The sequence below is a fragment of the Chrysoperla carnea genome, chromosome 1 (assembly GCF_905475395.1).
Source record: "Chrysoperla carnea chromosome 1, inChrCarn1.1, whole genome shotgun sequence".
NCBI classification, from domain to species: Eukaryota; Metazoa; Arthropoda; class Insecta; order Neuroptera; family Chrysopidae; genus Chrysoperla; species Chrysoperla carnea.
Genome location: NC_058337.1, coordinates 67,395,616 through 67,457,977, shown reverse-complemented (window position 1 = coordinate 67,457,977; position 62,362 = coordinate 67,395,616). Strand labels below are relative to the sequence as shown.

At 29.2% G+C, this 62,362-nt stretch overlaps 3 protein-coding genes and 1 non-coding gene across 5 annotated transcripts; all 4 read left to right on the top strand.

The window, feature by feature from the left end:
• The first annotated feature begins 4,224 nt into the window (after positions 1-4,224).
• Trnag-gcc lies at positions 4,225-4,295 on the top strand. Its single transcript has one exon. It is a non-coding gene; the product is annotated as a tRNA-Gly (tRNA).
• An 8,446-nt stretch (positions 4,296-12,741) lies between these two features.
• LOC123305011 (luciferin sulfotransferase-like) lies at positions 12,742-17,216 on the top strand. Of its 2 annotated transcripts, none has more exons than XM_044886603.1 (2): positions 12,742-12,914; positions 16,149-17,216. In XM_044886603.1, exon 2 carries the CDS (start codon positions 16,155-16,157, stop codon positions 17,130-17,132), a length of 978 nt encoding a protein of 325 aa, XP_044742538.1. In that variant the 5' UTR covers positions 12,742-12,914; positions 16,149-16,154; the 3' UTR covers positions 17,133-17,216. The 2 variants fall into 2 exon arrangements, with proteins under 2 accessions (XP_044742538.1, XP_044742537.1); XM_044886602.1 differs by lacking the exon at positions 12,742-12,914 and adding an exon at positions 15,831-16,044.
• Positions 17,217-20,205: 2,989 nt separating this feature from the next.
• Positions 20,206-21,419, top strand: LOC123305325 (luciferin sulfotransferase-like). The gene is made up of 2 exons (XM_044887011.1): positions 20,206-20,327; positions 20,409-21,419. The coding sequence occupies exon 2, from the start codon at positions 20,417-20,419 to the stop codon at positions 21,371-21,373; it is 957 nt and encodes a 318-aa protein (XP_044742946.1). The 5' UTR covers positions 20,206-20,327; positions 20,409-20,416; the 3' UTR covers positions 21,374-21,419.
• A 6,431-nt stretch (positions 21,420-27,850) lies between these two features.
• Positions 27,851-29,706, top strand: LOC123304943 (luciferin sulfotransferase-like). Its single transcript, XM_044886500.1, has one exon. It carries the CDS (start codon positions 27,993-27,995, stop codon positions 28,962-28,964), a length of 972 nt encoding a protein of 323 aa, XP_044742435.1. The 5' UTR covers positions 27,851-27,992; the 3' UTR covers positions 28,965-29,706.
• Positions 29,707-62,362: the final 32,656 nt, after the last annotated feature.

The window sequence follows — 62,362 nt, the reverse complement described above, 5'->3', positions numbered from 1 at the left end:
TATAAGAGAATGTTAAGATTAGATTCAGTGGCGTAGCTAGGTGGACAAGCATTTCGGTACATAGAGAAAAAAGCTGCCCACACTCCGCCTATCCACGTAACAAATAACGATGCATATGACAATATAAAATATTTATGTTACAGAGGAGGTCAATAGAGGGTAAAAACATATTCAACAAAATTCCCACCCAAATTCAATGTGTGTTTCGCACTCTTATTTTTCCAAATTCGTTTGCATCCAAGTTTGGTGCCACCAGTTGCGGATTTAATTAAAAAGGCCCAGTGGTCAAAATCTTTTTAGCAGTGGGCCTCTGAAACTATTGTTTCAAGCATTACTGAGCACTGACTGCAGTACACTTCGTTCGTTTTTATACCAAAGGATATATTAACATTTTTTTGAATCCTCTGGGGGAGAGGGGCACTAGGCAAATGCTCCTTTGCTCACCTGTTTAATCCGACAGTGAATGCCGCCTAGTTTTCTGTCACAATTAAAATCAATATCAGTTAATAATAAGATATAATATAGTGTCTATAATAGGTGGATATTATCCACCATTAAATTAACCAAGATATTTAATATGACCGTAAACTTTTTTTTGAGGCAAATGACCTATTATATACACTATATTATATCTTATTATTAACTGATATTGATTTTAACTGTGACAGAAAACTAGGCGGCACATATTGGGTTGACTACTAAACCAGAAGTATATCTTTTTTAAACAAATATTACAATTAATTCATAAAGTATTGAGTTAAAGTAGGTAGTTATAATATTTAATTCTTTAAACAATAAAATAAGTATTTGACTTCTTTAATTAATACTTTAAATTTTCAGAATTACTAATGCACAGATATGCAAACAGACTCTTTGCGTGTTTCTTTGCGCTGAAAATGTACAACTATTAAAATTGTATAATAAAATTATGTGGATAGGCGATATAAACTTACTTTATGGGATAGACATAAAAAACAGTATCTATTAATAACTGGTTAAAGAAAACTATACGTAAAGCTGATGTAGAGATAATATCATTTATTAATATTTTTTATCTATAAAAACAGCGCAGCAGGGTTTCTATTTGATTTGATAACTTCAAGGCCAAAAATATTAATTTTGATGATTGATAACGTCACACCAATTTTATTGCAAAAGGTCATTATAATATTATTCATTTTTAAAGGAAATAGTGACAGGTGAATACCAATAATAAATTTATTATTGATATATTTATTTATAGCTAAAATAATAATTTATAATGTCTGATAGACGAATTTGGTTTAAATTTTAGTGATAGTAGTAGTATGGTCTTCTAAAACTTCACACAAGTTCACAATCAAAACTGCAACTAAAACAACTAAAATTTTGAATTTTAAAGTATAGGTAGATGATGTATTATTTATAGGTAATATTACATAACACTATGATATAAATATGTTATCGTAAAATATTAATATTTACAAGCATGTCACATTAATTCAAAATTGTTGTTTGATTTGTGTTTTTGAAAATGTTTTCAATATATAAATACAATATTTATTTGCAAATAATCAAATATTATTATTAATGTTATTGTTATGTATAAATTATTTATTTGTATGTACTTTATTACTAAACTTATATGCATATAAATAAATTATTAATATTATTGTGATTTTAGTTTTTCATTTACATAAACATTAATAATGTAATAATATATCAAATATTTTGATTGTTTTATATATTTGGTTTTCTCTTGAAAAATTTTGTTAAATTCAAAATTTTAGCGAAAAATTTTAGACTTAGCTGAGTAGAGTTTCACTGAGGCTACGGGGAAGCCTCGCCTCGTGCTTTATAACCGAGGCAGCCTCGCCTCACCTCGCCTCGTGCCTCGTAACCGAGGTGAGCCGAGGCAAATAGTCCCAAAAAGATATAATTTTTAAATAAATGATATAAAAGTTAATAAATACTCCAGAAAATTTTTAAACAATTTTTTGTTTATAATTTTTTAAAACTAGCTTTTGCACACGGCTTCGCTCGTGACAATGATTCGTTTCAATATATTCCATAAATGATTCATCAAGACCCACTCGCTTAGGCCTCCCTTTAAACATCAACTTTACATACATCCTCTTGGAAAATAGGGCGGCATTCGACCATGGAGTTCGTTGTGCTCCTTCAAAGAATGAAATAAAACAGTGATACAATATACTTTTTATACTCTCATTCGCTTGTGACAATGATTCATTTAGTGATCCAATACTCCAATCTTTACATTCATTATCCCCTCTATCTACTGCAATATACACAGTGTCAACTTTGAAGACCCGAATGCTACCCTTCAACCGTCTTGTTTTTGCTTAGTCCGCCCCCTTCGATTAACTTTACTTAAATCCGGTTGCAAAATAAGGCGGCAACCGGTGACGAAGTTCGCTCTGCTGCTTTAAAGAATGAAATAAAAGAGTGATACAGTATCTTCTGTGTCTCAAACCAGGAGCTCATCAATTTGTATATTGCTACCTGAAAAAATGACAAAGTTTCATATAAACTTTCACCCCCTATTTTAACCCCTTGGAGAATGAATTTTATGAAAAGTAATACAGTAAAATTTTATTTCGAGCCATCTGCTCATATATCATTTTTTTGCAATTCTAACTTCAAAATTGATAAAGTTTCATGCACACTTTCAACCCTATATGGGTTTAGTTTTTCCGGCGCCTAAGGCTAGAAAATACCCCTTTTTTTATAGGTTACCTGAATATCAGAAGTATAAATTAACCTACCATTTCCTATGAAAAAATATGCATTAGTTTAAAAGTATGAATAGTAATTCAATAAAACAACTTTAGTAAAAGATGCAATATAGCATTTGTTTTGATAAATTTACAAACAATTATTGTAAAACAGTGTCTGTAAACATACATCTCAAAATGGTCACATTTCTATGCGAAAAATATTCAATGTAGGTATTTTTCATAACGGAAAATTTATATATTAAGTGGGTATTAAAAATAATAAAAATGTGATCATATCGGCACGTTCTATTTTATTATAGAATTTTTATTTATTTCTTATATAACAATTTACTGAAAATAATGTTCGGTACAGTTCAATTCAGAAAAACTCGAAATGTATGATATTCACAACCAGAAAAAATTAAATCTAGAGAAATGTGCGTTTGAATATACAATTCTGTTTTAAAACTAAACCTTCATTCGCTGAAGAGTTATTAAAGAACATCTGAATTACTTATCGTAAAGCAAATTACGATGTTGATTGTAGAGAGCTTTTTCTATGAATTTATTTTTCTGTGTATTTGTTCTTCCCACTTGTGTCATTTGTAATATTTTGTGACGCAGTTTTGGACTATGAATCCATTTTCAAACTGTGGATTAAGGAGAATTGAGGATTTCTTTTTTGATTTTATGTAGGTATTGCCGTTTTAGAACCCACCAAATCATGCCAGCCGATGATATTTCGTATGATTGAATATTATACTTTAAAATGGTGTAGGTTTCAAAGTGCCTCAAGAACATTTTTTGCATAGGAAAAATTGCAAATTAAAAATTTCATAGGTCACTAACGCCTCCCAACCTCCCAGCCAGGTTATCAACTTTAATATTTTCAATGTGCCTCTAATATTTTAAAATATCAAAAAAGCCACTCAGCTCTCCAGCTACAATGAATATATAAACTTTCTCTTGCAAACTCTCAATTAGTCTAATGTTGCTAATATATCGAGACACAGAAAATCAATAAATAAATAAAAATTAATAAAAGTATACTAAATTATCTAACATAAATACCTACCAAACATTTTGTTTAAATTCCAGCTGGCTCAATATTTGTGAACTGCTTATATTAACTTTGAATATGTTTTGAATAAATACCATAAGAGGTATTGTGGGGTCAAGATGAAAATGGACACTGAATCATCAACAATATTATACTCTATATAGTATGGAAAATTGAATGTGTCTATTGGGAAAACTAACTGGACTATGGATATGAATATATTGAATATAAATAGTCTAATAACGTTCAACAAAATAACTTAAATATTTATTTACTCAAATATTTTATATATTGGTTTATATGTTTTGAAAAAATACTTTAAAGGATTAGTATTTTATTAAAATTGTAGTGAGTTAGTTTTATAGGTAATATTTATTTGTTATTATTTAAAATAATGAAAGTAATAAAGCATCTTCTTTACTTCGTATGCAATTGCAGCATTATAGCGCATCGTTGGTTCAGTGGTAGAATGCTCGCCTGCCACGCGGGCGGCCCGGGTTCGATTCCCGGACGATGCATAAGTTTTTTAAATTCTTTTTTTTTTATTAAAACAGTTATTTCAGAAATAATAGTAATTATTACATACAAAAATTTGAATATCTTCTACTAAAGAAGTGAGATATATTAAATTAAAAACTCCGCAGCAGAATGCTGCAAAGTTATAAAGTATATTGTGTATATTTGTAAATAGTGCAGCCATTTTGGGAGCAAAATCTCACATATCGTATTTCAGAAAATCATAAAAATCCGTCAAATTGCGGGGTGCCAAACTGCCACTCCAAGCTAAATGGTTTTTTACGAAATATAAAGGTGGAATCATTAAAAAAATCCCGTATATTTAATTAAATTTTAACAAAATATATTATATTCAAAACTTTTTTAATTATACAATAATTTTTGTATTTTAATAAAATATCTGTTAATAATTTAAAAATAGCTGAGCAAAAGATGTCATACGGAACATATATTGCATGCAACCAACATACAGTAAAATTTTATTTTTAATTAAAACTGTATACACGGTACCTTAATTAACTTTTTGATATAATATTTTTTTTGAAAAGTTTATCAAAAAATTTGTTTATAAAAAAGTTTTAATCTTAAAAGTGTACTTACAAAGTGTATACAAAAGATTTTGAAAAAATTAGCTACGTTTATTTTTCGCGCATTTATGATAATTTGAAATTAGGTGGCTTTTGCAGTATTTTGTTCCATGAAATGCAAAAGAATCTTTCACAAAACCACTATTTGAAGCTACCTGAATATTTTCAGTTCCCTACCTTTTATTGTTTTGGAGAAAATAGATACCAATGTTTTGTCGTAATTTGTGCCCTCACGGGTAACCAGTGATGTTTACGAAAAAATGTTGCAAACAAAAGTTGTTTATTTTTCTATAAGGAACATTTTTTATATTTAAACTTGTATTCCATGCCTAGTGGCTCATTTACGAACTCAACCTCACTTTTAACCTCACTTTGATCACGCTGTAAAAAGCTTAGTGTCCACAGACGGACTACCAGAAATGGACTACTTAGGTGATTTTATCAACACCTATTCTAAAATTTTGTTCGCAGCATCAATATTTTGCAATGTCATGATAGGTATATATTACGTATATACAGGATATAACAACTAAAATCGACTACTCTTAAATCATCGTAGGTCGGCGAAAAAAGAAGTCTTGAATTTTTTTTAAATCCATTGTATTTGTTTTGAAGAAATCTTTCAAAGGAGCAATCACTTGATCCCCGTTTCATTTAGTAAAATTTCCCCCCTTTTCCTGCAACACCTGGGAGAGGGGTGCGGTATTGACGTTAAGCGATCCATAATATAGTACTCTAGAACTCAATATTAAAAATTTCAACCAGTTTTCTGGAACCGTTTGAAAGTATTTTGAGGGTTGCCGAAGTTTTTCCAGCCACTGTATACACGCATTTTAATTGATAGTTGAAAAATACAACGGACAAATATTAAATTATTTGCAAATAGTTTTACTATAAATTATATGGAATCAGGTGTCCTCATTTAGATTAGAAAATATAAAAAAACCTAAATAGATTAAATAACGCAAGTGAAAATAAACAATTGACTAAGTTAATTATTGAATTAGCCTGTACATACAGACAGTTTGAAATATTCGTGCTTGTATTATTTTTAATTAAAAAAATTTTTTTTAAACATTTTATTTATGGTCGCTTTTGTTGCCTTTTTTTGTTATTTAAGGTCGCTTCAACAAGTAAATCAATCTTTGTTTTTGTTTTCGAAAATTTTCCATGTTATACTATTCCTAGTATTCGTATTGCCTATTACTATTTTTAGTATTTTCAAGTAATTTTTGTTTTTGAAATCTACATGCTTTAAACTGAATTTAAAAAAAATAAAATGTTTCCCCTGAAAATTGACCCCTTAATGTTTTCAAATGGTTTTGATGTGGAGTTTACGTAAAGAATAAAATTAGAACACAAGACTCACTAGATGGAAAAATTACAAATTTCCCACTCTCTATCTTTTATAGTTTTGGAGAAAATTGACTCTAAAGTTTTTCCCTAATTTGGTGTCCTCACGGGAAAACAATGATTTTTGGGAAAAAATGTTGCAAACAAAAATTGCTTATTTGTTTATAGGAAATTATTTTTATATTTGAATTTTTTTTCTATCCTAAGAATCCATGAACCAATCAATGTTCATGGATTCGTAACGTTACGCATTTACAAACTTAAAGTATAGCTCGTAAAGATCTTTTGGGGACACCCCGTGTAGATATAAAATATAAAATTTTAAACTAAAAATTACCTGGCTTACTTGGAAATGGTAGCCAAATATAACACGTAGCCTTTAGTAATTGATGAGAACTTGTAGAAAACCTTTCGTAAATTGTTACCTTGAGGTTAATTAATTCTCTAATAAATTTTCAATTCTGATATAAACGTGTCTTGTCTCTTGTATTCAGTAATGAATTTTTAATGTAGGTAATACATCATACCTTAAGCAAAGTCATCCTACTACTAAATATTTATAGCCATATTTGTGGTTGATTTCAAATTAACATTAAAACAAGTAAAAACAAACAACTGACTAAGTTAATTGTTTAAATACCATGTAAAAACAGTGTTGATTACGTTTGTTTTTTTTACTTCATATAAGTAAAGAAAGATAGTCAAACATATATACATACATGTCACACATACTTAACTGATATTATCATATAGTACCTATTATATAATATGCCCCTAATTTGCGCTCTCAAGGATAAACAGTGATGCTTACGAGAAAATGTTTCAACCAAAAGATGTTTATTGTTTTATAAGGAACATTTTTTATATTTGAACTTTTGTTCTATTTCTAACGGTTTACAAGATGGGTCCTACGGACCCAAGACCCAATTGACCTATGTGGCTCATTTACGACCTCGACCTCACTTATTATGCCCTGAGCACGCTATAAAAATTTAGGGCCCCCGCAGACTGCAGACTTTTTATCGGCCGATAGTTTGGTCGGCTTCTTAATCAGTATGGAGAGGAATGCATATGCGCACACTACAGCGATTCAGTATCGGCCGATAAAAAAGTTTGATGGGCTACCCGATTACATTCAAACAAATCTGTCGGCCAACTATCGGCCGACTGTTTAATCAGTATTGGCGCATACACGCCTGCGCATACATGACGATTGTTTAGTCGGCCGATAGCTCAGTTCGCTCTGTGATTTGGCTCTTCCACAGGTATAGAAAGTCTTAAATTTGTATCCTCCTTCGCTATTGCTGGTCCAATTAGCTTGAAAAGTTCATTGAAGCTGGTAATGCTCATTCAATAATAGGAAATTTTTTTCGGGTAATCAAGTAATTTTGAATGCATAGTGTAAAATTTTCCACTAACTAATCTATCACTGAGAATGGGATGCACCCGATACACTCGGAATCTCTTGTTGATTTTCCTCCTCCGGAGTATGATGAGACCAATAATTTTCCTGGCCAAAATTTGCATTGTGCGACCGCTTCAACAGTCAGTTACAAACTAGTTCGAGAATAGTCGGCCGGCTGTTGGATAGTCTGCGCCCTGTTCACCAACCAAACTGTTTAGTTGGCTCGGTGTGCGCACTTTCAGCCCAACCCGACTAAACTATCGGCCGATAAAAAGTCTGCAGTCTGCGGGGGCCCTAATTAGTCTGATATTTTTTTTCGATTTTGAGCTATCGTGTTAACACACAGACAGACGGACAGACAACCGAAAAGGGACTAATTAGTTGATTTTATGATCACCTATAACATAATTTTGTCAATATTTTTAAGCGTTACAAACTTGGGACTAAACTTAATATACCTTGATATATTTCATATACATGGTATAAAAACTATAAATTAAAAAAAATTTAAAACAAGGGAAAACAAACAATTGACTGAGTTAATTGTTGATATACCATGTACAGACATTGTTGATTACGGAATCGTTTTTTGTTTCACGTCATGTCACACACACATGACTGATATTCCCATATAAAACATATTATATAATTTGCACCTAATTTGCGCTCTCATGGGTAAACAGTGATGTTTACGAAGTTGTTTATTTTTTTAATGGGAACACTTTTATATTTAAGCCTTTGCTCTATCTCTACCGGCTTACAAGATGGGTTCTACGGTTCTACAAAATCCAATTGACCTCTGTTTTTGAGTTATTGCTTTAACAGACAGGCGGACAGACGATCAGACAACCGAGAATGGACTAATTAGGCGATTTCTTTAACACCTTTACCAAAATTTTGTTCGTAACATCAATATTTTAAGCGTTACAAACTTGGGACTAAACTTATTATACCTTGATATATTTCATATATACATGGAATAAAAATACACACACACACACATGCGCCGTTACCAACTGAGCTATACATGCTCTAAGCATAATGTAGACGAATTATTTTAAACGTGCATAGTAAAAAAAGTGCAAAATGAAAAAATTTTTTGTACCTCAACCTATTGGACCAGTTTTTTTTAAATGTTCTGGAAGGCGCATAGATCAAAATCTACATCTAACAACTTTAGAACGCCAGAAAGTTTGGCCAAATGAACCAATTATTGAAATTCATATCTGCAGGAGTGATTTTTGAAAATATTAAATAAAATATGCCATAAAAGTAAACACGGGGGTTTTCAGGTTCGTTTATCACGATTTCAAAGTCAGTTTTCCGATATACTCCCCCTTCCTGGGGTAATTCGGAATAGTGATCAGCGATCCCAAAACCCCCGAGTTTTCGTCTCTGGCTCATTTTGTTGTATATTGTTAAAGTTTTAAAATTTTCGAAAATCACCTCGAAAATGGATTATAGAGATTTGCCTATCTGTGCCATAGGAATGGCCCAACTTTCTAGCGGCACAAAGTTAGATGTTGATTTTGATGTATGCACCTTCCTGAATATTTGAAATGCTAAAATGATGCGACTTACGTGTAATTTTTGCAATTGAACCTTTTTATTTGTTTTGTTTGTCAACATTAACTAATTTATTTATTATTTATAGTTTGTTTACAAAAAGTATTATCATATTGCAAGGACAACGTTTAATCAGTTTTATTATCATGACTTGGATGCATGTCTAATTTTAGTCAAACAGTGTTTCTGGTCTTACATATTTGTCATTTGTCTAGTTATGTAAATAAAGAGTAAAGTCCAAAAATTAAAATCTGACTAAAACAAAATCACGTTCGAATAAGTGTAAAACAAGAAAATATTCTCATCTGAAATTGTTATGATAAATAAAATTTTCATTACAGTCGGTGAAGGGGGCTGTTCTGTGGAACATACTTAATCTTAGAAGTCCTCCAGCTGTAATGAGTAAACTTCGCTGGAATTTTTTTATAATTATTCATTTATTAAATTTAATAACATTTAATATAAATGAATATAATTAGTACATTTAATTATACAATTATTCATTTGTATTTAAGGCAACTACATTATCAATTATTTTCGTTTGACAAAAAAATTTACTGTTTTCTATGGTATTTTTTTGTAGAAAAATATTCATAAAATATTCGCTTTGTTCGCAATGGGGCTCCGACCTTGTTGAAAATTATAGACATAATTTTTTACTCCGAATGGTTAAGCTACTGTGGTGATAGGATGCTTATTTTTTGCAAGTGTACACATTTAGACGTTATAATTAAGTTCTAAATTTACAGACATTCTACGTTGAATGCAAAAAACACATCTTTCTAGCATGTGTATCAGTAAATGGGTGGTTCTTGGGGTCGTTTTTTTCCATTTTCAACTAGAGACGCTCGGCAAACGAGCCTAACATGCTAACCATTACTCCAAAAAGCATATTAATGATGATTAAGGTAGTACCAGCATGAAATCACTTTTCGACAGATTTGGTCGAATTTTTTTTTTCGGGTTTATAATAGCTTTATTTATGAATTCCTAAAATTTCATAATTTTTGACCGTTTAGATCGCGAGATATTTAAAGACAAAGTTCGCGATTTTGAGGGTCATGTCCCATTTAAAGCATGTAAAATGTCCGGTCTCTCCAACTATTTTTTATGATATTATTATATATTGAAGAAAAAGTAGAAAAAAATGTTCATAGAATACAATTCTAAAAAAAAAATTTTGAAATTAATTTTCACTTTCGAGATATTAATTTCGACGTAAATTGATCGAAATTGGGACGTTGGCATAATTATTTCCCATTTTAAACGGTCAAAATTTCTGAAACTTTGGGAATTAATAGTAAGCATTATTAAATTCTTAAATTTAATTTTTCGTTAAATTCTGTCGAAAAAAAAATTGTACCATTGCTTTAACATAGAAACTGCAAATACCATGCTGGAACATCGTTAAGGCATCAAATTCTTTTAGTCCATGGCTTTATGTTGTTTAGATGGCGCCAAATTCTATCAAAACTATATGGCATCAATATTTCTAAGCGTTATAAACCTGGGACTAACCTTAATGTAGGTACTATATATACAGAATATAAGAAAGATATTTAATCTTATCTTTAACAGTGTGTCAGATGGAGAAACACCAAAGATCATTTTAAAATTTCGTATGGATCTCGTTGTTTCAGTTTGGTCCGGTGATTTCGAGACACTTTATATGATTATATTCAGATTTTGCCAAAAAAATTGAATAACTAATTAACGAAATAGGTACTTTGCATAAAAACAAGAAAAAATTCATATAAACCTATTATTAAAGATCGTTCATTTTCGAAATAACCAATTAATATCATACAAAATCATTTCAAAGGAAAAGCAAAAAAAAGTTCAAGATAAAATGATTGGTCAGAAACTTTGCATTTTCGAGTTATAAGATGACAAAATTAATTCAATCCTTTGTCATCATTTTTCTTAATAAACCTTATTTTACCTTTCTTTTTTGAATCTTTACCCCGAAAACGAAAAGTTATTAAGTTTCATTATTTTTGTGCAAATTATCGCTTAAAAATTTTTTTCTTGCAATCTAACGGATGCACCTTATATTAGTCAAAGGAATATGTGTCATTCTCCGTCATGCAGCAGACACTGCAGCAGACACTGCTATGAAAATAAATACAGAAACTGAAAAGTAAAACAAAGTAATTAATTAAATTAAATATTAACAAACAGATTTCAAATTATATGACCTATTTAGAGATACCTACTTATCGTTATTATTATATAGTTACATACAATTAATAATTAATATAGTTAAATTACATACAAAAACAATAGTTAATAGTTAGATGAAAATTAAAATAATTAGACACACGTGAACACAATAAACAATAAATAATTCAAAATAAAAGGAAAAAAGTAGTGGAAATTTTCTTAATAATTGATGGTACTGTGATGTTTTTTGCGTGTCAATAAATTACTTTATTAGTATAATGTCTTTATCATAGAATTTTTTTACTTTTTATTAATCGTAAAATTTTCCTCTTAAGGTCGTGACTGATAATAGTCCGCAAAATAAGTGCACATAAATGGTACCGTAGGTATAAATAGCTATTTCTTATATTTATAAATAGACAAAAAAAAAAACATTTTAGTAATCGGGCATAAATAATACCAAATTTTTTTAGACCTCGGGCAAGGTTTTATTATTTTTGATAAATGAGCACTGGGAAATAAAAAGATTAAAGAAATTATACTCCTTTTGGTTACCCAGTACTTTCATTTTGTCATTTACTAGATAGCTACATAACTAGGAAAATCAGAGAATAGGCTTTAGGATAATACTAAATCAGTTTTTATATTAGAGAGACTATAATGTAACAGACATATCAGATTTATAACAGCTCCCTTTTTGATGAACTGTGTTAAAGCCTGACTACAAATTTTCAAACCAACAATTTTTGCTTGTGTAGGTACTTACGTCAAAATTCAATCGGTCAATATTTCATTAACATAGTCCAAATTCCCATAGGCATACCAAGAGGGATACGTCAATGATAATCTATTAGGAAAATAGTAGAAAGAATGTTTAAGGTTTAGAATTCTAGGAATGTATAATTTTTATATTTATTATTTTTGATAAGCAGTGCCTACAACCTACCTCGAATATACTAATTATACCTATACTAGTATACCTCGAATATACTACTTATAATCCTACGTGTAAATGTCGCTTATAAACAGAAAGAGCTACAAGTTTTCGTTTATTTGTAAAGTAAGTTTAAGTGAATAACATCCGTAAATTTGTTTATAAAAGAATGGTATAACTAATAAAATATGCATACTTGTGATAAACTGATTTTGGAAGACCCTGTACCTAAACATAATATTATTAAATATTATGAATATTTATTATAAAATATTAAATATTATAAATATAAAAAAAAACATTTTCCTTGGAAAGAACTTACCTAATTGCTTTTAAGTATTTGCGATTAGTTGCAAATCATATTTAAAGACGATTTGAAAACATTAAGTAACATTTTAAGTGTTTAAATATTTGCACAAAAAATAATAAACAATAGCAGTTTATGATTTGTGAATGCAAGTGAATGAAATAAGTTTCGACTGTATAAAGAATTGGAAAGAAAGTAAAACAAAATTTTTCTCAAAAATTTGCAATTAATAGAATGTGAATCCGCGACCTTTGGCCTCTCTCCGATCAGATTTATGTTATTTAAAAAATACTAAAGGTATAAGAAGTGAGTAATAAAATAATTTAAAATTAATATTGTATTAAGAAAATTCATGCTCATCAATGCGGTTTATGTGCGAACCGCTAAAAAATAAGAAAGTTTTATCATATGGAACATTTTTCCGGTGTCTTCGGCGGTGTGAAAGCTTTACACAGCTTATGCCGAATCCGTAACGTTTTCGAAAAAAGTTTATGGTATAAACACCATAAAATTTTTTCTCATACAAATATGAGAAACATTTTTATAGTATAAATTTTTGCTCTATAGCTATAAAAGTTTGTTAAAGAGAAATCATGTTTGGTCTATCTCTATGAAACAGTTAGTTCTATCAGAAAAAAATGCAGGCATTACAATAAAATTTCGACTTAAAAATCAAGAGCTTTCTATTTTCCAAAACCAAGTTTCAAAAATCCAATTGATTCCATAATAATCGGAAATGGCCCTACTTGAATGATTTGGATACAATGAAAGCGTGTTTGTTTAGATTTTTAAACTATTATTTATTTTGTGTTTTTAAGTTTTTTTGATTATTTTTTGTTTATAAAAAATTCAGTATAAATATGGTGGTAGCGCAAGTAAATGTATATATTTTCAGATATGGAAATCATTAATCCTAAAAATCTTGATCAGGATAATCAAATAAACTTATTAAATTATTGTATTGTCATCAGTCCTGGATAAGTATGACAAATTTGAGTTAATCCGACGTTTTAAAGGGGATAAAAATTATGTCCAAAGCTTCCGTTACATGCTAACACACTAACATACAAACATACTAACATACATGTGAAGCTAATAAAAGCGTGTTAAAAAGTCCCGCTATTTTACTAATAGTATCTTATAGAAAAAGCTGTACGTTGATTTTCTATTCCCACATTTCTCTAACTTTAACATTAGATGTACCGAATGTAAAATTTAATAACAATTATATCTAACTTTTGCCTTGTATAACTGCACAAAATTTTGGCAGTTATGCTGTCCTAAAATTGTTTAGTTAAAAACTGAGGTTTTTGGGTATCATTATCATCATTTGAGTCACTGGGGAAAATTTTGGTCGCACCTTGAAATTCTTCTAGTGAACAGCATTTCAAAATGGTACACAATCCCAAAGGAATATTATGGTAATGAACGCGGTTAATATATTTGACCCTGTAAATCTCTTTGGAATATTATTTAGTTTCAGCCTTGCACAAATAAACAGTCACACACAAATAAGCAAATCTTAAATAATTGTTAATTAAAACCAATTTATATACATATAGTTCAATAAAGGTTTATTAATTAATAAATAATTCATAAATTGCAAGTATGCTGATAAATTTGAAGGTGTTAATTTATGTTAGCTATTATCATAAAAGAAATCTCATTAATTATATATTTTATAATAATAATTATAATAAACTTTATTGATATGCCGATTTAACTAATTGAAATAATACATTGTAATAAAACATAATTGAACACATCCACAAAAAATGAAAATGGTAGGAACATTAATTAAATCGCAAATCAGACATAAAATGAGTAAAATGTAATCTGGCCACAAGAACAACGAGGAAGAATACTGAATTTTATACTATTACAATGGACTTAAGAAAAATAGACCGAAAAAAATTTCTGTAACAGTGTCCCATTTTTCAACGCAAGGGCTAACAACTTCGGACCACAGCCTCCATAGAAAAACGAAAAACTCAACCCAACCAAAATTTTTTTCACCACTTTTCTATAGAATTTATGCAAGTTGAGTTCGGATTAAAAATTAAGTAAAGGCTCAAAATTCTCGAGAGTATTGTTGTTAAAAAATGTTTGTAAAATTTATTTCGTGTTAGATTAAATTTCAAGGTTGGAGTCTATATTTTTATAGTAGTAGAGGACAGGAGTGTCCAATGACATGTATTAAAGCATTTCAGCAGGTTGGCAATATGCTATGACAAATATTTTACTATGCCTATGTTGGAATCACTTTTAACTTCACAAATCTACTGTTTGACTTTTCTACTTTCTGTAGAAAAAATTGAAAAGAAAATTTATATGAATTCTAGGTATTAAGTAAAATTTCAAATTCATCCCAACCCTTAGATAAATTTTGGTATTAATAATACGTTTTTCGATTACAATGTAATCATTAAGAAAGAGTATGAATTAGAAAAATCGTAATTATTCTCCTGCGAGATGTAACTAAAAATTACAAGTTAATCAAATAAAATATAGTTGGGCACTACTGCCGATTAATTTTCAAGAAAAAGATTACCAAAATATAATTGATCACAAAGAATATATTGATGGAACGGATTTTTTCCTTTTTAAAGTTTTTTTCCATTATTATAAAATATTTTTGATTTCATGGATATATTAAATTAAATATCAAATTAAGGGGGGAAATGGGCATTTCAATGAGCATAATAATATTTGTCAAAGAACTGTGACACAAGTGGTGCATTAGAGCAAACATTGAAGTTTTTGCCTTTTACAAATGGAGTATATTAAAATAGCGCATTTTCAAGCTCACTTCTTTAACCTTAAAATGAGTCCTAATAGAATCTAAAAGAACCATGGATAACAAAGTTACATATATGCAAAGATTGTGATGTATTTTTAACGAAACAAATAGTTTACTGCTTTTATTTTGCTAAGTGTAGTGCATTATTTTTGAATGTGGTTAATTGAGAGCAAAAATTTTGGATACCCTGGATTTAGAATGTTGTTGAATCTACTAATAAAATAATGAATTACTAGATAAAATTTAGTAATGTATTCAATTTCATAATATTAATTTTAAAATAACAGTGGGTACATACATTAGAACTCATATAATAATCATTATAAATGTCATCGCATTATTAGCTCTCTAAAAAGAGGAAAGGGAAAGTTTTGTTAGTTAAAAATTTATTTAAATTAATTTCAATAGATATTAATACTCACGGTTTTTTTCCTCCTAAACAAATCTAACTAAATTTGTATTTCCCCAGAAGATAATTGTAACTTATTTTTATTTTTTTAAATAAATTAATACTTAAATAATCTGATTAGTCATTTCAAAAAACAAACTAATTATGAACTAGAAACTGATGCTATTTGTGTTTGAATGAGATAAAATTGTTTTTATTTAAATCAACACTTATTTAATGAGAGTTGGGTAATTAGATAATTTTTTTTTTTCACGTGATGATTTAATTGTTATTTAATTCTAATATTAAAATTATTATTTAATTCTAATATTAATATCTTTTTTTTTTCTAGGTCAAAATGCCCAAAATAACAAAAATCAATCCACAACAAACAAAATTAGAGGCTGATGAACAATTATGGAAATATTTTGTTAATGATTTTCGTAAAGGATATGTGGAGGTCACCGATAAAAAATTTATATTACCCGAATATTATGTAGAATTTATGGATAAAATCGAAAATTTTGAAGTTTTTGATACTGATGTATTTGTGATAACACATCCAAAAACCGGCACAACATGGATTCAAGAAATGGTGTGGTGTTTAGGACATAATTTAGAAGTGAGTGATGTATTTTTACCTAAACGTTTCCCATTCTTGGAAGTAACTACAATGTTTGATATACGAGAATGCCCTGAACAATTTGAGGAATTTGCACAATGTGAATTTTTTACAAATTCATTGGAGTATACAAAAAATTTACCACAACCCAGGTATATTAAAACTCATTTACCTTGGGATTTGTTACCGAAACAAATACGAACGGGTGAACGTAATCCGAAAATTATTTACGTGTATCGTAATCCAAAAGATACAAGTGTTTCATATTATCATCATTGTCGAAATGGGGAAGGGTATGCTGGAGACTTTAATGTATTTATGGAACTATTTTTAAATGGTCGATTAGCATTTGGACCGTATCCCGCACATGTTTTAAGTATTGTCGAGCAAAAGCAACGTGATAATGTCTTAATAGTTAAATATGAAGATATGAAAAGTGATTTAAAATCAGTGATAAAACAAGTGATGGCATTTTTAAACCAAAATTATTCAGATGAAGAAATTTCAATACTTGAAAAACATTTGTCGTTCGAATCAATGAAAAATAATAGCGCTGTGAATTATGATACACATTTTAAAGGTGGAACTTTCATGCGCGCAGGAGTAATTGGTAGTTATAACTCTGATATGACACCTGAATTAATTAAACGTTTTGATAAATGGACCGTAGATAATTTTGGACATTCTAGTGTTTTAAATGACTTTTTAAAATGAAGTCAATTTTAAGATTTAATATCTGAGGTGAATTAACTTTCACTTCAGATCAAAACGAAATCCCAAAGGTATTCTTTATTATGTGTGTCAGTTTTATTTTTATTTTTTCTGTAAATAAATATAAATATTTTGTAATATAAATAAATTTTTTTCTAAAAATAAAAATAAAGTCGTTGAAACATGTGTTCTTGTCTAAAAACGATAGTTCTTAATTCCATAATAGTTTTTTTAATTTATTTTTAGTATAACAATATAATTATAATAAAGTCAGAAAAATAAAGTTTAAATTCTCAATGAGTGAATCCCCGGATGGCATATAGGAGAACGCTAATTGGTTTGGACTATTTTACCTATGGGCAAGGAGATTGTTTCTCCTAGACCAAAACTTTCTGTACACGGGAACCAAAAACCATCAAACCATATGTTTCTATTTATGGAAGGTGCAGAAGTGGAAGAAAATATTACGTTGCAGCTTCCTTTGAAAGTCAGCAAATAATTAGTTGCCGAGAATGGATTCCATTTTACGAACCCCGTTACGGGGGTCTCAGTCAGATCGGCACCGTCAAATATAGCTAACCGCCTAGAACAAAAAACGAATGTGTAAAGCTCATTTATTTGGCTGCCACTGAGGGTATCACGAGAAACCCCGGAAAGATCGTACTGAAGGTGCAGGAGGAGTCTTTGAAAGGTGGAGAAAATTCGTGGCGACCTTAAAATCGAGGTAATTTCTGCCAAGCAGGCAAAACAACTTATGTCTGTGTCAAGATCGTGAGATCAAAAGGTAAAGATCCTTTCTCACCACATCTTGAGTTACAATGGGTGCAATTTTCTCCCCAACTGTTTGCGAGATCACAAACGAGATGGACAGTTGGGAGTTTTCACGGGATTTGGGCCGTTCGTAGACTATGTATGTAATGTATACTTAATTTCCGTAGGATTGTAAACTAAAATTGTAAATTTGACTTCCAGAAAAAGGGTCAAAAAACCCAACCCGTGCTAACTCGACCTAGACCTACTAAACATAACGCTTTTCTATTCAATTACTTACTAAGTACTTACATTAATATATGGTGGAAGCGATGGGAAGCCATAGCCATATATAACATTTCCTTGGACATACTTGTTTTCTGGTCGCAATTAATTTGAAATCTTAACTGATTTCTGGTACAAATTGAGTGAGCTGTGTTCTTGAGAAAATTTTTTTGCATATACGAATCTCATGGCGTACATTGAAAGTAATGAACCATGAATTGATTATTTGTTTCTTTTAAAATATCCGATATTTTGTTGATATTTGAGGCATTAGAAGTGAAATCTATGTTATGGAAGATTTTTAAAAGATCTAAAACCTTGACATTAAACAAAATAATTGATATAAAAAAAATTTAGTCAAGAAATAAACAATGCTGCTGCGCAGGGGATTTTGTATGGTATCAATATTGTCTTCAACATATTTACAGAAATGTTAAGAATCACGTCTATTAAAACTATCAAAGTTTCAATCAAAATATTTCTTTCCTATTTTTTTTAAGCTCAAAAGGTGTTTTGTGGAATCTCCGAATAATTTTAAACTTTGTATTTGGTGAACAATTTATGTTAACAGTCTAATCAATGCCAACCCCGATACTCAGTTTTAACTAAAGAACGGCTTAATATTTTCTCTTGGTATTATCATCGCAGTATTGTGGCATTGGCGTTTCATGACTGAATTCTTTGTTTCCTTTTTTATTAATAATAATTTTTACCAGCAATTATCATGGAAATAAAAAGGTCATCGATGATTAGAGTAGGAAAATATTTTTTTTTAACTTCAATAGCAAGTAATTTTGTATTAGTAATTAATCGATAATAATACATAATATAATAATTGCATTTTATTCTAATGAAGTGCAAGTGGCTTAAATTATAAATTTTTCTTGAAGGAAAAATTAATGAATATATTCATTGTCAATAATATTATTATTGAAAGCGAGAAAATAAAAGGTTCGATAGGACTCGGACTTAATCGAATCAGATTATGGGTATGAAGAAAACAAGAAATGATAATCTTGGGCAAAACCAAATATCAAGTGTTGTTATTGTATTCCTTTTATAAAGATTAGGTTAGTGCCCAATGTGAATATTAACTGATAATGTTAAATGCATAATAGTAAAATCATCCATCGTGATCGGAAGCAGACTGGCATTACACTAAACCCACGATAAAGATTTGGAAAAGCTCCGGTTTGAAGACTGTATAACTACTACTTGTCTAATACAAAAAAGTTAGTGTTTGAAATCTGTATCTCTTCTATGTTTTGTACGTTAACTTAAAAGGAAAAACTTCCTCTATCTTAAAAATAACCACCGCCTAAACGAATTACCTGTGAAACAACATAAAAGTAATTCAACATCGATGCATAGCATCTGTCATCGATACATATGGTATCAACGATATATATATATTATTTTTCAAAAGTGCATTTCTGTCTGTAAAAAATGAATGTTGTGTCATTTTGGCAATAATTTTCACCTCGATATGACGAAAAATAGAGTCCGGAAATTATTGTTTTCGTTCCAAAGACAATATTTAAAAAATTAGAGACACTTAATTTTTTACTTGTTACTTTAACATATTTTTGGATGTAAAAAATTAATTCCGGATGCTTACTTAAAGGGGGGTGAGGGATTGTGCGATAACTTCACACAGATCAACTAGTTAAGTAAAATAAAATTTCCATTGATTTCATATTGTCGCTGATGAGATAAAATGCAGTACATGTCACAGTCAATTGTGTAATCCTTTCGATTCGTTATAAAATAATCTTGTCTAAACTTATTTACAAAGTTTTAAAGTAAGTAAATCATTTTTTATAGTGTGATCAACTACAAAACTGTTTTGTATTAATAGCAGTCATCGTAGAAAGAATTAACTTCCAAGAAATGTTTTAGTACTTTTCCGCTTTGACCTTGATCTAAGAAAGGTTTTTTTGATACGGAATTATAATTTTATATAACAAAACAAGTTTTGATTATTATATACATAATTAGGTACACGGTTCTAATAAATTCAAGCATATTATTTTAATTTTGATATTTTTTGAGTTAATATACAATTTTTATCGAATACAAAAGCAATGTTTAAAGTTGGATACTCATAGTTGATACTCAATGTTAATATTTATATTGTTTTGATGTGTTGCAGTTAACAGTGAGGTACGTGCATTTATCATTTTCCAACAATAAGCTAGTGTGTTCATATTTGTATTGTTATCAGAGTTTTTGTCTTGTTTTTAGATACCGAAATGCCTTCAATTACAAAAATCGATCCACAATTAACAAAATTAAAATCAGATGAAAATTTATTAAAATATTTCATAAATGATTTTCGTAAAGGCTACGTTGAGGTAACTAATAAAAAATTTGTTTTACCACAATATTACATGGAATTTATGGACGAGATAGAAAATTTCGAAGTGTATGATACTGACGTATTTGTAGTAACACACCCCAAAACAGGTATTACATGGGCTCAAGAAATGGTCTGGTGTATTGGACATAATCTAGAATGTAGTAATGTTGAAATTTATCGACGATTTCCATTCTTAGAAGTGACTTCGCTATTTGATACACGTGATTGTCCCGAACTATTTGGAGAGAATGCTGAGAGTGACTTTTTTAATAATTCATTAGAATATGTTCGAAATTTACCACGTCCAAGGTATATAAAAACACATTTACCTTGGGATTTATTACCGAAACAAATACGAACGGGAGAACGTAAACCGAAAATTATTTACGTGTATCGTAATCCAAAAGATACAAGTGTTTCATATTATCATCATTGTCAAAGTGGAGAAGGATATTCTGGAGACTTTAATATCTTTATAGATTTATTTTTAAGTGGGCGGTTAGCGTATGGTCCATTCCCAGCGCATGTATTGAGTATGATGGAACAAAAAGATCGTGAAAACGTTTTAATTATTAAGTATGAAGAAATGAAAAGTGATTTGAGAGCTGTGATAAAACAAGTGATGGAATTTTTAAGTAAAAATTATTCGGATGAGGAAATTTCAAAACTTGAAAAACATTTGTCGTTTGAGTCAATGAAAAATAATAAAGCTGTAAATTATGGCCAAGATTTTGGTGGTAATTTTATGCGTGCTGGAATTATTGGTAGCTATAAAGCTGTTATGACACCGGAATTAATTAGTCGATTTGATAAATGGATTGAGGATAAATTTGGCAAGACGGAAATATAGAATAAAGATATAAATTTAATTACTTTAATAAAGATAAAAATTTAAATGTGTTTTTTGTTTAAATTTCAAGTTTATTTGAAGAAAAAAATATCTTATTTTAAACTTTACTAAGCCCTTAATAGATATTATTAATAATATGCAACAATTTTCCAAAATTAGTCAAATCAATTAACCCAAACAAACAAATTATGAGAAACTATGTTGAAACTAATGTTTTATGAATGTGAGCCCCTGTGATTTTATTCTTGCATATTGACTCTTAATAAAATTACTACAAATAATTCAATTCAAACGGACAAAGTTTAAACATAGTAATTTTGAAGGTAACCAATTTTTTTATATATAAGGTAGTACGAGCACTAAGGCAAGTTTAGACTTGTGGTTGAAATTATTTGTACCTTATTTTCAACTTTGATGATGAATTTTGTTATAACTTCATGAAGTTATAACAAAAAATAAGAATAATATTTTTCGATATCTGCCTTGATTTTCAATGTATCGAAAGCTAAATAATTAAAGAAAATTTTCGATATTTAAAAAATTACTCTGGATATCGAAAAATTTTATTCTTCTTTTTTGTCTTATTATTAAGTTATAACAAAATTCACCAACAAAATTGAAAAAATTAATTTTTTAAATTTGTGTCTCCACTGCCGTGCTCATACGTCCTATAGTAAAAATTATCTGTTAGCTCCAAACGATTCTAACAGATAGCGATATATGTGGACTGGATTAAGTAAGTATTCAATAGAGGGCGCTATGTTAAAAATACAAACATTTCATATAATCTACAATTACTGTTCTCCTTGAATAATTTACTACAAGAACCATACCCACAGCAACGCGGGTCCGCTGGTTATAATTTAAATTCTTGAGAATAATTAAGGTACATTACGAATGTTGACTAAAAGAATCAAAAAAATTATCTTAGAATAGACGATCGATATTGTGGCCATGAAATTTGTACATTTATACTTTAGCTGAAAAATACTGTTTATATTCGAAACAATTTTTCCGTGTTCATTTTAAATGGAATTTTAATGAATAGAAATTTATAATTTTAAACCGTTGCTTTTTACTAATAACGTCTGACCTATTTGCATTTTCAAATATTTACGCAAAAGTAACAATTATGTATTCGTCAAGCACTTGTGGAAACTTTCTGGATCTATATTATTTATGACAGCCACATTGACATATTGATCCCAATGCACTATACCAACAATAGTAATTGGGTGAGGATTGATATTAGAAAGAAGTCTCATATCAATCGTACGTGAGAGTCCCGATTTAAAGCTTGCCTAAGCAGGAAATCTTTGTATTTTCACAATTAAAATTATCACCTTTCAAAAAACAAAAAAGATTTTGAAAAAGGTTATTTTTTGTTGTTTTTTACAGGAGCTCAAGTATTATCAAAATATGCAAAAAAAAGTAAATAAAATGATCTATTGGAAAATCCAAAGTTAAGATCTAGATTAACAAATGATAAAAAACAATGGACTAGGAGTTAATCGTTGAAATACCTTGTATAGAAAGTGTTGAACGTCAGTGCTTACATTATTTTAAAAAAAATTAGAGTTTAAAAAAGTAACACAACTATGGTAGCCTTTCGGTCAACATTTATTTTGATTTTCGAAAATTTTCGGAATTTTCGAAAGTATTTTCTAGTACTTTTTTTTTATTGATCCGAGATTTTTCCACAATCCTACTAGTTTAAGCTACCTGAAAATTATAAACTCCCTATCTTTTATAGTTTTGGAGAAAATGGACACCAAAGTTTTATCCTATAACTTGCACGATCATGGGTAAACAGTGAAGTTTACAATAGGCATAGTTCGCGTTCATTGAACCATGGCTTCTAATAAAGAAAACCGTTTTATTTGCGAAAATCTACCAACTGATGGTAAAGTAGCTGAAGTTAAGGAAAAAGTATTAAAACCATATTAAAAAAAGCGCGACGCTTACTCTACCTCAATTAAGTAACGTATTTATTAACACTTCGCTGCGCTCGTACGTTGAAACTATTTTGACGACAAAAATTCTGTAGTCATAAACTGAAGGAATTTTTTTCTAGTTTAATTTTATATGGCGGCGCGAGTGGCAATGATACGAGATAGCAAAAGGGAAATTCGAAAAGAGCAGCTCAAAATCAATAAAATCACCCATTTTCAAAACTCCCGGAAAACTTTCCAGGTAAAACTACCAGATGACTACTGCTTAAAATGAAATAGTGTCTAGATTTTTAAACTTGTTAGTTTATACATACATAAAAATCGTTTCGTGATATTTACAAAAAAATAAAGTAAATTGCATATAAAATGCCTTATCATTATTATTATTATGACAGAGTTATCAAAGAAAGATAAACCAACATGTGTTTTTATTTATTTATTTTTCTAAAAACAAAGATTATTGATCTTTGAATTAATAATGTAAATTCAATTCATGACACAAATTAAGTTCAAATATAACAAAATGTACTCTCAACAAAGAATAATTATTTCTAAAATTTTTATAGTTACTTGTTTTCTAAATAGCAGTGGCGGATTTAAGTAAAAAAATCTTGCTAAGGGCCTGACACTTTAATTTCAGTTTCCTCCCCCCATCGAAATTTGTGCTTTACTCTCTAGTTTTTATCGAAAGTACCTAAAAGGTAAGTTTGAAGAAATAATGCGTAGAAAATATTTTATATCAATTTATTTAGCACTGACTGTACGCTTCATTCGTTTTTATACCAAGTATATTCACTTTTTTTTAAATTGTCTTGATGTTTTTTTTTTTTTTTTTGTGCATAAAACTTTGATGGCTGTATCCAAGATGGACCCAGTCTGCAAATGTTTCTTTCTAATGCTATCTGCTTGTTAAATCCGTCACTGCTAAAGGTCTTCTTTGGATTAATGTGAGTTTAAGAATAAAATATAATTCAAATAGGTGAATATAAGTCACCACTAGATTCGATCCATAAAACTTCGAAAAGAATTGAAATTATTATTTTTGCATAAGTATTTTGACTTGTATTTTCACTCAGTAATATTGAAAACTATGGAATTTTGCTTTTACTATCTAGAAAAAAAGCAAGATTGTATGAAGAAATTTAAATTCTCCATACAATGAATTCCATTAATAATTAATTAATTTCCTAAGCATTAATTATAAGTATTTATTATTAATAACATACTGACTGCAATGAATTTCCATTTGAGTCAAAGTAACTTACTACCAATTTATTATATAATAAAACTATCATCAGATAGTTGGTATTTTTAATGAATCGGAAGAAAACTATCGATACTCTAAAACATAGAAGATAAACATTTGTAATTTGTTAGGTTTGTTATTCGGGTAACAATAGAATAGATTATTAAATTGGAGACAGTTATAATATAATATAATAATGTAGATTGGTTGTAATTAATGTAAAGTTTTTGCAACGAAAATATTGATTTGATAGTTTCCTTAAAGAAAACCAAGATTCCTAAGCAACCTTTGAACATTCTTACGGAAAACCCTGAAGAATAATTACGAATTATTCCATTTTTAATTTAAAACAAATCCTTTTCCCAAGTTCATACAGTACATATTATTTTTAAATTCCAAAAATTTTCTTTTTGATCGCATAGAAGGTTTTTTGGGTTATTTTATACAAAAATGTGCTTTGCTATTTTTTTACCGTTTCCAAATGAGAGATATATCAATGATTGACAAAATCAATAAATAGAGTATGTAAACCCATTCTAATCTTTTATGCAGGTCATTTTTCCGCAAAGCTTTGTTGAAGAAATCGTCAACAAGACGCTGTTTGACGAACAAAATTTGTTTTGGGGTTGGAGGATGTTTATGAATTTGTCTGGCCATCGTTTAAAATTTAAGATATTCATAAATATCATCAACGATTAAAATTTTGTGTGGTTCATGGTAAAATGAGTCGGACATTTTTGAATTCGAAAGCTGTTCTTTATTTTTACATGAAAATCGAATAAATAAATCTATCAATCAGATTTTGTTTTTCTATTCAATTAGTACGGAATGTAGGTAACTGTCAAAAAAAAAAGGTTTTACTTTACTTAAAATTTTCTTTTAGTAAGGAGAAAAAGGGTTCTAACTGTACGGTAAAGGTGGCAGTAGATGTGGGTGGGAGGGTTGAAGAAAATTTTTTTAACTGTGTAGACCACGGAAAGGAAAGAAAGTAATGTTTTATATCTTCCAAAGTGATATATGTCAGTGGATGGGAGTGTGTGGAGAAAATCTGTTTTTAAAAGCTAAATATATTACTAGATGGAAATGTGGGAACCTAACTGAATGTTGAATGTTTTGTAAACTTCGAGACGCTACTTGAATTTTTGAGAGCGGCTCAAAGAAAATAATATGAAAATGAATTTACAAATTAATAAATATTATTTTGAAAAATATTCCAGGATGTTTTAAAAACTTTTGAAGTTTACCCAAGATACACCGAACATAACAGTTAGTTCTTTTTAAGATATTTGAATTAAACTTTGATGAAGAACGTGTATTTTCAAAAGATTAACTCTTATAATTCTTTATAAATCGAAAACAGTTCATTTTAAAAACGGCAAGAAACCTTGATGTGTAAAATAACCAAAAACTCTATAAAAAAATCACTTAAAAAAAATTGTGATATAATTATAGCACGCCAAATGATCCAAGTTCAGCATTCAAGTACAAGTAACAAAATTGTAATACATTTCTAAAAAAATTTCACTACGTCATTTTACGTAGACTGCTATTAATAGATGAATGGTGAATAAACGAAATTAAAAACGAAACCAGTAAAACAAGTAACTATTTTGATAATTGAATGAATTGTTTGTTTTTTTTTTTTATATACTAGCCCCTGGCATATAGCGAAATTTGGATTTCCATATCAAAAGTAGCTAAAAATATGCCGAAGAAAATACTTTGGACCTCTGATGAAAGTCTATGAAAGTCCAAGTAAAAAGAGCCCAAAGAAATATTGAACTTTTCAGTGAAAGTATATCGAAATCGGATTGGTCGTTTTCAAGGAAAGGTACAACTAGACAGACAGATACTTCAATTCTTTTAATATATTCGCTCCGAGCGTGAATTTCGTTTCCATGACAACGATACACTACTTTAATTATAGAATTAATGGATGCATATATAATTGTGTGGATTGCATTGAAAACTTACATTTAAAATTTAATATTCTTGTTTCACAAATTTAAATAAATAATTACGATAATTAACATTTGAAAAATAATATTTGTACAATTTGATTTCTTATTTTCACAATTTTTAATGCATTAAGTTTAATTAATTAGTGTTTTTCAATCATTTTAATTTGACAGTTTCTATATCATTAACATGTAAAGAATTGCAAATTAGTCATAACAGCCCACTTTATCTCCAAAATTTTTCACTTAAAGCGCTGGCATCGATTTTATTATCCCTACCATGACTACGCACACAACGAATACCTATATTAATGTATAAATATACAGCTGTTCGTTTTCTGGCAAAGGCTCAATTGACCAAAAAATGAAGATTAAATTTGAGCTTTGCCTTCGAGCTCTAACGCCGAAGGCCCAAGCTAGGCCAAAGGCCATCTTAAATTATCCAAGAGATGGAGGTAAAGTTTATGTCTAGCGGGCGGGACCAAGCGTATTATTGCCATTAATGCATTGGAGCTGCAAGCGAGCGTAACGATCTTAAAAAGATAGGTCTAATGGTTCACGAGATAGGAATAATGGTTGTGTTAAGTAGGCGAGATAAGCGAGGGGTTGGTCTAGCGTGTGAGATAACCGGACTTAGCGGGCGCGCTAAACATAGTACAGCTTTAAATGAATTGGAGTTGCGGGTTAATTAAGATTAATAACCGCTGATCAAAAGTAATAATAAAATAAATAGTAGGTGAAACGAAGTTCACCGAGTCATCTAAAGTTAAGAACATCAAGGACCATAATCACACTAAAATCATACGTTTTAACTAGTTTTAATAATCAAACGTTATCAGGTTATAAAATAGAATCTGAGATCATTATCGTTGACCATTAGCTTAATAAGTTTCCGGGCTGAACTGCTTCAAGTAAGGGTATACATGTCTCTTGTTGTAAGTGATAAAAGTAACTTACAAGACACAAAAATTCTAAACATAGTTTTACACATGTAGCGTATATTGGAAGTACTTTTATTGCATCATGTGTTGTTTAATATTTATTTAAATTTTTTTAATATGGTTTTTTGACGTTCAATTAGGCAGTCTACTAAATATTAGGTCATGTGGTGGCAATGAGAACTAAAAACAAACATTAGAAGTATGTGTTTGAAGTTAAAACTTAACAATAATAATAATAATAAAAATAATAGTATTAATTATAACATAAATATAGTTTAAAAAAACCAAATAAATAACAGAATATTATTTATTTTAAAATTAAAAACAATTATATGTAATTTTAAACATAAATCATTTTAAATAAAAGTTAAAAAATTGAATCAAGTTGCTTAACAATCAATATTTAATTTATTTAGATAAGATACTTTGCAGTTTGTTTAATCAGTTGAAATTAAATTTAATAAGAGAGGAGAATACTCTACTATCGCGAATAAGTTATTAAAAACTGAAAGTACGTTAAAAATGTCAACAATAAAATATAAAACAATCGATCCAAATGAATCAAACAACGCAATTGATAAAAATTTATATAAATATTTTATAAATGATTTTCGTAAAGGTTATATTGAGGCAACCGACCAAAAATATGTCCTTCCACAATACTATGTTGAGTTCATCGAAAAAATTGATAATTTTGAAGTGTACGACACTGACGTATTCGTGGTAACACATCCTAAAACAGGAACTACTTGGGCACAAGAAATGGTTTGGTGTATTGGAAATAATTTAGAAGTAAGTGATGAATATATCTATATACGTTTCCCGTTTTTGGAAGTAACTACACTGTTTGATTTACGTGATGCCCCAAATGCATTACCAGCATTCTTTTATAAGGAGTTTTTTACAAATTCCTTAGAATATATAAGAAAATTACCGCATCCAAGGTTTATTAAAACACATTTACCATGGGAATTGTTACCACGACAAATACGAACTGGTGAACGTAAACCAAAAATTATTTACGTTTATCGAAATCCAAAAGATACGTGCGTGTCGTATTATCATCATTGTGTGAATGGCGAAGGATACAAAGGAGATTTTAACGTGTTTATGGAATTATTTTTAAGTGGACGTTTATCGTTTGGTCCATATCCATCGCATATTTTAAGTGTTGTTCAACAGAAACATCGTAACAATGTATTAATTTTAAAGTATGAAGAAATGAAAAGTGATCTTAAGGCAGTGATAAAACAAGTTTGTGAATTTTTAAATAAGGTTTATAGTGAAGATGATATTGATAAATTACAAAAACATTTGTCCTTCGAAGTAATGAAAACAAATAAGGCTGTGAACTATGATTTATTCTTTGGTGATGGAAAATTTATGCGAGCTGGTGTTATTGGTAGTTATAAAGTAGACATGTCACCGGATGTTGTGGCACGCTTTGATAAATGGATTGCTGAAAATTTTGCGAATACAGGCACTTCATTTTGATTTTCAGACTTTTATACTGGTTTTTTTATTTACATAAACTTTATTATAATTTTTCGGTATGTGGGGAAAGGTGAACGAACATACATGAATAAAACAGCAAAATTAATTAAATTAAAGTTTAATTGTAAACCCAAGATTTTTGAGGGAAAAAAACAAATAAATTAGAGTATAACTATATTCTCCGTACTGCCGGTGAGTGTGAAAGCCATACTGTATGGCTTATCGTCATTGGCGGACGAGTCAATGCAGTAGGTTCATAATGGTTGGCGATACCTACAATACTTCTGGTGGATAGCCCCATTCAATACTGTAATATTATTTATGCGAGCATAGCTTTACTATGTCTGTCTGTCTCTATACCATACCATCTATTGTAGTAAACGCTATGCATTTAATACCGTGTAACTTCTTTTAATTTCAATTTCTTCCAAAACACGTGATTGAGCCCTTGCACAAATTGAGATGCTGTTTTATTTAGATGGTATTGCATTTTTCATAAATGAGATTCGCACAAACTCGTTCAAGCACTAATTGATATGTAGCTTGGTCACTTGGCGCAGTTTGTAAGCCGTGACTTTTTATTTAGTCAAACCGTAAAAACTGCATCTCAATTTGCACTCGGCCTTGTATTTGAGTCCAATTCATGATTACGCAAAAAAAAGTTATTGTGTGTATGGGCGTAGTAGTGATAAATAAGACTACATATTATTTTTGTAAACGCATTTTAATAATTTGTTATTAGTTTATACAAATAATGTTTATTGTATAGTGTTGTGAAATAAATTCCATAAAATTACGCTTTATTCAAGCATTCCTGTTATAAACAGTGACCTTTTCAAAAACTAATTAATACTTGAACGTATATTTATTTTTTTATTAATATGACATTGGTCAAGTGTTCAATAATCCAACGACATGAATGGTAGTGTTTTATAACTATTTTTAAGGTTCTATATGAATCGTAAAACTGTTAACATTATGTCCAAGTTTCATAATTTACTACTCTTCTGGCTTGGCACCTAAAAAACTTGAGTTGTTACTTGTTAGGACTAGCTATTTCCTGAATTAATAGCTTTTGGTCACGTTCAGCAACAACAGGACATTTTGCGGCCTGTTTATAAATTTTTATTTTGTAATGGTCTTTAAATATTATAATCACCCCTTTTGTAAAAAGGGCTAACCGCATGGGTAAGTATATCCTGCCAAAGATAGCAGTATCAAGTATAATGAATATAATATGGTCAAATTTTACTTGTACTAGCAGGTAGCGTATACATTTTTGAGTAGTTACTCTTGCAAAGCATAAGTAGCAAGGTGAAAAATTCAATTCAAAACTCAAAATGCTTGAAAATTTACTAAAATAAAGTCCATTCTTTGGGTGCCACGTGCTTTAATCAAGGATCTAGGACAATCACGGAGTATTACCTATACCAATTAGTTACACTCGCTTAGACTACCCTGCGATTGTCTTAACCTTTAAACCAAATAACTTAATAACACACGTTGTAGCAATGCAATGCAGCTTATTTTAATAAACTTATCTACACTGAGCATACGCTGATTTACGGGCTACTTCTGTATAGGAAATAAAGAAATTTGTTTCACTTAAATTTTTTTATTTTTCGAAATGTTCCGTGATAACCGTAACTGCATAGCCAGATTATCGATAAGGCCAAGTAGGCGCGTGCCTACTGATGCGAGGTTACAAAATGGCGTAGGTGTGGAAGTTTTCAAACATACATAAAATTAATTGTGTAAGTATGCAAAAAAAATTGCTATCCGTTGATATTGACATTTAAACAGTTATTCAAATTTATTGACAGTCTAATTCATATAATTTCGTTTTTAAACAATTTGAACAATGAAGAAGTTCACAATAGAGCAATTATGTTATTTACGATGTATTCTGGTAATTTAAAAAAGTACTTTTTGATGAATGTATCCATTTATGATCATATTTTACAACGATAGCTCTAATCGGAGAACTGTCCCAAACTACCAATGTAATTTCATAGGTTCGGAGAAATAATGAACTAAAAAAAAGATCTCTATTGATAGATTTTTATTTGGGGGATTGCTAATTTTTAGCCTACGGACGCACAATTTTTTATTCCACCTCTGCGTAAGTAACCAATCAATTCCACAATAATATAGAATGGGAAACTTATTTAATATTTGATATGGGACACCGCATTTATTAATACAAGGTAATTTACAATATTTATAATATTCACCTTGGGCAGTATTGAATCCATGATTTATAAATAGTAGATAACCTACTATGCTTGCTCGACCTGTCACAAACAACTTCATATCTTATACTAATTAAAATTCTGATGACAAATAAAGAAACAATATATATCATATTTGATCAGAAAATTTTCTCCCTAAGAATTTTCCTGTAGAAACATAATTTTTTATAATACTGGACTTCACCCGAGTAAAATGTAATTAGAAATACGGGAGAGGTATGAAAAAATATTACTGCAATAATTTGTAAAATTTTATTATACTTCAGCTGGAAAAAGTAAAAATAGGAACAGTTTTTTATATTTTATTTTATATCTACCGCCTTTTTTTTTATTGATGTATAAATAAAATTAATATAAATTTTCTTGGTCCATTAAATAGTAAACACCCAAAATGTGTTATAAAGTCGTTATTTGTGTATAAAATTTAAATCCAAAACATTTTTCTTAATGTTCTTTTTCAGTAAATTTCATCTATGGAAAATTATTCAAAAAGATGTTTTCTTTGTTTCGAATCACAATTTCTGTGTAGCGGAGCATTCATCTCATATTGGTAATAATTTGTAACTATGCGTATTACCTATCTACATTTGATGCTACCGAAATTCTTTTAATGTCTGAAACATTGACGTAAAACTAAAATTAATGAATTTTACGACGTAATTGGGTAATAAAGAAAAATCACAATAATCAAGTTTGATTGAATCAAAATAAAAAATCATCGAAATAGATCCCTCCTTTTAATTGATATGATTCAATAGGCAGATATACAGACAAGAACCAGAAAGACGTTCAAACATCCTTCTTACATTTTAATTTACGAATTTCTTATTCATTTATACTGTCAGATACGCCGTTCTACCGCCGTGAAGTAGAACTAACATTATATATCACTTAAAAATTAATTTGTTTCCGTTATTTGCTACCTTAGACAAATGATCATGATCGAATGTCTTTTATCATCATCTATATCAAGCGTTTCCAACCTTTTAGCTTATCTGGGCCATTAGTCGACTTTAATAACTTTATATAAACATTTTTTATCATTTATTCCGCTGTACGCATCTGCAGCATACCCATGTTGATTATGCCCTTAAAATATATTTTACTAGATTGATACCCGCTCGCTTCACTGGGCTTAAAAGTTAAAACCACTGCTTTTTAGCCTCCAAACTTTCTTGATATACATAGTTTTCAATTTTGTTAAATGTAAAATAGTCATAATTCATTGAGTATATCAGGAAAGTTGGCCATGATTTGTTTGACATTTTATCTTTTAAATTTTTACAGAATTCTTTACTTTATGGTTCAAAATGATGATCATAGATCTTCTCCATCTATAATCATCATTTTGAACCACAAATTAAAGATTTCTGTAAAAATTTAAAAAATGGTAAATGTCAAATTAAATAAAATTTTTAATTTTTTTAAAATATTTCTTTAAAAATTTTAGTTCATGTTTTATTCCGATATATCCGCTATATTGCTGTGCAGTTTCATTAAAATCCATTCGCTAGTTTTAGCGTGAAAGCATAACAAACAAACAAACATGCTTACTTTCACATTTATAATATATAGGGATAGGGATTTTCAGAACTACGAAAACTTCAAAATTTTTCTTTCTTTTTGTTACGAAAAACTTATATTTTTATTGTTAAACCAATTTTTGTAAATTAAGCGATTCACAAAATATTAATTCCATCTTAAAATGTATCACATCTCACAGTTTGCTCGCACCATGGATTTAGACTCTGTAGTAGTAAATGAGACAGAAATAACAAAAAAATACAAAGATCTATTTTTTCAAAGCCATTCAAAAAAGCACTTCATGTAAATGGTGAAACGAATTTAGTCAGCTCATAAATATAAAGAAAAAAAAGTTCAAAAAGAAAATGAAAAAAATAAACAGGAAAAAAATACATTTAATAAAAGGCGTGCATTTTATTTTATTTTTTTATTTGAAAACATTTGAATTAAACGTACATACGTTTTATATTTGGCCTGAATGTAAGGATGACAATTGTATTTAACAAATGCTTAAAAAATTTATTACAAATTTATTCCCCAAATGAAATAATTTTACACACACTTTTTTTGTTTTTCGCATTTTCCGCTTCGAGTATGTGTTTTTTCGTTCAATTGTTTTCATTGTGTTTTGTTTTCAAAAGTGACGTTAATTATTAGATATAATGTTATTATTAGGCCGAATTTTTAATAAATATTTTATATTTTAATCACAAGTTTTTCATTAAAAATTCATTCTCAAAATTTTTTCCGAAATTCGTTTTTAAGTAAAATTTTAAAGTTCTCAAATTTACTCAATTTTTAGTCAATTTCAAAAAAAGTCTTTGGATATTGTGCTTCACATATCAATTTTTGTTAAATATTTACTCAATTTCAGAGAAAAATCAATCAAATTGTCTCATTCTGAGATGAGTAAATGCAGTAAAGTATGAAAGCTATAAAGGTAAAATCACCATAAATTTTTATATTGATTTGAAATACTTAATTAATTTGTGTTGTTGACAAAAAAAAAAAAAAGAAAAAAAAGCGTGTCATATCTACTAGTATACGAAATACGACCTTAGTGTTCTGGAATAATCTGAACCTTTTTTATAAGAAATAACCTCTTTAATTTTTTCAACATTGAGGATCTGTTATTTTTTGTCCAGTTGTTTTTGGTTTGATACTTTTCTATACTGATTTCCTATAATAATTAAATGATAAAGCACAGGAGAATTACCAGATTTATTTATCTCTAAATTGTTTTCTTTGATGACGTTTTTTCGGTTTGAGGCGAATAAAAAAGGTATGGGCATGGTTTGATAGCAGGCAAGGTCGATGCAAAATTCATAACAAACAATTATATTTTTATTCGCCTCAATCCGATCAATAGAAGCAGGGGTATGCAAGAAAACGTCACCAAAGAAAACAATGTAGAGATAAATTGCCCCAAAACGGCGTGCAGAAGGTCGTGCGGTACATTCCGGAATTGGAAAAGCCCTTTTTTCTGTTTTTTACAACGAAAAAACTAAAAAAAAAGCATACTCACAAATTTTCCGAATTGATTATGAAATTCCAGTATATTTACCCCATTAATTAAAAGATGTTATCCCACAAAATCATTGTTATCGAAAATTGATAATTTTGAAGTGTATGCCACTGATGTATTCTTGGTAACACATTCTAAAACAGTAAATAATTGGGAATAAGAAATGGACTGGTGTATTGGAAATAATTTAGGAGTAAGTAAGTGGTGAATATATTTTTTACATACGCTTTCCAGTTTTGTTCGGTTAGGTTTGGTTGTATTGGCTGTCCACGAGAAATACACTTAGTATTTAGTATATGTATTCTTCTTAATTTTTTTGAGTGGCCACGCACTACACCTGTCCATCAAAACCATTAAATAAATTAGTTATTGTGACGGCGGAAATCGAACACGCTACGCTAGGCATATCGCATTCGGAAATTTTACTGCAAGTTACTGTACAGGTATGAATAATTAATTACTGTTACTTTAAATTTTTTCACGAATTCAGTGGAATGGTTAAATTGGCGTTTATCGTTTGGCTCATATTCTTTGCATATTTGAAGTGTTGTCCATCAGACAGATCCTAAGAACTTTTAATTTTTAAGTATGAAGAAATGAAAAGTGATATTACAAGATACATTGGGAATTTTTAACTAAGAAGCGTTGTTTAAAATATTAGAAATATTAGACAACTTGCATATCATATCCGTATGTTACCTATTAATGACAAAATAGTAATATATATTGCAGTAAAAATATCTTAATTAACGCGTAAGAGTTTGTAACAATTTTTTAAATAATTTGGATATAACGTATATATTGGATCCGGTCTTGATAAAATCTTCAAAAATTTGAAAGCAAAACAATATATAGTTACTTTTAACAGTAATTTATTTCTTATCCTAATTTTTTTCTGAAAACCACGAAGACTATTAATGCGTTACAGGGCCGTATTTAGACTACGAAGGCTATGAAAAAAAATTCGGTCGAGGCCTCTAAAATTTGTAGTATATAGTGGAGTATACTCATGTAAAATAATATGATAACGTACAGCATATGAAAAAGTTTTTTATTGTATTATATTTGCACCCTGACAATCGTTTATTAATTCTAACTAAATTTAAAAAAAATTGCGCTATTTATTATTTTAGCAAAAGTGTTGACAATATCATCAAAATTGATATCATGGAGAATGTCGCTTTTCAAACTGAGAAGTATGAGATTCGACAAGCCGACAAGCGTTCGCAATCTGTTCTTTATAATACTTAATAAATGACCTTTCCCAACTGCAATTAGTTACCATCATCGATAAATAAATAACTGCTAGGTACTTCTGCATTAAAAAAATTAGATTGCATATTATTTGGTAAAATTATCCGATAGGGAAAATTTCATTAGATTCACCCTTTTTGATACGTATTGTTGCAAAACTGGCAAGTTGAATCAATTCGTTAGCTAAATTCAAATCTAAATCATCAGGGAAATGATGTACAAGATTTTTGGCCTTTAGTACCAACTGAGAAGGTTTCATTGTGGTCATCTCAGCCAAGAAACCGAATCGTCCTTCAAAAACTACGTACGCTGAAAGTCGTTCAGTCTACGATACGGTTGGTTGGTCAATGACAGGAAAGATTGATTATGTTTGAAATATGTCTCTCGGTGACTGCTGTTCAATATCCGCTGTTCCATAATCTAGACTAATCTTTGTTTCTAACGAATTTGGGATCAATTAAAAAACATAACAATAATTTTTCTATTTTATTCGATTTGGTGGTGGCCCGGGAACCATATGGCCTCGCTCCTAAACTCCCTGATGCGATAACTTTTATAGATATTGTGTCTTATTATAGATGACAATAATATGTGAGCAAGCTGTCAAGCAAGGCCCTAAGATAATAAATTTTTCAAGAGAATTTATTAAATCATTTTCCAAGTCAAACTTTACGGTTATCAAGAAAGAAAAAAAATTACATTGGAAAAAGCGGAAAAAAAGACAAATAAAAGTTATAACCTGGTAAAAGAAAACAAACATTGGTGTATATAAAATTTATAAAACTATAAATTATTTTCCACTATATGTATAGGGGGGAATTTTAATAAATACATATTATGCATGTGGATATTTTAGATTATAGTTAGGAACCTTATGTACATTTTTCATACCAATCTTGCAATATTTATGACCGGTTTGCTACTTATTACAGCAACTTTATACATTACAGTCTGCATCAAATCCGGTAGTTCTGATTTTTCGCAGACTTGTTTATGATGTTATTTTAATGACTTATCCAACTCATTTCATATTGAAGCAAATTTAGTCTACTTTAAAAACGTTCTGAATAGTTTTTATCAAAAAATTAGCCCTTTAGGGTTATAATCGCCAAAATCCAAAATTTTCGCGGATTTTTCGATTTTTGACAAAGTGCTCGAGGTCACAAACTTGGATTATTCATTGGAATAACGTTATAAACAAGTCTGCAAAAAATCAGAACTACCGAATTTGATGTATACTACCCCGTACTTTAAAACGACAAGGTTACTGTATTAACTTGGATTCTAAAACAAGTGAAAACAAACAATTGACTGAGTTAATTGTTGAAATACCATGTATAGGCAGTGTTGATAACTCTGTCACATTTCACATACACACATATCTGACATATTTAATTAACTGATATTCTCATATAATGCGCAAGTGTTGATGCGCAATCGTTTGTTTTTTTTTGACGTCATGTAAATAACAAAAGATATTCACTTTGATATTCCTATATTAATACATACTATAAAATTTGTACCTAATTAACGCCCTCGTGGGTAAACAGTGATGTTTACAAAAAAATGTTTCAAACAAAAGTTGTTTATTTTTTTGTAAGGAACATTTTTTACATTTAAACTTTTATTCTATCTCTAACGGTTTACAAGATGGGTACTACGGACCCATGACCCAATTGACCCATGTTGCTCATTTACGAACTTGACCTCACTTTTTACGTCCTAAGCACGCTGTAAAAATTTCAGCTTGATATCTCTTTTCGTTTTTGAGTAATCGTGACCACAGACGGACGGACGGACGGACAACCGGAAATGGATTAATTAGGTGATTTTATGAACACCTATACCAATTTTTTTTTTTGTAGCATCAATATTTTTAGGCGTTACAAACTTGGGACTAAACTTATAATACTATGTATATTTCATATATACATGGTATAATTATTCGCATTAGCATTCAATAAATGTGCAAATTTTTCCCAGGCATTATATACATACATACATAATTATGGATACACACACTGCGAATTATAAAATAGGGCTCAATTTGCGTAGTTGCCTTCTAAACTTTAAAAACAACAAAGTTAATACAAGCGAAATAGAGCTAAGGAAAATGTAAATGTTTAGTGGGAGTAATGTTCGAACATATACTTATGCACAATATCGATTGTCGTGAAGGTTGTGCAATTTGTGTATTCAAGGTTGGATCATCAAATTTCCACTGAATAAACAAAATGTAACCTTTTCTTTTTAGGAATGGGAATCATTTATTTTCTGGCTCCTTTCTCTAGTCCTTTCCAGAGCAAAGTTTAAAGTGTGATCGAACTTGACGACATAGCTTTGATTTAGGTTTGATACTATTCTTAAGAAATTTTGATCGACTGCTGTAACTTCAAAATACAAATTAAACTTCAAATTTCATTTCAAATATTATTCCAAATAATCTTATTCCAATAAGTAATATTCCAATAAATTAAATTTCAATAAACAATATTCTAAAAATATATTTGTCTATGCTTGAATGGCCTGGAATTATGCAGAGGTATTAAAAGTCAGTGGCAATACAATAGCTTGGACTGAAAATGGTTAATGGACTGAATAAGGTTACTAGGTGGTTTTTGGAGTCGCTGAGCACGAATCCGATGTCAATAAAATTTCTCGAAGTACCTGGGGATCTGCCATCTTTGGGAATACGATACTAATTCTTTTCGAAATGTATCCAATATCGTCCCTCGGCGGGTTTTCGAAGTCGCTGATCATGATAATCTCATATTCAAATAGTAAACAGACAAACAAATAAACAAACAAACAAATTAGAAAAAAAAATTAAATAAATATGATTTTTTGTATTTATTTATTTTCTTAAATTTTAATTTTGCCTGAGTGACATTTCGAAAAGAATTAATACCTAACGTATTCCCGAAGATGATCCTAATGGTCAGAATGGCCCGGTCTATTTACTCCGAGGAATTTTTTGACATCGGTTTCGTCTTAAGCGTTTTAGTTTAATTTAGTTAATGAATCTATTTTAGCGTTGAACAGATTTTGAAACATGGTTTCAAAACACTAAAAACTAAAAAAATATTTTCGAAATTAAGTAAAAAAAGGATAATTTATTAGCTGGTAGGATTGTGCCTTTTTTTTGATTGGCTTCATTTCTGGTTAACATATGAACCAAATAGTGTCACTTTATATTGACAAGGATGCTATAAAAATGTGCATTAGTCTCTGGACTATTTATGGGCATTTTATATATTATGTGCGTTGTTGTGCTAGTTTTTTATTATGTTTCACGATATGAAGAGCTATATAAATATTATAAAACACAAGTTGAGTTTTGTATCTTATGCTTCTTGTACGCTATATACGTACACTTCATTCCAGTTCAATGAGCTGTATTTTAAGTTGTCATTCTGAATTTTAGACCTCATAAAATCAAATGAATGATTTTAAAATTTATTTTATAGTACAGAAATTTTTATAGTTTTATCACACGGTTTTTTTTATCTTCTTTTTTTAAACTATTGAAATATGTAAATGAGCTTTAAAAAAAGCCATCTGGTTTTAGTATTAGGAACTTTATACTAACATACCAGAAATATTTGATGCCTCCAAAAAGCTTCTGTAGGCAGCAAGTCGACCGCAACGTAAAGGTAGGAAGTAACTGAAGTTTTATTATTCTGAAATAATGTGAATAATGTTGTTCATTTCTAAAATGTCGTTAATAATTCTTTACCAAAACTTAAATTAAAAAAAAAAAAAGATAAAATACATTGGAAAGTCATGTATTGCTTTTTTGGATTTAATTAAATTTAGTAAATGTCATTTCAGCTAGAGAAGATGCCATTTTCGAATAATAAAGTAGAAAAAATTTACAAAATCAAGCTTTTCATTTCATTCAAAACATTTTCCACATCATTTTCATTTATGCCAGTATATTCCATATATTTTCAGCGATGGGACAACCCAGACGGCAAGAATCATTTAAAACATTTTTTAAGATAGTACGAGCGCTAGGGCAAGTATAGACTTATGGTAGAAATTATTTGTACCTTATATTCCACTTTGATGTGATTTTTGTTATAACTTCATGAATGTAGACGAAAAATAAGAATAAAATTGTTCGATATCTGCCTTGGTTTTCGAAATATCGAAAGCTAAATAATTAAACAAAATTTTGAGTTTTCGATATTTTTAAAAATACTCCCGATATAAATTTGATTCTTACTTTTCGTCTTATATGGTCAAGTTATAACATAACTCACCATCAAAAGTGAAAAAAAAAAATATTTTGTGTCCCCACTAGCGTACTCATACATGCTTAATTAATCCCACATTAACGGGTTTATCTACCGTTTTACTATAAGATTGTACAATGTTTTACTATAAGATTGTACAATGTTAAATATGCCTACCTATGTCATTTATTTATTTGAATAATCGGGCAATATCCACCCTCCTCCCTAAAGTTTTCAGAATTGATTTAGACTTCTAACTACATATTAAAAAAATGCGTTTTCCCAAAATTGCCCTGGAGCTCGTACATCCTTAATTATTTCCAATTAAGTAATCATGTAGCTAAACATACTTGCTTTCAGCAGAGCTTCGCAGCATTGCAGTTAAATGAAAATTATGAACATGAGTCAAAAGTATGAGGGACCTTGACAACCTTCCCATATATGTAGGAAATAAATGTGACTATGCAGAGACGAACTCATAATTATGATCAAGTTTATTAGATTTATATTAAAAATATAACCATTTGTGATCGAATATTTTCGATTTTGTGTGATTTATTGTTGATCCTTAGAGAATATGCTTTTTTATTTCAGACGAACAAGATAAACCATATGATGTATGTAATCAATTCGATAGGGGAATTATAAAAAATATCATTTTTTTGTTTGTTTTGGTGATAAATAATAATAAACTAGGTATATCAAGTGTGGAAAATCAAACAAATAGTCTAGATATCACACATATTTTGATACAAAAAAATCATGGTATATAAAACACACGCCAGGTGGTCCCTAAGGAAATATTGTTTTTTATACACTTTAGTTTTTATTTGCAGCAAATAGACGTTAATTTTATTTTTATAAATCGTATCAAAACTAATTAAATATCAATTTTTCCCAAACGGTCGAATGCGAAATCTTTATTGGGGAAATTAAAATTTTGTTAATACTCTTGTGAATGAACGATGATTTATCTAGTGAATTTTTATAGCATTGTAACAAAAAATTTGCTTTTAGGCATACTTGATCTTAATGCAAACATTACATTTAATATGGAAAAGATATTCGCCAAGTCAAAGTATATGACAAGTTGTTAGAAAGTTTTGTATCCAATGTTCCATTAATGAGATAGAGCTTCATTAATGTTGACATGTTGGCATTTATATAAAATATATTGAACCAATCTTTAACTTCTCGAGATAGATGGAGTGAAAACTGGTTGTCAGTTTTTCAGTTTGAAACTGGTTTCAAACTCAACGTAAAACGATGGTTATTGCTGAGTAAATTGTAATATCATATCCCAGTTTTAAACATAACGTTAAAGAGACGAGTTAAAGTCTCAAATATGCAAAGTGATGTACATTGAACCACAACATAATGAACCATTAGTTCATAGTAATATGTATTCAATCAATTTTACAATTTTATTATTTACATTTTTATTAAACATTGTTTATATTTAAACTTTTCTTTTACTCAACGGTTTACAAGATGGGTCCTACGGATCCTATGTTGCTCCTTTACATACTTGACCTCACTTTTTATGGCTTGATGTATGTTTTCGTTTTTGAGTTATCGTGTTCACAGGCGGACAGACGGACAGACAGACAACCCGAAATGAACTAAATGGGTGATTTATGAACATCTAAACCAAAATTTTGTTTGAGCATCAATATTTTTAAGCGTGAAACATGGTACTAATTTTAATATACCTTGATATATACATGGTACAAAAACACATAAATGTTAATTTTGATTCTAGGTACTTCCTCTACCTTCCTCTACTATATATAAAGTTAAATCACAAATACAATTACTTAACGTTAAGAATGTGAAAATATATTTTATTTGTTCGAACATTAACATAGAATTTCAAATGAATGTATCCAGTAATACAATGTTACAGATAATTCTCATTCCATATATTATTACCAATCGAATTATCCAAAAGTTTCTTATATCATGACTGTATGTACTTACTATACTTTTTGGTATTATTTACTTTTGTTTACTGTTTACCTTACGATTTCATTATTTTTACCTCTATATACGACGTAATATGGTAGTAGTAATGTTGTCCACCAATCAAATCTTCACGTAAGATCCACTAATTCTTTAAAAAAAATTCACCCGGAACTAAAATTCTTAAAACAGCAATTTTTTTTAAAAGCAGTTATTTACATTTTGATTTAGAGGGTGAATCATAAGTTGAAAATATTGTCATAAAACTTTGTTAGTTTTTTATAACAGCAATTAGAATTTCTTAAATCTTTCCTGTACCAAATTACTTAGAATCAAAAATTGAATGACGAATTATTATACGCCTGTACATTTATAATCAGAATATCGCAAATATTTACGTAAATACAGAAAAAATTATAATTCTACTTCCCTCCTTTAGCATTAGCAGTTATTGTCAAATTCAAGTTGTTACCAAATTTCGTATTTCTATACGTAAATACAGAAAAATACTATTTCTATTTCCCTCCTTTAGCGTTGGCAGTTAATGTCAAATTCAAGCGGTTACCAAATTTACATTCTGATTGGACTAACAATAAAACTGAAACTGACTTCACAATAATTTCTTGAAATTAATTTTTTTCTTCAAAATTCTAAAATATTTTTCAATATTTGACTATTTCCTGTGCATTCACATTTGTATCGTACACCAGCTCCTTACAGAAACATAAAAATTGTTTTTACAGTGAGGAAGTTTTTATATATAGAGGCTTTTGGGCAAGTTTCAACCACAGTTTTTTGTTTTAAATATATTAGACAATGATGAGTAAATCTTCTTAAATCAATGTAGTTGGAGAATACGATTCAAATTCATCAAAATGCTAAATAAAAGTAGATATGAATAGAGAAAGTAAAAGGAAATACATTCAACACAGGGGGTTGTTGAAAAACAAACATTGAAAATAATTGTTTTAACGTTGGTTTATATGCGTATTCGTACATTACTTTATTTAAAGGTTCTATGGTTAAAAAGTCACTGAATCAAAATACAGTTCTATCATTCTTTGAATGATTTTAAAAGAGAAGTAAAGTCGATCGAACAATGACGATAACACTACAAAATCATGAAGTAAAAACAACCCAAGTTAAGCGGAAAATATCTGTGCAACTAAACAGAATCGAAGAAACAATCTTAGCAAATATGAAATTTGGACATGCTGACATACAAACATTTGCTTTCCTTCTCCGAAATGTCCCTCATATAGAACTCAGCTTAAAATTAAGCACATCCTCACGAATTGTTGAAAATTCTTTCATCGCTTACAAAATTAAATTTAACCAAACTTAAACGATGCTGTTGTTGACACCTATAACAGTACGAAGACTGTTAAAATTTAAAAAAAACTTAAATGCGAAGAAACTTTAATTATGGATTTTTCTTGATAAATATCGTTACTACAAACAAATAAATTTCATTAAAATCCATTGCATCGTTTGTAGTTTAATATGATTTTAAAAAATTGATTTTTTCTAATGCAGTCCAAGCGAACTTCAAAATTATTTTCTCATCACTACATTAAACTACAAACGATTTAAAGCAGATCTGAATACTTCTAATTACTCTATCATAATTATTCATCATCTTGCCCATAAATTATGGATTTTCCTTGATAATTGTCGTTGCTAGAAACAAATGAATTTCACCACAATCCATTGCATCGTTTGTAGTTTAATGTCATAAAATAAACCTGACTTTTATCAAGTCGAATTACATCGTGCTATGTAATTATTCATGCAAAAATTCCTATATTAAAGTATTCTGAGCAATCTATAAAAATATAGTGAAGCGAATTGCAATTTGAATTCTATAAAAGTGATCAAAATTTTAACATTGACATTTAACACCTCTTAAGGTGAATATGTCATAAATTGTTTCGCATTAAATAACTAAACATACAGACTATTAATAATAAGATGCTCAGTATAATAAAGACTTTTGTCAAATACTGGAGCAATTTAATTTCAGAAATTATTACTTAATTTGCTGCTATCCCTGAATAAATGATTTGTATTTTATGCATATCTACTAGATATTACCCACCTGCTTCATTGGACCATTCCAACTTCTAAAGTAATAATCAATTGAATACACAAGATGAATAAATTGAAGTTAAAACTATGGGGTACAATAAACAATGTTTGCCCTTGATCCTTAGCTCTCGGCTCTCTACTGCTTTGATACGATACGAAGACATAATATATATGCTTGATTCCGGCTACCACGGACTTCAAACGTGAACTTCGCACATGCTCTTTTCATTCGCAATGTAGGTTTTCAAGGAAATATTTTTGATTTTAGAAGAAATGGGCTGGTTTGATACCTGGTATTATATACACAGCCAATATATTCAGGAACCAAAATTTAACACAAAATTTTACCTAAATTTCAAACAGCTGTATCTCTTGCGAAAAATTATCGAATTTGAAAACGCAAAAGCTCATTTAAAAACTTGTACTTTCTACTTCATTCATTGCCGCTTTGCACGATGGATTGAAAGGGTGAGAAATGTTATCCTTAAATTTGATATAAAGTTTAGAATCGTCCAAAATTTTAAAAATTATTTTACAACAAATTTGTTGAGATCAGGTCCTCGAAAGTTTATTTCTCTTGAAAATAAACTATAGAAAATTGCCGTACGAGCTATTTCGCCAAGATATTCGCTTTACAAGGAAAATTGATACTTCTGGATTTAAAATCCTGTATCTTTAGAGATAATCATCGCACTGAAATTTTGCATATCGTTCGCCCTGGCATATTATCTAAGAACACTCGGGTTTTTAAGACGAATATAATGATACCTTAACTGTTGAAATCCATCAAGCCATTTGAAAGATACTAGGTAATAAAGAATTTTTCAAATATACATACATACAAGATACACGCGAAAAACATAACCACTCCTCCACAATCGGGTAAAAATTAAAAAAAGGAGGTTACAATAATTTTTCTCGCCATGAATTAACATACTTCACATTCTTCCCACTACGAAAACTAATTAAAATGGGGGAAATATTTTTATCATTCATGTTTGATTCAAAAAAAACTGATCTGTTTCATTAAAAATATACAAACTTAAACAAGGGTCGATGTCATGGTCAGTGGTACACTTAAAACATGCAAAGATAAAAAAAAACTAATAATTTTTTTTAACAAAGTACCTAATATGTTTTTTAGCCTTTTTACCAGAACACATATATTATGTAACAACATAAAATAGGTGGAGAGGTCTATATATGAAGAATATTCTATCCACAAACATAATCTAGGAATGGTCATTTATCTTAATTTTACATGTTCTAGTATATCGAATCTATGTATGATGTTGACATTTTCTCTCAACTACCAGTAAAGACAAGAAGATACTATTCTACATCGAATCGACCACTATAATATAAAACAATCGTAAAGAGAAGTCTCTTCCCCTACAATAATAATAATTTGATAGTAAATGTGTCGTTATTATGACAATGTTTATGTCAACTTTGTCCACCCTAATAGTTAATCTTATTCCTTGTTACCGATAATATTATCCATGTGAGATATTGTATGTTTATCTTCTGATGGATATCATCAATGTTGTGTCCTTGTGTCCCTTTGATTTATATTACATAAATCATCACACAACAAGTACGGTTCATATCATCCTATGTAACAAGTTAAAATATCTGAAGGTATTGTACTTTGGACATAAATTTACATTTATATTTGCCAGCATTTTTAGTTTTCCTTGAGTCGACTTTATATTTCCCGAGTTCGCGCTAGAAATCCACACGCCGTTTTTGTGAATGATAATATATTTTATCCACACAAATCTTTGCCCCTGGGCCAAGTGGACATTTCCAGATTGCATGTAAGAAAAAAGCCACCGCTGATTGTACATTGAGTGGACAAAAAAACTGGTCACCGTGGTTTCAAGATTGCGCTCATTAACAAAAAAGATGGATGGATTCCAAATTATTTTTTAGCGTTTTTCTCATTCTGTGTAATCATGGCCCTTATTTTATTTTAAATTGTTTTGTATTAGCATGGGATAAATGCATTATTAGTAGTTTATTTTTATACCATGTATATTATATATACCAAGGTATACTAAGTTTAGTCTGTTTGTAACTTCTAAGTTTGTAACGCTTGAAAATATTGATGCTATGATCAAAATTTTGGTATAGATGTTCATAAAATCAACTCATTAGTCCATTTTCGGTTGTCTGTCTGTCTGTCTATTGCCTATCCGTCTGTCATCACGATAACTCAAAAATGAAAAGAGATATCAAGCTGAAATTTTTATAGCGTGCTTAAGACGTAAAAAGTGAGGTCGAGTTCGTAAATGAGCAACGTAGATCAATTGGGTTTTGGGTCCGTATGACCCATCTTGTAAACCGTTAGAGATAGAACAAAAGTTTAAATATAAAAAATGTTTCTTATAAAAAATACGCAACTAATTTTTCTCTATCAGACCCGAATTTTATCCAATTTTGATAAACGAAGTATGTAATCCTACTAAATTTTTGTCATACTTTTCAAATTTGTGCTCAAAATTAACTTAGCTATTATATTTTCAAGAATGTGGAGTCCTGGTCCCGGAATTAAGCACATTACTGATAGCTAGCGAAAAACTGACATCACAGCTGAAAAGAATGACCCAAAATTAGTGGGTTTCAAAAAAATTCCAACAAGATCGGATAAAATTTGCTTGTGTTGTCAAAAAATCGAAATTTTGAACTCTATGACGTCATCAAAATCCAAAAAATTTAATTTTGCTCTATCAGATCCGAATTTTATCCAATTTTGATAAACGAAGTATGAAATTCTACTAAATTTGGGTCATACTTTCCATATTTGTACTCAAAATTAACCTAGCTTTAATAGGTTTCAAGAATGTGGTGTCCTGGTCCCGGAATTAAGCACATTAGTGATAGCTAGCGAAATACTGACATCACAGCTGAAAAGAATGACCCAAAATTAGTGGGTTTCAAAAAAAATTCCAACAAGATCGGATAAAATTTGCTTGTGTTGTCAAAAAATCGTAATTTTGAACTCTATGACGTCATCAAAATCCAAAAAATTTAATTTTGCTCTATCAGACCCGAATTTTATCCAATTTTGATAAACGAAGTATGTAATCCTACTAAATTTGGGTCATACTAATCAAATTTGTGCTCAAAATTAACCTTGCTCTAATAGGTTTTAAGATTGTGGTGTCCTGATCCCGGAATTAAGCACAGTAGTGATAGCTAGCGAAAAATTGACATCACAGCTGAAAAGAATGACCCAAAATTAGTGGGTTTCAAAAAAAATTCCAACAAGATCGGATAAAATTTGCTTGTGTTGTCAAAAAATCGAAATTTTGACTCTATGACGTCATCAAAATCCAAAAAATTTAATTTTGCTCTATCAGACCCGAATTTTATCCAATTTTGATAAACGAAGTATGTAATCCTACTAAATTTGGGTCATACTTTCCAAATTTGTACTCAAAATTAACCTAGCTTTAATATGTTTCAAGAATGTGGTGTCCTGGTCCCGGAATTAAGCACACTAGTGATAGCTAGCGAAATACTGACATCACAGCTGAAAAGAATGACCCAAAATTAGTGGGTTTCAAAAAAAAATTCCAATAAGATCGGATAAAATTTGCTTGTGTTGTCAAAAAATCGTAATTTTGAACTCTATGACGTCATCAAAATCCAAAAAATTTTATTTTGCTCTATCAGACCCGAATTTTATCCAATTTTGATAAACGAAGTATGTAATCCTACTAAATTTTTGTCATACTTTTCAAATTTGTGCTCAAAATTAACTTAGCTATTATATTTTCAAGAATGTGGAGTCCTGGTCCCGGAATTAAGCACATGAGTGATAGCTAGCGAAAAACTGACATCATAGTTGAAAAAAATGACCCAATATTAGCGGGTTTCAAAATATTTTTTCGTAAACATCACTGTTTACCTGTGAGATTGCAAATTATACGTAAATTGTATACGATGTATTATAGGGTAATATCAGTTATATATGTGTGACATGTATGTATGTGTAATGTGACAGAGTAATCATCACTGTCTATACATGGTATTTCACAATTAACTCAGTCAATTGTTTGTTTTCAGTTGTTTTGTTTAAGATTTAAAAGAGTTAGAATATCACGGTCAATCATTTTACTCCAGTTTAGTTAACTACATTTTGAAGAATCGCACACAGCTGACGCTTCAGAAGAGGCAATTCAAAGAAACAAGTACGCGTCAGTTGGCGTGTCAGACGCTTAAATTTGTGAGCCATGTCTATTATAATTATTATCAAATAAACATATAAGACAGAAAATCATCCGTTTATATTTGCCATGCTAGAGTTAATTTAAAGAGCCGAAAAATATAAGCAGGGCCGGATTAACAAGTAGGCAGAAAAGGCAATTGCCTGGGGCCCCCGATTTTAGGGGGCCCCCAAAAAATGAAAAAGACTTCTAAAATTTTCTTACAAACATAAAATTCTAGAGAGTGAAAGGAAATATAATCAGAACTGAAAATAAATTTTACTCAAATAAATAAAACTCAATTGGCCGCATTCAAAAGGCGACGACCGACGAACTAGACAAAGTTCCTAAAAAGGACATTTCCGACTACTTTGACAAAACTTATAGTCATTTGTATAAGATTCTAATGGAAGATCAATTAGCCGATGTATTTCCTAACACAGAAATAGCTCTTCGGATTTTTTTAACATTAATGATCACAAATTGTTCTGCCGAACGATCCTTCTCGCAATTAAAAAAAAATCAAAGCTGCTGAAAGAGCTACAACGCGACAAGAGCGATTCGAGATGTTAGGTATACTTTGCATTGAGTCAGATTAAGTTTGTATTTTTTAATCGAAAAAAGAAGGGAACGGACGTGAAAAAAGGGCCCCCAAATTGATGGTTGCCTAGGGCCCCGTTGAGGATTAATCCGGCCCTGAATATAAGAGAGTCTAACTGGACAAATTGAAAGTAGTCAATATAATTGTTCATCTTGCATTGTTTGTATTAAAAGTTCTTCAATTCTAATAAAATACAATCTTAATTTATAGACCGGTCATTGAAGACAAGTCATTGAAGACAACTTGGTTAGTATCTGAGAGTTTCAGTTTTTACTTAAATATTTTATAAATCTTCAAATGGCGGAAGCACAGGTAAATACAGTAAACATATCTCACTTTTAATATACGCGTCCGTTAAGAAAGGATTTTTGGGAGAAAACGGGAGTTCAAAATTGGTATGGAGAAATCCTTTAAAATAGATTGCTCCTCTCAACAAGTAAATAAATACGTGTTTTGTGATTTTACAAAAGCAATCCCTTCGGAGGGTAGAGAGGTAAATTGTCTAAAAATCAACATGGGAGCTATCAATGAAGATTGGTCGCAACGTTAATCATATAAATGTCATCTACTTGGAAAAAGTCCTAATTTATTATAATTTTGTATTGATCTCAAACTCAATAACAAATTTTAATCAAATATCAAGGACAGAAACTAAAATTTATGGGACAAGTGAAAACAAACAATTGACTGAATTAATTGTTGAAATACAATGTATAGACAGTGTTGATAGCTCTGGCACATTACACATACATGCATGTCACACACTTTAACTGAAATACCCATATAATACAACAATTTGCGCATAATATGCGCTCTCACGGGTGAACAGTGATGTATACGAAAAAATGTATCAAACAAAAGTTGTTTATTTTTTTATAAGGAACATTTTTTACATTTAAACTTTTGTTCTGTCTCTATCGGTTTACAAAATGACCCAATTGACCTATGTTGCTCATTTACGAACTCGACTTCACTTTTTACGTCTTTAGTACGCTATAAAAATTTCAGCTTGATATCTCTTTTCGTTTTTGAGTAATTGTGATGACAGACGACAGACGACAGACGACAGACAACCGGAAATGGACTAATTAGGTAATTTTATGAATACCTATACCAAAATTTTGTTCATAGCATCAAAATTATTAATCGTTACAAATTTGGGACTAAACGTAATATACCTTAGTATATTTCATATACATGTACATGATATAATAAACTTGAGAGAATTCTATTTGTCACTATTAGTAGCTTGCGTAAGCTCGCTCAGTAGTTTGATGATTTTGGTGCCAACTAACAGATGAATAATATTGCCCATAAAGAAGTTTTGTAGATAATATTTTTTCTATTAGTATGACGATATTCTTCGAACCTAAAATTAAAATGCTAAAACTTAAACACTAAAAGTAAAACTAATAAATAGAAATTAAAATTGGAGCTAACAACAAAGTTTGATTTTTTGGTCTGGCGCCGTAATCACTTTAATAGATTAATCATAATGACTCTTAATAATTTTTGCGGAACCTAAGTTTTATAAACTATCCAAAAAATATGGATTATGAATTATGAATTATGGATTTTTAATTATAGATTATGGATTATGGATTATGTATTATGGGTTATGGAGATAGTTATTAATTAAGGGATATGGATTTTAGCCCATGGATTATGCATATTATATTTTATATGCATATGCTATATCATTTTAGGCATCTGAAGAGCTACTTTAGGAAAATTTAATACTTCAGAAATTATTAAACTATTAAACGAACTGACAAAATGAGTGATTTATATTCAACGTTTCCAAAAGGAAAATAGAGTTTTAAAATGGTAATAGGTTCATTAATGTATATTTTGTCTCGATCCAAGTTCAAGTTTTATCGAATTCAAGACTCGCCTTGAATGGAAGATCTTATGACTGGCTTATGTGTGTGTTTTATTTATCCAACCCTTTATTTGATCTTAAAATAATTTTATTTACAAACTGTGAACACATAAATGAATTCGTTAAAAACTCGATAACTTTAAAACAAAGCAAAGAAAGAGACCTTAACGACCATACTCTTGAATGATTCTTTATTAATTAATTAATTATACAATTTCTTAATTCTATTAATAATGAAAATAATAATGATTGCGTATAAATCAAAGTATATACAACTTTTGTATGATGACACAATATACAATGTGAAAGGGGTTAGAAAATTAATTTAATATACTTTTTAGTAACTGTGAGAAGAAAAACTTTTACTTTATTTTTCTTGCGTATGTTTTGTGTTTTTCTTATATACAGAAAAATTTGTGTAAACTTTTCATCTTCTTAAAGAATATTTTTCTCATTCGGTGACGAACAAAAAGTTGAATGGTAACTTTTTAAGGTACTCAGTGTTTTTATTATTTTGCATTTTATATATATTGCTAGGTATATTTTTAATGTTAAGACATCGTGAGAGGCCTAACATCAGGCGTATATGTATATTACGTGAAGGGTGTATCAGGATAATTAATGGACAACAAAATTTCACGAATCCCTAAATATCTTAATAAAGATTGGAACATTTAAGTGAATTATATTTTAAACTATGTTTTTTCATCGACACGGTTGATAGTAGATTATTGTTAATACTCCAAGTTTATATTAACTCGCTTTTTTGCTTGACTTCCTGTATGTCAATCTATCCAATGCAAGTTCTGGCGCCCAATAAGATGAAAATAAGAAAGAAATGCGATCGATCAGAAATAAAAATATAATTCTATACAAATTCTGAAATCAAATTAAACCTGCTTATACACAGTGTCACCGGATGTAGGCCTTGAGGCAAAACTCTTTTGATAATTCTAATTCTAATAAGTCCTCTCTGATAATTGAACACAAATAGTCAACAAAATCTTGTTGATTTAGTGTAGCTTTCTAGATCTTACAAAATTGAACATGTGCATAATCAATCATTCGAACTCGCAAAAAAATCAAAGGAAATCTTAGTAAAAAAGTAAGGACTACATTTATAATCTTCGAAGATACGATAGGAACGTAGTTCCTACCGGATGTATTACGACACATCTCGTTTTTTATTATATGCGTTTAGACAAGCTAACTGGCTTTCGGCACCTACTGAGTCATATTGTAAAAGAACATTAGGCCAGTCATGTATATATAGTATCTATCTATAAAAGTGAAAGGCCTATACATACAATATTTTATTTTTTTACTTCTTAGTAAAGTAAAGCCGATCTACATATATTTGAATTGTAAAATAGTGAATTTGAATATCATTTGCAAGCTTTTTTTACAATAGAAACGACGAACGCTCGCTAGTTGATATTTTCGGGTGAGAGTGTAACAACACATCAGTACATTGCACCCTTTTCAGTTTTAAATAACGTACAGACTTTTTTTTTAGTACCAAAGCTATGCCTTGTCGATGTAATTTTTATTAAAATTGGCTTTTTTAAGTAGGTATATCTATGTGTATATGTATGTATTTATTTATACCCTCTATTTGAAGGACTGATGGTCTGCTGGTCTGTATATATGACGGTATATAACCTATGGTATGTCTTCAAAGTAAATATATTCTATTGACCCAATTTTTATGGTAAATTATTCTTGTTATGTAACCTTCAAATAATGAATTTAGGTTAGGTATATGAAATGGATATTATCATTAATCAAATTGATTTTCCAAGACATTTTATTATATTTGTACAATTTTATTGCGTTTTTAAGACTATCATACCTGATGATTCAAAAACGAATACATTGTTTGGAGAAATTTTTCCTGGATAACTTGATGACTTAAAAAATGTACTAAATAGTGATTGAGTAATCAGTGAAATTTTATCTATTATATTACACCTATATAGATAAGAAATGTTCATTATACATCTATCTTTAAGAAGATGGTGTGTGGTCTGAGGCATTTAAAGCCATATGTCATTATTTTTAACTTTCCCAATGTAAAATTTATTCAACAACACTTTTCAATTTGTTTTCTTTAATTTTTAACCAAGCTTAGTCCAAAATTTGTTACGCTTGAAAATATTGATGCTACGAACAAACTTTTGGTATAAGTGTTCAAAAATTCACCTAATTTGTCCATTTCCGGTTGTCCGTCTGTTCGTCTGTCTGTGATTACGATAACTCCAGGTCGAAAAGAGATATCAAGCTAAAATTTTCATAACGTGCTTAAAGCGTTAAAAGTGAGATCAAGCTCGTAAATGAGCAATATAGGTCGATCGAGTCTCGTCCAATGAACCTTCTTGCCCAATTCTGCCCATCTTGTAAACTAATCTAATATTAAAAATGTCCCTTATAAAAAAATAATAACATTTTTTTGAAAATTTGAGGTTGCAATAAGGTTAGAAACATTATATAGTATGGATATATCTATTGTATAAATTTTTAAATCTATACGTTACATATATTATGTAGGTATGTTTTTGTTTGTAATAGCATATACTATATCTTCTGCGGAAGTGAGAAAAAAGATACTTTATTATTATTACTTTGTGGAGAGGTTGTTTTTCTTTACTTACATGACGTAAAAAACAAAAGAATGCAAAATCAACACTGTTTATACAAGGTATTTCAACGATTACTTCAGTCAATTGTTTGTTTTCACTTGTTACTAATTAAGTTTAATTATGTATAATGGTACAAAATCTAGTTTCACAGTTTAAAAAGTAATGTGGCAAAATCTATCAAACGAATCGACGAGAAGGCGCAGAAAATTCTACAATTGAGAAGTTTTATCGAGGCCAACTTTTTGTACTTTTGAAGTGTGTTTTCGAGCCTAATAGTACAATTAATTTGATTCGTATTTATATTTTTTATAAGTTATTTTAAATCAGAATTAAAAGATCGAACAACTAAAATTAAATTGTGTGCTTTAAAAATGTACTTTGTTTTTATAAATGTTGGCCTCGATAAAAAAAAGATGTAATAGTTAATAGTTAAGTAAGATAATGTTATTACAAAACATTTTCAATAAAATAAAATTGTTATGATGATTTTCGATAATGTAACAAAACATTTTAGTAATTATTACATTATGTAAAAGTACTAGCCATTTCATGTTGTATTATTAACAATACAAGTTATTTTCATATATAATTTCATTAATACACTAAACATAGTAAAATAGACAATATATTTTCTATGTTCGAATATTATTCGATAATGTTTTATAATAATATGATGGACTCTAGCTAGGCACTCACTACAACATACTGTCCATTGTGTAAAACTATTTTGTAGAAAACATGAAATTTATATTAACCACAATTACACAACATCATTCATTTAGGTAGGTACTTAACAAAGGCAATGTTTGTTACTGTTGTTACATTATTCTAGTTTAATTCCCAAAAATGTTATTTATTTGTCCAAAGGGGTTCATTTCTATCATTTACTATAATAATTATAATTATTGTAAACAATTTTCAATTTTAATTTTATATTTTGGTTTACAATTAATTATTGGTTATATGGAATATTTTATTATTTTCAATGATTCTTTGGTTAAAACACTTTTGGTTTCATTTAGTGTGAAATATTTTCTTTAAGGCGTATTTAACTGTACCAGAATGGGTTTATTGTCACTACTTGGTGGTAGTAGTCAGTAAAAGTTTCGTGGATGGTGCTGGATTGTGTATTGGAAATCGTCAACGTTTCTCTATCAAATACGATTGTTTTCCTATTCTTAGAATATTTGTAATAATTCATACTTACTGGAATGATAACACAATTTGAAAAATCGTTGCAAAAAAAAGTGAATATGAAGCTATATTTCTAACATTTGCTGATTTGTTTGCTTCTTTCTGTAAAAATTAACTATTTATTGGTGTCGGCGCAGGGTAGTAAACAACCGTTTTTTAACCGACTTCAAACAAAAAACTAGGAGGTTATCCATTCGACTGTTTTTTTATTTTTCTTTTTATGTGTGTTACCTCAGAAATTTTGACTGCGTGAACCGATTTTAATGATTATTTAGCTATTTGAAAGCGGGTGCTTCCCGTGTGGTCCCATTTCATTTTGGTTCAGTTCTCACATCGACATCCATGAAAAAACCATAAAAGTCTTAAATTTGCATTAAGTATGCACGACAAGAGGACGAATAACTCAATATCACGCCAACCGATTTCGATGATTCTTTTTTTAGTGACAAATTAGTTAGTGTACTTCAGATTTATTAAAAATCATAAAATAAAAAAAACTTTTAACAAAAAGAAGAAAGACTTCAAAAGAAATACTTTTCCAAAACAAATTAATATGCACCAAAAAGTAAAAAAATAACGATAATATAATGTAGTTATTGTTATTTTTGGAGTCGGTGTCAGCCAAGCTAATGTAACAAACTGTACTGTCAGAGTTTTTTCCTTGGCTCCAAAAATAACAATAATTTTAACTACATTATATTATCGTTATTTTTTCACTTTTTAGTGTATATTAATTTGTTTTGGAAAAGTATTTCTTTTGAAGTCGGTTTTCTTTTTGTTAAATTTTTTTTTATTAAATTACAATAGTTAAATTTAAAAGAATTTTTTTGTAATTAAATGGCATTAAAATTTAATATGTAAAATTTTGATTTTATAAGCAAATATTACCTACTATGGTTTTACCTGCGATTAAGCCCAATTTAGATAATTTGGAAGCTGACCGTAAGATGATCAATAAAATATTCAGTTTGCTAAAAGTGTTAAATTACTTTTGCTACGAGCCTTTATTGTCTTGAAACTTTCAATATTACCTTATTTAGTACAAGGTAAAATAAAATAAAAGGTACAAAATATGGTAAAAGTTTCAAATTTTTTATATTGAAATCCTGTTTCTCTGGAATCTTCCGTTGTATCTCTATTGTCTAGGCTAAGGTAATAAAATTCTTAATATATTTAAATTATAATTCATTTGAAAAAAATTATTTACTTTAAGAAAAATTTGACTAAAAACAAAATGAAAACAAATTTTTTTTGTTTTATTTATAAAATTAAGTAAGATATTTTTTTATTTACGAATCCATTATATTTTTAATTAAATTAATTATATACATAAAAACGTAATAATTTATGAAAATGAAAAAGCTTTATATAATAGTAGAAATTTCCAAGAAAACATAATATTACGTTTACTACAAGAAAAAAGAAAACTATTTAATAAAATAAAAATAGGTTATGTCACAGTTAATAACTTTTTGAAAACATCAATTTATTAAGAGAAAATGAAAATAAATAGAAAATTTTCTTTCTGTCGAGTAGTGAGTAGAAGAGATAGGTTTTTTTTATATATATTTTTCTTCGAAAGCTATTGAATAATTCATTAAACAATGTTATTTTCTTATTTTCATTTAGTTGATATCTTTTCTTACATAATATACACATACACACACAAAAATAAAAATAAAATAAAAATTTTCTTCCAAGAAAACATGTACTTGGATTGGATACGATGTATTCTATTATCTAAACTTCTATTGGTCAACAGCTCTAAGTAGTAAAAGTCCGGTCAATATTTGATACACTTTTACAGGATCATGAAAATACTTTCCCGCATCCATATCAGGACAGATATCAAATGCCACCCCCATATATAGTCATTTTAATCTTTGATAAGGCGGAGCTACAAGTTTTTCTTAAGTTTATCTCATCATTCACTGTGTGTATATACTCAAGTACTCAGTTTTCTGTCATTAAATATATAGGCAAACATCTCTTCTTACACATAATGTATTTTATACTCTTGATTCGAATGTTGTCGTCAGTCAGACAGACGTAGAATTGCGAGAGTGGATGTTTATTTTTTGTTCGAGATAATGTTTATGAAGTAAAAGAAAAAAAAGATATTATTTTCAATGAAATAAAAACTTAAATGAGATTCTTTTATAACATAAGTTTATTTATTGAAGTCTGTAATTTGTTATAATGGCTTTATAGTCGTCATTTGTTTTAATGGATGTTTTGTACTTCAAGAATCAAGAGATGTATTAATTTTTGTATGCTCTAAAAACTTTGTTGTCATGGTAAAATTTATGCTATGTCCATTTTCCAATGCAAACACGTTGGAAATCACATTAACGAAATAATTTTATAACTATGGTAAGCTAATTTGTAGAAATCGTCAACCATTTTTTTGTTGACATACTTGACACTAACCAAATTCATTACTATTATATAAGCTGTCAAATTAACAACAATTTATAAACGTTAATTATTTAACAATTATTTACAAGTATTTATTAAACGTTTTTAATATTTGTTTTATTTGTTTTTGCACAGGTTTCATAAAGAACTACGACCACGACCCCACTCTTTATTTTATAAATATTTTGTCGCAAGCGATATTTTTTCGCTTTGGTAGTGCATTTATTTTACAAATGGAATTAAGAAAATTTAAAAAACCCCCGACAAATTTTTCGGCTACGGCTAACTCTAAACTCGCATTTGAAACATATCTAAGAACAATCTCCATTAAATCTTCTTCCTTAATGGCTTTTACAAAGTGAGCCGATTTGGAAGATCATCGCCCATTTTTAGTTTTTTCGGGTACGGAATCCTAAATTTGCACTTGAAAAAAAGCTAAGAACACTCTCCATATATGTTTCAAGTGCGAGTTTACAGTTCCGTACCGGAAAAATTTGCTTGGGGTTTTTTAAATTTCACTTGTAATCAGTATAATCTTAGACACATTATATAGCGAACTGAAGTAGTAGATAATTGATTTTAGATTTTGTGAATAAGATTGAGTTTCCGAACCTAGCAGATGAACATAAACTTTGCACTTTGCTTTGATTTTGGTGGGAGGGCCTTGCGAAATTAACTTGTTTGTATTTCTAAAAGTGATATTTTCAAAAATATGATTGTTTTAAAAGTTAAAATTTCATACTACAACAAATAATTATTCGACTATAGAAAAAAAATCAGCAATAAAAAGTGTAAAAATGATTTATTTGATGACAGTAGAGAGATAGGTGGTATCCATGACCTTTAAACGGTATAAATTATATGTTGAAAATGGCAACGGGAATCGATGGAGCCATGAAATCTAACCCATATTATCATTTGAGTATATTTCGCAAATTCAATATTTCCCGAGTTATTGGCTTCCATAAAAATCGTAGCACATTCAGCATACTTCGCTTATTTTCCGAACTTTCTTTTCGTGTAAAACCTTGTTTAGATTGCTACGGACATTAGAAATGAAATAAATTGACAAATTGGTGTGTACGTTCTCAAGTGATGGTCTTGCGAATGCATTCGCATTCGCAATTCATTCGAATGAATAAAATTTTTCTTTTATCGATACATATAGACTTAAAAATTACTTTTTTCTAATCTATATTCCAATAAAAGTTAGCTTTTAACTAGTTCTTTAGTTTAATTTAAAAATAATGACAATGGATATTTACAAAATGCAAATAAAACACGTCTATAATTTACTAAATGTAAACGTAGTATATAGATTTTAAATTTAATTAAGGACAACGAAATGTGTTAAAAAAACTAATTAAAAAAGCTCTATATGGTAGTATATTATTATTAATTATTATTAAATAAATATTATTAAAGAGAAAATTTTTATAGAGAAAAAGTTAATAGTAATTAATCATTTCGACATTGTTCCGTTTTATAAAACGGACACTAACTCCGGTAACAACCGAAACGGAAGGAAATGTAAAGTGGCCGCCGTACCGGAAGTCCGGAAGTTGCTGAAAGAATGCACGACGCTTGACGACGATGTCGACTTGTATTTTAACTAACATACGTATATAATATATAATATGAAATGAACATGCCGACATTCTGACCCTGAGTATTATACTTATGGTTCTAGCGGAGTTATATATGGAGCTAGAGTTATACATGTATGTTATCGTGTGGTCGTCATATCCGTTGACCGTTGCGCTATCGGAACATCGTTATACACATTACGAACTATTATATTTCTGTATAGTCAAGGAGCTATTAACCACACAAGAGTAAAAACTAATTTTTATAAATATTGATCATTCAAATAATGGGTTCGATTAAATAAGTAGTAGATTCTTAAAAATGAGTTAATACCACGAAAATAATCTATTGAAGGCTTTTCTTGGCATTTATGTAGAAAATGAGATTTCACTTATTTAACTACGATTAAAAAAAATTCTAAGCATCTCAAGTTGGATGATAACAATCTTGGTGATAACAATCTTTTGTTTCATATTCTTGCCATTTGACACTTTTTTAATGATTGTGTAAGTCACCTGAATGAGGTCGCGGAGCTGCCTAACATATGCAGGTACGATAATGCAGGTACGTATAGGTAAGTCGTTCATTTTTATGGTTAACAGTAATTCAATAAAAATACTTTTTAGGGACTTCTAAAAGTAGAAAATAATTTTTCTTTTTGGTAACGCTGGATGCACTCTATTTAAAACATCAAGGCTGATTCGGAGCGGTTTTTAATACAATAATCTTGCTCCTAAAATTTTTAATTTTAATATAAAAGATGTATACCCAATGTCAGAAAAAATGCTCGTTTTAAAACATTCTAAGTGTTACTATGGCACTTTTTCTGACAGTGAGTATATGTGTATCAAATGTGGTGGAAGCGATGGGAAAATCAGATCTTACTTACCATAAAATGCAATTTCAGGAAAACAAAACGTGTGGGCCAAATTTTAATCCGATAGCGTCAGTTCGTCAGAATACATATGTCTTGGAATTTTGCAACCAATATTTCACCCACATCTGGTCAACTATGTCTTGGAATTTGGAAACAATATTTTAGTCATTTGTAACGAACTGAAGCTATCGGACTGAAACACTTCATACGTTTGTCTTGGAATTTTGAAACAAATATTTCACCTACTTCTGACGAACTGAAGCAACCGGACTGAAATTTGGTACAATGAAGGAACAAATCGCTTCTTGTTTTCGTGTTTTCGTGGCAATGCAATTTAAGTAAAATCTGGTTTTTCCATCGCTTCCACCATATTTGATATACATACATTTTTTAGATTTAAATACAAGTAAAGTTAAACGAAAGCTTTTAATAATAATAATTTATAATAAAATCATCAACACATTTTTTTTGTAGGAAATTGATAACTACAAGTTTGAAAGCGATCATAATAGAAAAAGTATTTTTAATGATTGTTGAATTCATTTGTAAGCTGATCCTCACATTAATCGACAACAGTCACATTAATCGACTGAACTTTAAAACTCACTAAAAATGAGTTTTACATCAATGATAACAATTTTCTATTGGTTTTTCAGGATCTAAAAAAAAATTATTTCGATTTATTAGATTGAAGTTTCGGTTACCAATAAGTGAAAAAAACTAAAAAGAATTGATTTTAAACTTATCCTGCGGCTGAACTATAAAAGCTTTGTAAATAATATCATGAGGGTATTAAATAACTGCATATTAGATAAGTTACTTTCTGTTTACGTTAATTAATAAAATAATTAGTACAGATTTTTTTGAAATAATTGCAATTGTTTTACATGTATAAAATTTATGTACCAAAGAATGAAAATGGAAAAATTATATAAAGGAAAATATTTATGCAGTTGTTGTATACAAAAAAACCTACTTTACTATAGTATTTTTCTTCCTTTTATCCTCACATTCATAAAATATTGACCATTCTCTAGTTTTATAGAAGCCCACTTTTTATATTTATAATAAATCACAATTTTACACAGAATGATACCACCTTAATAAAATGGTTTTGCTAATAATTTTTTGAAGAAAATAAAAATAAATTTTATTGAAAAATGAAAAACCAAAGGTTTTTATTACTATTATTGGTTTAAATAAACTTAAATAATAGACATTAATAAAACTGTTTCAATTCTTTTTTTAGTTCGTTTTTGTTTTGTAATTTAACGTATTTTCGTCTAGAAAAATACCGGAAATATATTACTGGCACGATATTTCCGTTTTCATTATTTAAAATATATACTTAAACATGTATATATGCATAACATATTTACGTAATAACATTTATTTGAAAATCAATTCAATATTAAATGATTTACTTTGAAATAGAAATGAAAAAATAATTGTGATAGACATTAAGTTTCGATTTTTTCACTAAAAATATATAAATGCTTTTTAATTTATTGCTTTATTAATTATTATTTATTTAAAAAAATAAATGTTACAGTTTATAGTAATACAACGTCATAGCGTAAACGAAAGAAATTTCGATTTTAATTGGTAAGTTATTTTAGGTCCAATCGAAAGTATTAGCTCAGTTTCTAACCTGAAAAATAAATAAGATTAATTGGAATTTACCCAAAAAATATACATAACCGATACTTTTACTTCGAAAAATAACGATATGTCCATTATTTGCGTGCTACAAAAGTTGGATCTTGATGGAGTTTATACTATCGATAAAAGATGGCATCAAACTATGTCACGAGAATTTGATGTAAGCACTTTCCGTTGTCTAGGTATATTAATACAAAGCGCAATTTAAGAAAAAATCTCGAGATCCGATCAATTTTTCGGGATATGGACTTTCTTTTATCCCTTCTTGTCGAGTAATTAATAAAACAATGGTAATTTATAAAACAAATGTTTTTCAATTTCGCTATCTCTGAAAGATTTTGTCAGTGAAGAAAATTTCAGCAAATCATATTCATTATTCACATTCAAGAAATGAATAAAAAATCGAAAATTATTTAAAATAGAACGATTGATTCTTTTTATACCATGTATATATGAAAATCAAGATATACTAAGTCTAGTCCCAAGTTTGTAACTCTTAAAAATATTGATGCTAAGAACAAAATTTTGGTATAGGTGTTTGATATAAATCACCTTATTCAATTTTGATATAAATCGCCTTTTCAATTTTTGGTTGTCCGCCTGGCTGTTGACACGATAACTCAAAAACAAAGAATATATTAAGCTGAAATTAATAGCTTACTTAGGACGTAAAAAGTGAGGTCGAATTCGTAAATGACCAACATAGATCAATTTGGTCTTTAAATCTTAGATAAATATCTCCTTTTAAAATATACAATTTCTTGTTAATGGACTCTAAGCTTTACAGCGAAGAAATAAAATTTATACAAATTCATTTAACAATAAAAAACAAAACCAAACCATAATGGAGGGATCTTGAAAAGCATATAAATGAATTAAAAACGACTGAAAACATACATTTGACCGCGTTAGTTGTTAAAATACCTTGTACATAAAATGTTGAATATTAATGGTTGCATTATTTTTAGAAATTAGAAAAGTTTAAAAACTAGAAAAGATTTAAAAACCAACACAATAATGGATATTTGTTTTGCCACCAGTAGTTTTGCTACAAGACCACTAGTTGAAGCTACCTGCAAATTTCCCAAGACTCCAATCTTTTATAGTATTGGTGAGAGTAGACACTACAGTTTTGTCCCAATTTGCACCCTCACGGGTAAATAATTATGTTAACGAAAAATGTTTCAAACATAAGTAGATAATTTTTTTATAAGAACAATTTTTACATTAAACTTTTGTTTTATCTCTACCGCTAAACAACGTCAATTGGGTCTTACGGATGCAAGACCCAATTGATCTATGATTTCTCATTGCCGAACTCAAACTCACTTGTACGTCTTCAGCACGCTCTACAAATTTCAGCTTGATATTTTTTTTCGTTCTTGAGTTATCGTATCAACAGGCAGACGGGCAGACAATTAGAAATGGATTAATTTGGGGATTTCATGAACACTTATACCAAAATTTTTTCCGTATCATCA

Bases quoted from the DNA above. Each gene is read 5' to 3' on its own strand.
- LOC123304943 (XM_044886500.1), top strand. From the start codon at position 27,993: ATGTCAACAATAAAATATAAAACAATCGATCCAAATGAATCAAACAAC.
- LOC123305011 (XM_044886603.1), top strand. From the start codon at position 16,155: ATGCCCAAAATAACAAAAATCAATCCACAACAAACAAAATTAGAGGCT.
- LOC123305325 (XM_044887011.1), top strand. From the start codon at position 20,417: ATGCCTTCAATTACAAAAATCGATCCACAATTAACAAAATTAAAATCA.